The sequence below is a fragment of the Nelumbo nucifera genome, chromosome 1 (assembly GCF_055504915.1).
Source record: "Nelumbo nucifera cultivar China Antique chromosome 1, China Antique-T2T, whole genome shotgun sequence".
Classification (NCBI taxonomy): domain Eukaryota; kingdom Viridiplantae; phylum Streptophyta; class Magnoliopsida; order Proteales; family Nelumbonaceae; genus Nelumbo; species Nelumbo nucifera.
This window is the reverse complement of record NC_142649.1, coordinates 121,538,662-121,610,750: the sequence shown is the minus strand read 5'-3', so window position 1 is coordinate 121,610,750 and position 72,089 is coordinate 121,538,662. Positions and strand designations below refer to the sequence as shown.

General features: G+C 34.7%; 2 protein-coding genes across 3 annotated transcripts; one reads left to right on the top strand and one right to left on the bottom strand.

The window, feature by feature from the left end:
• Positions 1 to 20,796: 20,796 nt before the first annotated feature.
• On the top strand, positions 20,797 to 22,031 carry LOC104611673 (thioredoxin domain-containing protein 9 homolog). 2 transcript variants are annotated; one of them, XM_010278839.2, is made up of 3 exons: positions 20,797 to 20,980; positions 21,100 to 21,375; positions 21,664 to 22,031. In XM_010278839.2, exons 1-3 carry the CDS (start codon positions 20,957 to 20,959, stop codon positions 21,952 to 21,954), a joined length of 591 nt encoding a protein of 196 aa, XP_010277141.1. In that variant the 5' UTR covers positions 20,797 to 20,956; the 3' UTR covers positions 21,955 to 22,031. The 2 variants fall into 2 exon arrangements, with proteins under 2 accessions (XP_010277141.1, XP_088752800.1); XM_088896674.1 differs by having other exon boundaries at positions 20,803 to 20,980; positions 21,479 to 21,806.
• A 13,700-nt stretch (positions 22,032 to 35,731) lies between these two features.
• LOC104611674 (aspartic proteinase 36-like) lies at positions 35,732 to 59,586 on the bottom strand. The gene is made up of 13 exons (XM_010278843.3): positions 59,334 to 59,586; positions 58,701 to 59,259; positions 58,421 to 58,541; positions 49,312 to 49,739; positions 49,049 to 49,205; positions 44,408 to 44,490; positions 44,212 to 44,308; positions 43,948 to 44,020; positions 43,536 to 43,742; positions 40,058 to 40,182; positions 39,785 to 39,886; positions 39,587 to 39,684; positions 35,732 to 35,953 (listed from the first exon to the last, which is right to left on the bottom strand). The coding sequence occupies exons 2-13, from the start codon at positions 59,003 to 59,005 to the stop codon at positions 35,785 to 35,787; spliced, it is 1,965 nt and encodes a 654-aa protein (XP_010277145.1). The 5' UTR covers positions 59,006 to 59,259; positions 59,334 to 59,586; the 3' UTR covers positions 35,732 to 35,784.
• Positions 59,587 to 72,089: the final 12,503 nt, after the last annotated feature.

Below are 72,089 nucleotides of genomic sequence, written 5' to 3'. Positions count from 1 at the left end.
GTACTCCTCTGAGGCTTTGTATTCCTCATTGGCCTTGACTTTGGCCTCCTCCACAGTTTGAAGGAGTATCTCAGTTCGCTCCTTTACGTGGGCCTCGAGGTTCTCCACCTCCCTCTTTTGCGCCGCTTTCTGCCCCGCGAGCTCCTTCTCGGACATGAACAGTGTGATCAACTCCTTTTTAGCTTGCGCATCTTTCTTTAATTAGTTAACTTCGTTGCGGGCCATGTTTAGCTCGGCGTGAGCCTCGCGAGAAGAAGACTCAGCAGCAAGAGCTCGCTTCAGATGTACCTCGGACTAGTAAGTCAGGGCATGTATAGCGGAGTTCACCTGCCAAGAGAAGGACACAAGAGTTAGTACAAGAAAAGTTTAAGTTCAAAATTAAAGAAGTTAAGACAGAACTTACCACCATGCAATGGGTAGCCGCTCGCGCTCCGAGCTGAGCAACCGGTAGTTCGGCCCAGCTAGTAACCTCCTCGGCGTATACTGTGCTTTGCCTCTTGAGAAGGCTATACTTCGGAGTCAGTATGCTCTGAGCTGCTTCATCGCTGCCTGAAGAAGCGATAGTTGTAGGGGCGGGCTCCGAAGACGTTGCCTCCTCGGGCGCACGGGGCGGGGCGACCTTCCCGGATTCCTCCTCGACTAGATCGATCATGGGAGGTTGCTCGGCGGAGGGCTGCTTGGGATCTGGGACGGCAGCCTGTGGAGACTCAATACGTGCTCTTTTGGAAGCCCGCTTCTTCTTTCCCTTCTTCATGCTACCGAAGAGTTCGGTTGCTGGGATTTTCATGGTTGCTGCAACAAAGGCAAACGATCAGAAATGACACCGAAATAAAACAAAGGCAACACAACAAGTAACGACCTACCAGGACTCAGACCGGCCTACATGAGCTTGTCTTCGGTCACATAGTCCATGAACTTGAGACCGAGCTCCACCCAAGATCGGAGCGCTTCCCTTGTCTTCAGGTCCAGCCTGACACCGGGATCTTGAATGTCCGCCCTCCAGTGGATCGGGAAAGGCCACCCCTCACTGTTACGGACCACGAAGTAACGCCTTTTCCAGGCTGGGACCTTATTTGGGAGCTCGTGAAAGATTTTATAGCCCGGATGAGGGGATAGGTAGTAAGTTAGCCTGTGTTCGGGTAGAACACAGGAAGAGTTTTTCTTTATTGAGAGAATGGAAGAAAAGATATCAAGGTAAAGAGGAAGGTTATAGTCGTGGAAGAGCGAGATGGTTCCTACTACATTACGAATGGAGTTCAGGTGCAATTGATTTATGATAGTGTTAAAAAGTTTTATGACTTCGACAATCAAGGGGTGAAGTGGAAGTCGAAGGCCAGCTATGAGCTGCTCCTCAATGATCACGATCTTGTCATGACCGTGCTCCCAAGGAAAGTTACCTAGGGGAACACTATAGACCAAGTTGTTTGGAAGCCTATACCGAGCTACTAAGGACAGAAGCATGTCCGCCGTCATTGTCGACGGGCCAAAGTTATCTGGCTGCCGACCTCGATGCGATGTGGACGCTAGATCACCTCTAGCCTCTTGCGCCTCCCGGGGTGATTCCACCTCAGGAAGATCGTGGACCGCATCTTGACCCGAAGTAGCTTTTTCGGTATGGCGATCTACGACCTGAGTTGAGGTACCCACCTCGGCCCCATTGGATTCACCACTCCCATCTAAAAGACTGTCAAAACTAAAGCTAGATAAGGAAAAGACATGGAATAAAAAAGGAGAGCTAGGGAAGACTCACCAAAGAGAGACCGAACTGAAGGAAGACACCGAACGGAAGAAACCGAGCTAAGGAACTTAAACGCGACCTCAGATCTAAGGCTAGCGAATTTGTGGCGAAGCAAATGAGTCTCGGGCCCCCTATTTATAGTCGTTGTGTCCGAGAATCAACGGTCGAGATTTATGTGATCCAACAGCTCCCAGAAAAACCGGCTACACGACCCCCGAGGTTGAAATCGGTTTAGTGTGTGTTTTGACGTCCATAGAGTTTATAGATCGTGTGACATCTGCGCGTTGACTAGACGCGACCTGGGTTATTCCTGGTTGAGTCGGGTGGCCAAATAGGTCCGACCAGCGATTCGCTCGACAAGCCGCCTGGACCTCGGGCCAAATTCATCTGGAATCATCATGAACTCCCCGCACCGGGTCGGGACCCCTGGCTCGGGGAGTGGGGGGCTATTGATGAAGGACGATTTGGCCCGACCTAGTAAAAAGGAGACACGTGGATACGGCCTGACTAAGATGACATCTCAGCCTGACATGACTAGTCCGCAACAGATCGAGCTCGGATATTCAACCACCTCGGAACGAGATCACCTTGGTACAAGATCGCAACAGGATCACCTCGACCCCAAGGCACTTCGGCATTCGATCCAGTTCAAAACTTAAAAGCATCAGCTTGGGGATACCGACTCAGACCACTACGTGATGATCCTGGAAACCCCTCCAACAGATTTCGAACCTCACGAGACCATGCCGCGTAACGGCAAGCCTTATCTCCGCCCCGCCCAGTTCGGGCGGAATTGATAAGCCTTATTAGTTGACAACGTTATCCCCCAATTAAAGCGGAAATGGATCCCATCATGACGAAGATCCCGGAACCAATCCGCAAAACCCGCGAGGACTCAACTATATAAAGGCTCCAACCCCGATGGCTCAAAGTACGCGTGATTTCTCTACTCTCTAGCTCTCTACATTCTCAAAGCTATTTCAGCTTGCAACAACTTTCTAACTTAAGCATTGGAGCGACCTCACTGGGTTAGCCACCCCAGGTTCTCTTATCTTATTTGGTAGATCTACGTAGCTCGCCGTTCAACTAGGAGCCACATCATCATCCAGCAGGAAGCAGTCAGATCGCGCAATATCACCTAATAAAAGATACTGGTCGGGCCAACCCATTAGGCTATCCTACCAATGAGCAGGTCTATTGCCGCCCAAGTTCCACAAACATATGTTTTCTTGGCAAATAGAAATTCGTTAAAGAGTAAAAGTACAACAGCTAGTCATCTACCAATACATATTTACTCATAGTAAAATATCATTCAAAAACGTGTCTTTGTGCCTTAACTCTAATTTATGGCCAATTGATGGTGGGTCAAAGTAAATCCGAATGTCCTTTCTTCTTCACCCGACATCACATATGGGTTAACCCGAATACACTTAGTTATTGTATTACCGGATAGATCAATCATAAAATGGTCGGCGGTGGTTTCCTACCAAACATTGGCCATTTTATCAAATCACAATTGAGTGTTTACTTCTTCAGACTAACTCTTTCCCTAATTCAGGAGTATACTCTTATGAAGTTTGAAGAACTATATAAAATCAGTAGTATACCTGCAATGCAAAAAACTTTCCTTTTAAGAGAAACTATGGGACTGTACCCAAAGTGACAACTTTTCTACAACAAAAATAAATAAATAAATAAACATATAAAACTTAAAACTTGAAGCAAAAGTTTCAAATTAATCTTTATTTAAGCAAAAAACTTAAAACTAACCTTAATGAATAGTTTATCTGCAACATTCCTACGACCTTATGTGATAAATGATTTCTTTTGTACTTAATTTCTATTGCATTAGTTTCAATAAATGTTGCACTGAGTTTTTCTTTGTGGAATAATGAGGATGAAGAAGATCAAAAGGGGCAAAAAGAGGGAGGTTCGTGAGTTTTTGCAGTGTTCTAAATTTTTAATTTGTTTAAGGCAAGAAAAAAAAAAGGAAGAAGAAGAAGAAGACCATCTCGTTTGTGAACTATGAATGAATAAAGAGAGAGGGGGCTTATGTTATGGGTATAATCTAGGAGAGAGAAAGAGAGAAGGGGGGATTGGTGCCTATAATCAAGGGGATTAGATTTCTTAGGGAAGAGGTTGTTTCCCAATCCATTAAGTTTGTGAAATTTAACTGAATAGAGAGAAGAGGTTATGCTAACTTGGCTTAATAGGAATGGTGTAAGGGGGGAGGGAGAAGAATTAAGGAGAGAGCAGCTTGGGGTCTTGGAGCAAGGAGAAGTAAGGTGACGTGAACCGTCTTACTATATACATACATACACACACACTATGTATGTATGTATGTGTATATAAATATTATATATGGAGAAAATAATATATAAATATATATAATATTAAATATATAAAATATTTTTAATTTTTATATATAATAATAACTAGTTTTTATAATACTTAATTTTTTATATATCAAATAAAAATTAATTATTTTTATTTTTATAAAACATTTGGCTCATAGTTGAGTCGACCTCGAGCTTACGAGCTTTTGACTCGAGCTCAAGTCTCTAGATTGAATCGAGCTTGAACTCAAGCCTCATACTTTATTGGCGAACCAAGATTGAATAGCTAGATATTTGGCTCGACTCGGCTCAAATCCACCCCTATGTATACTGCTTCAACTCGGCCTCAAACCTAACCTCCCCCCTCATCTTAGAATACTTGAGTCCCACTCACACTTCTATCAATGTGTCATGACTATAAGTAGGGGTTTAATATCGAGTTGAATTAAGTTGAACTTTGGCATGTCTTGGTTTGGCTTGAACTATATTTTCTAGTTCAAGCACCACTCGAACTACTAGGTTTGAATTCGAGCTCAAACTACCAAGTTCTACTCAAACTATATCAACGTGTCATGACTATAACTAAAATACCACTAGGTTCGAATTCGAGCTCAAGCACAACTCAAACTATATTTTCTAGTTTGAGTTCAAGCTTGAGCTCGATTCAAACTATACATTTTGGTTTGAGCTCGATACAGTTAATATTCAATGAGCTCGAGTTTGGCTCAAAATCTTGAAAATGAATATATTTGTATATTATATATATGATATACTTTTATAATATGTATGTATGTATGTATGTACGTGTTAATCGATCCAATCTTGCGAGTTTTTGAATCAAACTTTTTATTAGTTGAGGTCAAGTTCAAATAACTAATTGAGCTTACCTTAAGGGTCAAATTTGAATTGAGCCCAAACTATTCGATTAAAGCTTAATTTGATGTTAGCCTTAACTGCAAGTCATCAAAATATCTATAAATGTGGGCTGTCAATATTTCCTCAAATAAATGAAAAAAACCTTGTGTAAGGGAATAGAGTTATGTAACGGTAAAGCAATACGCAAATTAGAGGTGTTCACGGGTCGGGTTGGGTCGGTTTATTGGGGTTTTCCCAACCGACCCGACCTGGTCGAGTTACCTGAGGTGGAAACCGAAACTGACCCACTGATAGGCCAAACCGACCTGATTGGTTTGAGTCGGGTTGGATTGGTTTCGGTCGGTTTCGGTTTTGCTCCTATAAAAAAGGACACTTAATTGAATTCTAATTGTAATTGCCTAATGGGTTGCCTATTTGGTGTAAAAGATTATAGAAAGTTAGAAACTAGGATAGATCGCCTATTCTAATTGTAATTGCCTAATGGGCCTTCTAGTTCTAGTAGAAGACTAGTTATAGTTAAGAAGGAAACTACTCAAACTAGGAACTACCGAACTAGTAGAAGACTAATTCGGTTCGGTTTGGGTCGGGTTGGTTTTGGTTTTCACACAAGAAAACCGAAACCGACCCGATATATCGGTTTATATATTTTCCCAACCCGAAACCGACCGGTACTGATGAAAACCCGACCGACTCGGGTTGGGTCGGTCCGGGTTGGTCGGTTTGGTCGGGTTGGGCATTTTTATGAACAGCCCTAACACAAATCAACATTCATGACTGGAAACAACCAAGCCCGTGGACCGATAAAACAGCAAAACTCTAAACAAGGGAATAATTGCAAACATTCCTCAATGTAATGGGTTCATGAAAGCATTTACCAAAGACAAAAATCTGACATGGGGAACAAGCGATTGAAGAGCCATTAGGCTCAGTTTGGAAAGAGTACAAATGCAAATATGTACAACGTAAATGCATACAAAATATAAGGTTTTTCACTCTACATATTTGCATTTGTACTCCTTCCAAACTCAGCCTTAAAGTATGTCATAACGTGTATTCCTTATTGCAACACATGGTAGGAACCTGTAAGCATGGATTAGAGCAAACCTACTCCATGAATTGTAGCTCGATATGTGTCACCATATCCGTGATACTATGACTTGACCTCGTAACCATCTAGAGAATATTTTGGAATTAATAATTCCAAAATTAACCCTCTCATTTTCCTATAAATAGAAGGGCCTTTGACGTAACAAGAGGATATATCCATCTAAGGCTAAACATATCGAAACTCTGTCACTTTTCATGAGGGTTATTCCTTGTGTTCACAAAGATCTCCTAATCTCAACACTTTTCATTCCTTAAAGTTCCCTTTTCAAGCTTTCGTGCACCATTATTCCCTTTGCATCCTACTCACTATCTCCAAAACTTAGACCTCTTTCACTGTGCCTAGCCTACACCTTGTCTAAAATCCTTTAATAAAGAATCGTTTGGCAAGTCTTTTTTGAAAGATCTTCTGGAAGCTCTGACAGTCAAAACATGATGTGAGCTTTTGTATCAAGACCTTAAGAACTTGAAGACCGTTTGGTTAAGGCGCATCTATCTACGCAAAGATGATTTGAAAAAAAGGCGAAAAGCTCCATTTGGAGCTTCCCGAAAATAGCCCAAAATGGGCTTCCTATGTCTTTTCGGGGTTGTGGCTTCTAGGCTTCTAAAAGCCAACAATCCGCACGAAAAGACACACCAAACGAGGCCTAAGTTAAGCTGCTTTGAGTTCCTATTTGGGAGGGCTTTCAGAAATACACTTCAATTCAGCTATGAAATCGTTTTTTCCAATAAAACTAGGGGCCCATTTGGAAGGGCTAAAGCTTGGAATGAGCTGTTTTGGAAAAGCCACAAAACAGAAGGCCCTGTTTGAATAGACTTTTATAAAGTACTTTCGTACTTTTGAAAGTATAAAAGTATGAAAAACAAGACATAATGTTTGTATTATGTACTTTATACTTTTTGTTTTCATACTTTTAAAAGTATGAAAAACCTCAAAAACACAAAGTCAACCTTTTATATATACTTCATGCTTTTGGCGAAATTGTGCTTTCGTTTTTGTGTGAACAAGGTGGTCACGTGTAACCAACCTTTGATAAATCTCTCGATCCTACCTTCGCTCACAACTGCTAGAGTCGGACTGTTGTCACCAGTCTCAGACCCCGAAATCACCAGAAACCATCATCGAAAGTAAAAACAAACATGCTTTTGCCAAACAAAAAATGGTACTTTTGTTTTGGAAAGCATACTTTTCAAAAAAATTTACATTAACAGTTTTCAAAGCAAAAATACCAAAGTAAAAGTATATATATATATATATGTGTGTGTGTGTGTGTGTGTGTGTGTGTGTGTATGTATGTATACTTTATACTTTGATATTTTTAAAAGTATAAAAGTAGAAGTCTATCCAAACAATGTCGAAGTTTCAACAGAAAACCCTACTTCTAGATGAAAACATCTATTTGGGGCTTCTTTCATGGATTTCTACCAAACATAGTTTATGGGCTTTTTTGGTGGGGCCCATCTTATAAGTCAAAAGTTTCTACTTGAAAGCCCTCCCAAACAAATAGTAGTTTTGGTAGCTTCTTTGGAGAGACTCAATCAAAGCTGAAGTCCTCTCGAATGGGATCTAAAGGTCTTTGGAGAAGTTATTCAAAGACTGTTGAAGTGAACAACTCTTCAAATGATTGATTGATAACCAATTTAGGCTCTTCAGATTTTTCACCAAATAGCTTTATAGGTTGTCCATGTTGGGTCTCACCTTAGAAACCTCATTGTGCTTCAGCCTATGGTTGATCATGGGCCTAGCAAGGCTTTGCACATATGATAAGGGCTATAGCCTAGGCGTGGGCTCAACCTAACCTGAATTCTAGGCTCGAAATAATAAATTGTGGTTGATTTCAAGCCTTTTAACTTTTATCTATAAAATATATAAATTATACATGTCATATTATAACATCTAATATATAAAAGCAAAAGGGCTTTACGGGATGCCTTCTCCTTTTAGGGAACGATATCCGCATGGTGGCATTTCATTGCACATTTTCCAAAGGATATTTTTGTATTTTCATCCTTCACATATTTATTCTTGATGTTTTGTCTTTTTCTCCACCTTTTCCTCTCGCTCTCTCTCATCTTCTCTCATTTATGCTCTGAAACATATTCCCCTCTTCATTCATTCACTGAAACCATAGCCTCTCGTTCCCTTTATCAATCTCTTCTCCTTCCATCTTTGCTAGAACCCTTCCTTCTTCTCCTCCCCCTCCCCTAAATGAGCCCCTATAATGTAGGGTCTCATCGTGCTAGTTTATATACAAAACTTAAGGTGAATTGCTGAAAACCTCTCCTATATTCTGACAGTTGTGGTTCAGTACCCTACTTTATTCTAATAGCACATCCTCCCCTGAACTTTCTGACATTGTTGCATCAACACCCCTTCCATTATTTCAAGGTTAGAATGTTAACCGAAATTGCTGATGTCATCATCTCAACATTTTTAAATGTCAAGATTGCCCTTAGATGAAAACATGTAGTTTTACACTAACCAAAATACCCTAAAATAATCATCTATATCCTACTTGAATAGTGAAAAAAAAATACATGTGGTTTCCAAATACATAAAATGATAAAATTTTTTAAAAAAAAATCTCAAGTAAAAAAGGGAAAATGAAGAAAAATAAAGAGAATGATAAAATATATAGATATATTTCAATAAAAAAAGTAGAAAATTGTAGGAAATACATAAAATTCATAAAAATAAAAAATGTATACATAGAATTCAACAAACTATATAGAAATTGTAGACAAAACACAAATTTAGAATCCAATTTTCCATTCAAATGGTCAACATTTGATATTTTGACAATTTTGCCACTTCCATAACTCCAGATAATAGAGGGGGTGTAGATGCAACAATGTAAGAAAATTTAGGGGGTGGACAATGCTATTAGCATAAAGCAAGGTAATGAAACGCAACTGTCAGAAAGTACAAGGGATGTTTCAGCAATTTACCCTAAAAATCTACAATATCTATATCTATATTATATATAAAAGTGTAAATGTAGTGTGAAACCTTTTTTGGACTAAAATTACCCTTTATTTCTTTATTTAATAAAGGGTATAAAAGTCATTTTATTATAAATTTAATGCCAGCTTTAATGAATACTATAATGGCCAGATTTGTGTATTTAATCAATCTCTAATTCTAAGGGTTAAAAATGTAACTTCAATTATTACTTTATACCTCATTTAATCCCCTCTCATTAAGCCTTATATTTAAGGTATTAAATCCTATATTTTTAAGTTATTTTTCACTAATAAATTCTACTAATTAGATCTATGCCAATATTTTTAACAATATAAACCAATATATTTTAAAACTGACTAAAAAACAAAGCCATTCTTTATCCAGTCGGTGGCTAAACAATTCAACCATCTAAATCAAATTGATCAACCTAAAGTCATAGTTGGGTAATAAAATTTCTAAAATAGAAATAAATATAGAAATTTAAAAAATAGACACATTTATGATAATTTTATTAATAAAATTAAAAAAATAAATTTAATAAACAATAATTATTTTTATTGATAATGAAAATGAAATATGTAATTTAGAACTAACCAAAAATGAATATAATGTCATGTATTTATCATATTAAACAAAAAGTTAGTGTGACACATCAGAATTATTTTTACACACAAAAATAAAAAAAAATAATGATAAAATTGAGCATATCCATAATTCTATATTTACACTACTATTAAAAATATGAATAATATTGTGGAACTTTTTTTTACTAAAATCAAGGTTTTAAAAAGAGATCCAGAAACAAAATCGCTTTGGCTTCCAATTTTTGGGTCAGCAGTTCAAACATCTAGTTTGAGCGGGTCAAAATGATAAGATATATAATACAATGTAACTTTTTATTTTGATCGTTAGATTAGTATTATATTAAAGTCCACTACATATATACATTTTTATGAGAGGGGAGTGTGGGACTTTGAGAAGTTGGCGGCTAGTTAAAGTTGAGAAGTGAGAAAAAAGAAAGAGAAGAAGAAGAAGAAAGAGAGAAGAAATGTCGTCAGAGGTGATTGTCACCATGTTCACCAATCCTTGTTGAAGAACCATTTTGCATTGAGAAGAAAAAGAAGAAGAAGAAGGAACCATCGTCAATGGCTATCTCCATATTCATCATTACCACTAGGGGTGTAAATGGATCGAATTTGAATTATATTAGGCAATATCTAAATTCGAATCTGGTTAAAAAAATGCGATATCCAAATTCGATTCGATATCTGACGGATATTGAAAATTAATATTCGAATTCAAATCCAATTAAATATTCGAATATTCAATTCGATTCGAATTCAACTAATTAACTATTTTAGGTAATTAATAAATATATAAAATAAATATTTGATTTATATAAAGTATATAAATATATAAATTATTTATATAATTTAATTATTATATATATAAATTATATAGAACATGTAAAAAATTTATATGTTATATATAAGAATTAAATAATCGATCGAATTCGGATATTTATCAAATTGAATCAGGTCATATCCGAATTCGAATCCGATTAGCTATTTGGTATGAATAGGATATCTGAATTCGACCAGTTAGATATTCAAATTATCCAAATTCGATTCGATAATGTTGAATCTCGAATTCAAAATCGGATTTTCGAATACTGTTGACACCCCTAATTACCGCCACTACAACATTTCTTGCCCTCTTCTTATATATCTCTCATCTCTCTAAATCTCTCTCAAATCCCAAACCGTTTGCTTTATTGGTGGTGTATCTTAGATTTTAATATAAGATCAGTGTTTAATCTCTCATCTCTTGCATCGTTTTTTTTTTATTTTTTTCATTAGAATTGCAATTTTTTTATTATTACAACTTAAAAAAAATCACAAAAATGAGAAAAATAAAAATGGAAAAACTAAAATCCCTCACTAATTTTGGCCATTGGGAATAATCGAACACGATTATGAGATATGAAATTTTATTTTTCATTTTTTTATTTTATAATTTCTGTTTTAAAATAAATAACAAATTTGGAATTATTTTGAAAGTAACTTGAGATCCGTTAATTGGGTTACATTTTAACAGTTAAACCTTCTGGGTCAGTGATTCTCTGACCATTTCAACGGTTTTTTGTAAAGTAGCAGTTTAGGGCCAAAATGGAATTGGTGACTTGACCGGTTCTTGGTCCAAACGATTCAACCTCTGGTCTAGTTTGACTTTTTAAACATTGACTAAAATACTCATTTTTGAATTTAGTCCCTATGTAATTGTAAGGTTTATATTGCAAATTGAATTACTTTTAACTTCATTCAATTCCCTCTATTAAAATCTTACATTTTTTATAAATGAACAATAGAAAAGAAATACACAAAAAAGATAAAACATTACAAAAAAAAGAGTCTAGCTAAGCAAGTAGGCTTGTCAATGGTACTTGAAACCTCACAATTCAATATGAATATCACATATTTGGGTGAAGTTTTTTATGTAATTAGATTTGGATTTTGTAATCTCCATTTGATTAATAATAAAAACAAAAAATATAAAAAGAAAAAAGAAAAAATACATAAAGTTTATAGAAAATTTTAGATATATTATTACTATAATTATCATCATCTTGAATTGCCATGTGCAAGGCACATGCCCACTTACTACTTCCATAAAATTTTATAGTATATACTAGCGGGGACTCATGCGATGCATGAGATTTATTAAGTGAAAGTTAAATAATAGAAAAGGTCATTTACTAACATACCTCTTATAGTTTCATGGATTACTAAAATCTACCCTATAGTTAGCATTTTACAAAAACACCACTTATAATTTGCAATGGATTTAATCAATCTTCAATTAGATGATAGTGGAAAATGACCGTGTTGACCCTAATGTTCATTTAAATAAATTTAATCAAAAGAAAATAAAAATAAAAATACCATTGTTGCCCTTAATAAGACACAAGCAACTACTCTATTGGCTATATTTGGTCAATTTTGTTTTCTATACAAAAAAGTGTTAAGGGTATTTTTGAAATAAAAAATCATGGGTATAATGGCAAAACAAACACTCTTTAATGAAAGGTTGATTACGTAAATAAGTTGTAAAATATATGGGATGTTTTAATAAAATGAAAACTATAAGGTAGGTTTAAGTAAATATGTAAAACTATAAGGTGTGTAGGAATGGCAATGGGGCGGGGATCATATTCTCCGTTCCTGATCCCGATTCTGAAATTAACCTCCATCCCCGATCCCCGACGGGGATGGGTTCCCCGTGAGGACCCAAATCCTCAAAATGTTTTCAGACAATAGTATTTTTTTAAATAAATTTATTTAAAATAAATAAAAAATTTAAATTATAAATAATGTTTTAAATATGATTTGATATATATATATATATATATTATATAATATAATAGCATATTTAATATAAATAACATTTAATATTATATATATACGGGGTCGGGGTGGGGCGGGGGCCTCAATCCCCATCCCCGACCCCGATTGGGGATTCCTATTAACACCCACCCCCACCCTGCCAAAGCAATCCCCATCCCCGACCCCATCGGGTTAGGGAAGTCGGGTCCCCATTGGGGATGGGGAAAATTGCCATCCCTAAAGTTGTGTTCTAGTAAATGACCCTAATAGAAACACATAAGAGTATACAATTGTTTTATATTTTAACTTTTTAAATAATTTATAATTATTTATATTTTATATACTACTTTTAATAATTTTTTTATAATACAAAAATAACAATAATTAATTTTAGTTAGGTTTATTCATCAAATTGATGAAACCGACCAACCCGATCAACTCGACTTGAGTTGCTCTGTTTTCTAGTATTTTAGGTTGGCTTTGGTTAAAAAATTTCCCAATTCGACCAAGTCGGATAAGTTTCGCTTTGGCTATTTGTAAACCGACCAAAATCGAAAGACCTAACCATGGATATAAATTAATATTTTATACTTTAAATATAATTTTTAATATAGAAAAGTGAAAAATTTCCCATATTTCTTTGTCTAAAATGTTTTATATCAAAAATCTAATTTTTAAATTTATTTTTTAATAATTTCACTATCATTTTTAAAATTAAATTAAATTTTTAAGTTTAAATCTTTTGAACCGATTGACCAAACCAAAAAATTGACCCAAACCGATACAACTTGAGTGGGTTTAGATTTCACAAAAGGTCAATCGATTTTAACTGACCAACTCCCCAACCTAACGAAGTCAATTTGGTTGGCCAAATAGCCTAGACCCAACCGAACCAACTCACGAACACTCATAATTTTAGCTAAATTAATAGTCTTATCTCTCATAAATATGAATAGTTTAATCTCTAATAATTATTGAAAATTTATAGCGAAAATACACAATTATTGAAAATATATTAATAATGAAAAAAATACAATAATTACTAAATCTATATTAACTTAGTCAATAAATGGTATAATCTCAAATAATAGTTTAATCTCTAATAAAAATTAATCAATAAGTTATAACAAAAATATAACAAATAGAATAAGTATAATAAATTAAATTTAAAAATTTTAATAATAGTAGTTTGATCTCCAATAATTATTAAAAGTTTTCTGTTAAATAGCAAAATAAAATAAATTTATACATAATCATTGAAAATATATACATTTATCACAAAAAACAATAAATATTAATTTTAGTATATATAATTATATAATAAATACATATTAAGAGTTTAAAATTATTATAAATAAATATTATTTTTTGAAATTTATTTTCTCGAATTATTACTTGATATAATTGAAATTAGTTATTTACAATATTATGTAAAAATATTAAATTATTATTAATTTCTAATTTTGTTAAATATTTTGTTATTTAAAATATTTATTTATTTAAATAATTAAATAATATGTAAAATATTTAAATTTTAAAATATGAATTATTTATTAAATTTAATTATCCATAAAATAATAATTTATATGATTATTACCTAATTTCATTATTAATCTTGTAATATATTAAATTATTATTAATTTTAATATTATGTTATAAATATTTTTCTACGTTGAAGAAATTTTTTAAATTTATTATTTAATTTATTTATTTATTAATTATTTAAAATCTTGTTATGATAAATATTTAGTTGTTTAAATATTTGAATAATCTATAAAATACTTAAAATATTTTTTTATTTGAATTTTATTTATTTAAAGCTCTTACATATTATGAAATATTTTAAAAACATTTAAATTGATAGTCCGGAAAAACATAATTTAAATTGTTAGTACATAATTTCGTGATATATTTTGTTAGAATATTTAAATAATTCTTAAAATTTTTTTAATCTAAAGTTTCTTTAGATAGATATAGATAAAAAGTAGGGGAGAGGATAAATAGGAATTAGAGATAATTTAGGAAAGAAACTCTCTACTAAATTAGAGATATAACTTTGAAGATAAATATGAATTAGGGATAATTTATGAGATAAATAGGAATTAGAAATAACTTTGGAGAAAGTAGGGGATAGTGGGGGAGGTAGTTTAGGTGAAATTTTAGGAGAAGAGATTATTTAAGTTATTGGAAAAGTGCATCTCATTGGTTGTCATGAAATGACATGGAATAAAAAAAATAAAAATTTCAAAGAAAGGAAAAAATTTCTTGACCTTTTTGTTTTAATATATATTCAATCAAACTCAACCCGAGTTGGTGGGTTTTCGCTAATGGTCAATCGGTTTCGAGTGACAAACTACGGATTTGACCAAATCGATTTGGTTGGCGAAACAACCTACAACTGGACTGAACCAATCATTGAACACTCCTAATTTCAACTAAATTTATAGTCTAATCTCTAATAAATAACAATATTTTAATCTCTAATAATTATTGAAAATTTATAGCAAACGTACACAATCATTGAAAATAAGTTTATAATGAAAATATAATAGATACATAATAAAAATACAATAATTACAAAAATATAATAAATACTGAAAACATACTAAATTAGTCAATAAATAGTGTAATCTTAAATAATAGGTTAATCTCTAATAAGTATTAATCTATAAATTATTAAAAATATATCATTACTAAAAATAAATTTATAACAAAAATACAATAAATATGACAAATTAAATTTTGAAAGTTAATAAATAATTACTGAAATTAAAATAAATATTAATTATAGTATATATAAATATATAATGAATATACACTATTATTGTAAAAATATTACCAATAAATATCATTTTCTTGATAGTAATTTTCTATAATTATTAATTGATATAAGTTAAATTAGTTATTTTCAATATTATTTATTTATTGAAATAATATTGTTATTTAAATTCTTAAAGTATTAATTATTTATTGAATTTAATAATCCATAAAATTTTAATTGTACTATTATTATATAATTTGTTATTAATTTTTTAAAATATTAAATTATTATTATGAATATTATGAATTCTATTATAATTAATTTTCTACATTTGAGAATTTTTTAAAATTTATTACATAATTTCGTTACTTTAACAATTTAAAATTTTGTCATGTTAAATATTTTGTTATTTAAATATTTAAATAATATGTAAAATATTTATAAATTTTCATTATTTGAATTTTATTTATTTTAAAGTTATTACATAATATTGAATATTTTTTTATATTCTTTAGCTATATTTAATATTTTTTTATTTAAGAATTTTAGTTATTGAAATATTTAAATAATGTTTTATTTTTTAGTGTTAAATTTTTATTATTTGAATAACATTTAAATTGAATAATTCGTAAAATTATAATTTATATTTTTACTTCCTGATGATTTTTTAAAATATTGAATTATTAATAATACGAATATTATTAAATTTGTTAATTTTTTGTGTTTTGAATAAATATTTTAATTTTAGTATATAATTTCTTTATAACATTTAAATCGATCTAATTTTTTTAATTGAAACTTTCTTTAGATTGATATAGACAAAAAGTGGGGGAGAGGATAAATAGGAATTAGAGATAGTTTAGGAGAGAATCTCTCTACTAAATTAGAGATAATTTAAGAGATAAATAGGAGTAAGAGATAGTTTAGGAGATAAATAGGAATTAGAGACAATTTAGGAGGAAGTGGGGGAAGTGGTGCCACTTGGCTAAACATTAGAAAATTAAATTGCTCTTTCTTTATGGTTGTTAGAAATAGTTAAGCATATGTGATTTTCTTATTGGTTTAATGGGTAATTATGTGGAATTAAAAAAATAAAAATTAAAAAAAAACAAAAAATTAGGAAGGGGGGCTTGAAGCAAGGAGAGGTATGGTGATGTGGATAGACAAATTTTAATATATATAGATTTTAAAGTTATTATATAATTTTGTTAGAATACTTACATAATTCTTAAATTTTTTAATCCAAACTTTCTTTAGATAGATATAGATAAAAAGTAGGGGAGAGGATAAATAGGAGTTAGAGATAATTTAGGAGAGAAAATCTCTAGTAAGTTAGAGATAATTTTGGAGATAAATAAGAATTAGAGATAATTTAAAAGATAAATAGGAATTAGAAATAATTTTGGAGAAAGTTGGGAGGTAGTTTAGGAGTAATTTTAGGAGAAAGTGGGAAAGTGAATCACATTGTTTGTTTAAAAAATGACATGGAATAAAAAAATCAAAAAATCAAAAAAGGAGAAAATTTCTTGACCCCTTTGTTTTAATATATGTATATATATATATATATATATATACACACATAATTTAATTATTAATTTTATAATATATTAAATTATTATTAATTTGAGGATTTTTTTAAATTTATTACATAAGTTCGATATTTTAACTATTTAAAATCTAGTTATGATAAATATTTAGTTATTTAAATATTTAAATAATCTATAAAATATTTATTTACTTTTTGTTCTTTTAATTTTATTTGTTTAAATCTATTACATATTATTAAATATTTGAAAAACATTTAAATAGATAATTCGGAAAAAAAACATAATTTAAATTGTTAGTACATAATTTCGTGATATGTTTTGTAAAAATATATAATTATTTTTTGTATTTTTAATAAATATTTTAAAGTTATTATATAATTTTGTTAGAATATTTAAATAATTCTTAAATTTTTTAATCCAAACTTTCTTTAGATAGATATAGATAAAAAGTAGGGGGAGTGGATAAATAGGAATTAGAGATAATTTAGGGGAACCTACTAAATTAAAGATAATTTTGGAGATAAATAAAAAATTCAAAAAAAAGAGAAAATTTCTTGACCGCTTTGTTTTAATGTATATAGATTATTATTTATAATTTATATTAATATGTAAATAATATACATTAATATATGCAGGCTTGGGCCTGGCCTAAATAAAAATGCTAGGCCCAAGCCTACAATTTTTCTGGCCAAGCCGAAGATAAAGCCCTCCCAAATGGACATTCAAATTTTTTTTTTTTTTATGGATGGTTTATAGAGCTATAAATTGGGTTGTGCCGCTCGCGACCCAGCATAACATGACATGACCTATCACTGTAGCATGCGAGCCGTGCCGTTACAACATGAAGGTATGGGCTGTGCTAAGCTTAGGTTTTCAAGCCCATAGGTTGGAATGGCACGACACGGCAATGTGGGCTGTGCTGACATGGGCCCGCTCCCAACACGACATGGCCCACCACAACCCATATATATTATGTATATAGTATATATACAATTATGTAATTATGTGTGTGTAATTATATATGTAATAATAATTATATAATAAATAATATATATTTTTATTTTCAATTTTATTATACCATTTTATTCCAATATACAATTAACTTTTTAATTTCATATATAAACAATTGTGTACATCAAAATTCATATAAAATAAAATTTTAAGATTTTTTTTCATTTTTTATCTATTTTATTAATTTATTTTAAAATTTTTATTTTTTTATTATTTAAAATACACCTGTCATGGCCTGACCCGGCCCACAGCCCAGCTTGGCCCAAGACTCGGCCCGCCCCACTGTCATGGGGGTAGTTCTGCAGCGGAAGAAACCCGTGCGGCGTCCTGGCCAAGGCAGGCCAGGACAAGCCTTTCTGCGCTTAGAGGCTAGGAGTTGCCCAATGGGATGGCTCCACCAACGTCAGTAGCACTGGATCATGACCTCAAGTCCAATGGCCGAGGCACTCTCCTGGCTCAGACCGGTCCATGGGAGGCGCCGCTTACGTGCTAAAGGGGGACAGCCATCATGGAAGGCGACCATGCGCCGATTAGGTGACTTGGCACCGTTGTGAAGGGTCTCCTGTATGCTGGTGATGACAGGCACCTGTGTGCCCTGATGATAGGCAACCGCTTGGGCCGGAACACACCCGTGCGCTAAGGGCAACGGGATAGCTCAATCAGCTTGGGCAAGGGGCTGGCGAGGTAAAGGGACATGCTTGAGCCAGGCCCACATGCCAAGCCTCCCTTGAGTATCGGTAGCGCAGTGCCGGTCCAACACTGTCCCCATGAGCAAGTGTGCGCCCATGAGGAACCCTGGTAGCCATGCTAGCCGTTAACCAGGGCCGCCCCGCAAGGGGATGAAGGTCTAGGAGTGCCAAGGTTAGGCACCCAAGGAGGTCGACCACCCCTCCTCAAAGAGTACGTTAAGCTTCTGGTGGTCTGCCTGAAGATGACATCAGTTCTCCCAAAAATCTTACAGGCGAAAATGACGGGCATGTCCCTAACGTAAGCCTGCCAAGCGTAGGCAAGGCTAAGCCTGTGCTGAACCGTAACAGGCTCCCCCACTCAATCCATTGTCGTCCGCGACAATGGGTCTTCCTCGTGAATGGGCGTCTGTGTCCCGCGCCATTCACTTCCTTGCCAGTTCCGGGGCTCGTCTGGCTAGCCCGGGTCTTGCCTATGTTGGTGTCCATTTATGGGGACGGAACCATTTCACCATGCCGGCCTGCCTGGACTTCACCCCTTGTGTCGAGGTTACTCAAACCGCGCAATGGCTATGCCGTTGACTGTGAAAGAAGGGCCATCGAAGAAATGTGTGTGGTGCTTCGCGGAGGTCCGCCCCATGTATCATCTTACCTCAAGGCTCAACCGTCTTCTTGGTAGCTTTTCCGTGATGCTACCGAACACGTTGATAGGTCTACTCCTCATGTTGGCGATGACACGGGTACCCTTTCACCATGCTGGCCTGCCGACTTCACCTCGCCCTGCGCGGGTTACTCAAACCTAGCCATGGCTTATGCTCTCTGGGCCCTCGAAACTATGCTTCGCCTCGCCGACTCGGGCTACATCTTCACTCCGAGGGGGCCCCACTGCTGCTGCCTCAAGGAGACCTGACCGCTTCAAACGCGAGAGTGGCAACTTTTACCCATGAGTTGCCGAACATGCACTCGCCTTGAGATAAGCTTCTACTGCTGCAAGTGTTCAACCTGAAAACTGAGCATGTCCACCTAAAACTTTGCCGGTGTAGGGCCGCCATGCTCCAACGGCTAGCGTAACCGCATTCCTAATAAGGCCCACGCGTTTGCCCCCGCATGAGGACAACAACCAATGCGTCTACACCCGCAAGGGAAGCTGTTTTAGGGTCATTGGAGTGGGAACGCGAACATTGAATGGCCTCTTGATAGGCCTGATCTGAATTCTGCTCAGGTAGACCCACATTCCTATCAAGGCTCACGCGTCTGCCACCGCATGAGGACAACAACCAAAGCGTCTGCAACCGCAAGGGAAGCTGTTTTAGTGTCATTGGAATGGGGACACGAACTATGAAATGGCCTCTTGCCAGGCCTGATTTGAATTCTGCTCGATCCTGGGTGGAGGTGACTAGGGACCGCACCCCACAAAATGCTGCTTGTCGAAATGACCGCTTCAACTGGCTCTGGGCTAATCTACTGAAAACCAACTGCTGTTGCAATTAGCCAACTTGCTCTGATACCAACTGTCACGGGGGTAGTTCTACAGCGGAAGAAACCCGTGCGGCGTCCTGGCCAAGGCAGGCCAGGACAAGCCTTTCTGCGCTTAGAGGCTAGGAGTTGCCCGATGGGATGGCTCCACCAACGTCAGTAGCACTGGATCATGACCTCAAGTCCAATGGCCGGGGCACTCTCCTGGCCCAGACCGGTCCATGGGAGGCGCCGCTTACGTGCTAAAGGGGGACAACCATCATGGAAGGCGACCATGCGCCGATTAGGTGACTTGGCACCGTTGTGAAGGGTCTCCTGTATGCCGGTGATGACAGGCACCTGTGTGCCCTGATGATAGGCAACCGCTTGGGCCGGAACACACCCGTGCGCTAAGGGCAACGGGATAGCTCAATCAGCTTGGGCAAGGGGCTGGCGAGGTAAAGGGACATGCTTGAGCCAGGCCCGCATGCCAAGCCTCCCTTGAGTATCGGTAGCGTAGTGCCGGTCCAACACTGTCCCCATGAGCAAGTGTGCGCCCATGAGGAACCCTGGTAGCCATGCTAGCCGTTAACCAGGGCCGCCCCGCAAGGGGATGAAGGTCTAGGAGTGCCAAGGTTAGGCACCCAAGGAGGTCGACCACCCCTCCTCAAAGAGTACGTTAAGCTTCTGGTGGTCTGCCTGAAGATGACATCAGTTCTCCCAAAAATCTTACAGGCGAAAATGACGGACATGTCCCTAACGTAAACCTGCCAAGCGTAGGCAAGGCTAAGCCTGTGCTGAACCGTAACACCACGGCACGGCCCAGTTAACGCCCGCCTGGGCTCGTGCCATGGGCCGTGCCGGGCCTGAGCTCTCAAGTATTCCAGAGGAGGGCAAGCAAGGCCCGACACGGACCGCCCGATTTACACCTCTAAATTAATATCTGGTTTGGGGCTCGAGCTGGCTGAAACCTGAAAGTTATCCGTTTTACCTCCAAATTTGTGGAACATTAATCTCTGTCAAACCTTTCAAAAATCTCTTTTCCCTCTTCTACATCTTCTGTGACTGTGAGGAAAATCTTCTAGGATCAATCAATGGACAATCCAAAAGTTCAAGAGGTTAGCGACAAGGATTTTCATGCTCTATTAATCTTGTCCCTTTCTGGCGTTTTTCTCATGATTTCGGTGTCTCATTGCTAATTTCTTTTGTTCCATCTCCCCCTCTGTATAATTCATAGATTCTGGAGAAGCAAGTATTGACGGTCGCCAAGGCCGTGGAGGACAAACTCGACGAAGAAATTTCCGCCTTAGATCGTCTCGACCTCGATGATCTCGAGGCTCTGAGAGAGCGGAGGCTACAACAAATGAAGAAAATGGCAGAGAAGAGGAGCCGTTGGATCTCCCTTGGCCACGGTGACTATTCCGAGATTCCCTCCGAGAAGGATTTCTTTGCTGTTGTCAAGGCCAGCGAGCGCGTTGTCTGCCATTTCTACCGCGACAATTGGCCTTGTAAGGTACCAATTTTTCCCTGACATTCCCATTTCCTCCTTATTTCCTTCTTTCTCTATGGTAAATCCCTTGCTAGGGTTCTTTCTTCCTTTTATAATTCTGACACAGACATGCTCTTCGTCACATACGCTGAACTCCAGAAATTATGGTTACATTACATACAGAAAGTTTGGATTGAACGAGAATCCTAGATGCCACTTTTGTATAGTGACCACTAATTCCAGTGATGACTGATGAAACTGGATTACTTTATATGGGAGTAAACAAATTTTCACTTTGAAATTTCTTGATAGTTTATGGGAGAAGATCGTGAAGCTGGCGGAAGAAGAATGATAATAACACGGGGACAACGTTTAGGAACTAGAACAATATCAATTATTGTCCCTCAAATGATTATACTCTATTTGTATTGTTACAAAGTTATAATTCAGTATTCACCGAGTAAGGTGGTTGCTCCGTCCAATATTCTATTGTGTTTCAAAATGCGGTCTTCTTATTATATTGGCGTGCAAACTCAAAGACCACTGGTTTCATTAAAAGATATGACAATTTGTTATGCTTCTTGTACTTCTACTGGATTATAGTTAATGAAAACCATTTGAAATACTACAATGGAGCTCAAGTGCTCAACAACTTGTAATGCCGGTGAGCTTCTTTTATTAAAGTTGATGGTGTTCTCTCGAATTACTTTCTTTTTGCCTTTTGTTCAGATGGACAACATATGTCTCCTTGTAATTTTTATCAATCAAACTACTTAACAAAATGCACATGCATAAAAAGGGAATTATTTTAGGGGTATCTATGTTGGGTTTATGCATCTAAAGGATAACACAAACTTGTTTTCTACTCTTAGAAGAGTGCTCCTGAAACATAGAAACGGAAGAATTTAGGGGTTTTAGCCACTAGAGTAACCTAGATTTCAGGTTTTGAGCTTGAATTTTTCTTTGGATTAAAAACCAAGACATTATGGTTCTTACGGACCTAATGAACTATTATAAATCATCTAAGAATATATCTATTGCTATATTTTATAGCAGTTAAGTCCATGTCAGCAGCTCTCTCCTTCTCCCATTCTCCCTTCTCTCGTCTCTCCTTAAGCTTCTCTCCCTTCTCCTTTACCCCTTCTCAGTTCACTCATTCACTCTCTTTTCTCCCCTTCCCCTACCCACCTAGGCCTCCCATTGGCATCTATTTCATAAATCATTGAGCTTTCCAGGTATTATCTATATTGTTTTTGTTTAGCCAATTAAGATCAGTATTGTTCTATTTTATTTCTGTTCAACGAGCAAAACAAAGATCAAAATTATGGGGAGAAATCAATTTTGATTAAACTTTACTAGAAGCACACATAAGAATAATAAAAAATTTATAGAGATTTATGAGTTTTTACAAGGAGCAAACCATGAGAAAATAGGACTGGGGTTAGTGTTTTAATGGATGGAAAGGAAAGGAAGGAGGAGGGAGGGGGGAGAGAGAGCTGGTGGCTGCGCCCCTATGGGGATGAGAGAGAGAGAGAGACCATTTGGGTTGAAGATTTCAGGCCTGTGAACTTTGTGGGAAATTGGTGGTTTGAAAGGTTTATGAATGGACGTTCGCCTTTGGTGAGTTGTTGACTCCTGGTTACCCATGAATATGCAGTTATCAGCTGTTGATAAGGCCCTCTACAACCACCTATAACTCAAACCCATTTGTTAGGTTTGAGTTATTTAAATAGTTAGACTATTACTACAAAACAGGTCTTAAATGACCCGTTATGGTTAACCTACGACGATCACCCCACCATTTAATAAAACCTCTCGACCCCTCTTTGTCATAGCCTTTTTGCTCTCTTAAGAAGCCACCTCATCAGTCTCATTTCCCCCTCTCATTTTGACATCTCAACATGCTCAGTTTGGCCCTCTTTTCTCTGTTTATTCCATTGGATGTTCCTTCCTAAAATTATTCCTAAAATCTCTTTTTACCAAAATCTAATGTATTCTAGTAAAGTGGCACCTCTATCCCCCACTTCCTCCTAAATTATCTATAATTTCTATTTATTTCACAAATTATCTCTAATTTATTAGAGATTTTCTTTCTTAAATTATCTCTAATTCCTATTCATCATCTCCCCCACTTTTCATCTATATCTATCTAAAGAAAGTTTGAATTAAAAGAATTGAGAATTATATGATATTATAATAAAATTATGTAATAATTTTAAAATATTTAAATAATTAAATATTTTAAATAACAAAATATATAACATAACTAAGTTTTAAATAGGTAAAATAATGAAATTATGTAATAAATTTATAAATATTATTAAAAGTAGAAAATTCATTATAATAGATTTTATAATGTTTGAATTAATAATAATTTTATATTTTACAAAATTAATAATGAAATTATGTAATTATTAGTATAAATTATAATTTTACGGATTATGAAATTCAGTAAATAATATTTAACTAATTAACTAATGATACTATTTAAATAACTAAATAATATTGTAAATAACTAATTTTTAAATATTTTAAATATCAAAAAATTTAATAAATAAGTTTATTTAAAAAAATAAAATAGATTAAATAACTAAATTAGGTAATAACCATAAAATGATAAAAAACACAAAAAAATTATATGAATATAAAATATAAATAATTGATAAAGGTTTAAATATTATTGAAATAATAAAAAATAGATTAAATAATTTAGAGGTATTGAAGCTTTCAAATAACATAAATAGATAATATAACTTAAAAAAACGTTTTCAATAGATATTAAAAAATTAGAATAATAATTGCAATTATTAATGTACTAATAATAAAAACATTATATCAATTAATAATTCTAGGAAATAACTTTTAGAAAACTTGATATTTATCAATAATACTATCAAAATCTGAATCTATATTTATTATATATTTATACATACTAAAGTTTATATTTATTATATTTTTAGTAATTGTTTATTGTATTTTGTGATAAATATATTTTCAATAATTATGTATAAATCTAATTTTGTATTGTTATTTATTAGAGATTAGACTATTAGTTTAGTTGAAATTAGGAGTGTTCACGAGTTGGTTTGGTTCAGTTGTAGGTTGTTTGGCCAATCAAATTTACCTAGTTGGGTTGGGGAATTGGTCACCTAAAATCAATCGACCATCTGTGGAAACCAGCTTAGTCGGGTCATATTGGTTTGGATCAAGTTTTGGTTTGGTCAGTAGGTTTAAAAGATTTAAACTGAAAAAAATTAAATTTAAAAACTATAGTAGTATTTATTAAAAAATAAATTAAAAACCTTAAATTTATAATATAAAATGTTTTAGATTAAGAAATATGGGAATTTTCCCACTTTCCCATATAAAACTATAGTGGTTTTGGTTGATTTACAAATAGCCGAACCAAAACTGACCCAACCTGGTCAAGTTGGGAAATTGTTGAACCGGTATCCACCAGAAGTACTAGAAAACAAACAAACTCAAGTTGAGCTGGGATGGGTTGGTCAATTTGGTCGGTTTCATTGGTTTGATGAACAACCCTAGCTGAAATTAACTATTGTTATTTTTGTATTGTAAAAATTATTAAAAATTATATATAAAATAACTAATTATTAATTATTTAAAAAGTTAAAATATAAAACAATTGTCTACTCTTATATGTTTCTATTGTTTAGCTTTTTCTTAACAATGCTCGCACATACATGGATCCCCGCTAGTAATAATTCAAAAAAAAAATATTAAGTTAGACTACATCAGTTAATTTGTCCTAAACTTCATTAATTCATAATATGACCATAAAAGCCAAATACATTAGTGTAGTATAATTAATACATTAATGTAGCTATAGTGATTTTGTTAACACGATTTGTAACTAATTAGTTTTTAGAAGCCCAAATTAATTAATATTGTTAAATAATTCATTCACTTAAGGGAATTAGTTAATTAATGTATAATTAAGTTTGGTGTCCTTCATTGAGTTAATTAATTTATATAATATAAATGTGGGTAAATTAATTCAATTTAGGTATGTAATTAATTTAAATTGATTAATTCGAATGGGTCAATTACATAAACTAAATTTATTAATTCTATTTAACTTAGGCATAGTTAAATAATAGGTATAGTTAAGTGATTTACTTATTTAGTTAAGTAAAAAGACATAGTTAAATAAAACAATTAATGTAGTTGAAAAATTCATTCCATTAAGTGAAATTTTTAATTTATTATTTAGTAAATTAATAGAATTAATTTCACATTAATGACACAAACAAAATATATCACTAAAATATGGAATATTTATTAAACATAATAAATTGTTAAAATTTATTTATATAAATTAATTATTTATCTTTGTCCATATTAGATTTACATTTCTTCCTTTGCTTACTTCATTAGATGCATTTGGTAAAGTTCTAAGTTTGGCAATACCTGATAGACATGATTAATATTAATGGAAAGGGAAACATATGCAATTACAAAAAAAGTACTTGTCATATATTGGTTCGAAAAATTAAGAAAATTAAGATAGTTCTCCAATGAGTTATGTTCATCACATGGTCTAGGGATGGTAATTTGGCCTGTCCCTATTGAGATATACTCCACCCCGCCCTGATTGAGGTAGGCTTTTTGACCATTAATTGAGGTTCGGGGAAAGCCAAAACTTTGGGGGATTGGGAATGGAGAATGGTATTTGTTCACGTCACCCTGTCTTGACCCCAAATCCAACCCAACTTAAAGTGTTATATATATATACTAGTAAAATTGTATATGTGTTGCACGTGGCAATATCAAATGATGATGATGATAATAGTTAGCAACCAAATGACCTTACCGGTTGAACCATTAACCTATTTAATCAGGAAAATAGACTATGATTAATACATTAATTCGTTTGTTTTTGTATTTTAGCCATTTTTATCTTTACTAACTATAATTCTTATTTTCCAAATATATTTTTGTTTAATATGAAGAATATATAATATTAATTCACGCTCAACTTTTTTTATAAAATTTATAAAAAATCTATATTTTATTTTTTATTATTTAATTTATGAGATAATAAAAATTACTTATTTACCAAGAGAAAATGCAGTTCAAATATATTGTTCGAATATTATTTTTAATATTGTGGTCAAATCAATTATTTATGTATATCATTTATATATAATATATTAAGTTATTTATTATTTATTTATAAATATGTTATTTATATTGCATTTTTGTAAACTTCTTATATGATGAAAATAGTTGAAAAAATACTTATATTTTTTATTTTTCTTTATTTCAACTATTATATTTTCTTTTCCTTTTAATAATTTATTATTTTTTAAATTAAATCAGATCGTATCAAAATCGGATATCCAACATATTGATCGGATTCATTCATAAGAAAAGAAACATATTGATTGGATTCATATTTGAATCAATATTTATGAGATTCGATTGGATCTTCAGATTGAATTGAATTCAAATATACCCTGATTCAAATCCGATCCGATCTATTTGCACGGTACCAAACCACTTGCCTACAATGACTTAGCTAATTAAATCATTGAACCATTTGACATGGTTAGTGGGGTCATGTGTTAGACATTAATGCTTTTTATTTTTTATCCTAATTTTTATCCCATTTCTATCATTAGTGAAAATAATTCTCATTAATCACACTTTTTTATATGATGAATATATAATATTATAGAATGTACCCAAAATTATCTACAAATTTCTACATTTTGGTTCAGTTTGGAAAGAGTACAAATACAAATATGTACAATGCAAATACATACAAAATAATACAAAATACAAGGTTTTACGCTCTACAAATTTGTATTTGTACTCTTTCCAAACTGAGTCTTTATAGAATTTTATGTATTTTATTATTTAATAATAACATCATGTGTTGATCCATTTGACATTGATTGTTGAACTACTAACCCACCACTTGGATGGAAAAACCATTTTTTCTTTTTCGGTTGATTTTAAATCATGTTTTACATTTTCATCATCAATAAAAGTAATTCTTATTTCTTCATTTATTTTTGCATGTGGCAGTACCAAATAATGATGATGATGATGATAATCAATAACTAAAGGACCTTAGTGGTTGAACCATTAACCTATTTAACCAAGAAAATGGACTATGAAAGACATTAATTCATTTTTTCTTTGTATTTTAGCCATTTCTATCTTTACTAACAATAATTCTCATTTTTTCAAACATATTTTTGTTTAATATGAAGAATATATAATATTAATGTATGTTCATTTTTTTATAAAAATTATAAAAAATTCTATATTTTTATTTTTTATTATTTAATTTATGAGATAATAAAAATTACTTATTTACCAAGAGGAAATGCAATTTCAATATATTGTTTGAACATTGGTTTTTAATATTGTGATCAAATCAATTATTATATTATAGTATATATATTATTTATATATAATATGTATGTTATTTATTATTTATTTATAAATGTCATTTATATTGTATTTTTGTAAACTTTTTATATGATGAAAATATTTGAAAAATACTTATATTTTTTGTTTTTATTTCAATTGTTATATTTTTCTTTTTCTTTTAATAATTTATTACTTTTAAAAAAAATTAAATAGGGTCGTATTAGATTCGAATATCTGGAATATTGATCGGATTTGGATTCGAATAAATATTTATGAGATTTGGCCAAATCTTTGGATCAGATCAGATTTGAATATACCCTAATTCAAATTTGATATGATCTTTTTGCATCCCTACCAAACCACTTGCCTAGGATGACCTAGAAAATTAAATTATTGAACCATTTGACATTGTTAGTCGGGTCATGTGTTAGGCATTAATGCTATTTATTTTTTATCCTAATTTTTATTTCATTTCTATCATTAATGAAAATAATTCTCATTAATCTCATTTTTTTATATGATGAATATATAATATTATAGAATGTACCCAAAATTAACGACAAATTTATACATTTTCTAGAATTTTATGTATTTTATTATTTAATAATAACATCCATTTGACATGGATAGTTTAACCACTAACGCATCACTTGGATGGAAAAACCATTTTTCTTTTCTCGGTTGATTTTAAATCATGTATTCCATTTTCATCATTGTCAAAAGTAATTCTTATTTTCTCATTTATTTTTGTTTAATATGGTGAATATATAACAATAAAATTGTATCAAAATGCTTTATACAAAGTTTATATTTTTCTTTGAGTTTGTATAACATACATACATACATACATACATATGTATGTATGTATGTATGTATGACATACTTAGTTATGACATCATAGATTGACCCATTTGACCCAGAATGTTAGATCATTGACCTACTTACCATATAGACATGGATAAAATAATTATTATTTATCATGCTTATTTTTATTTATATTATTAGTATATAATATTATAGATGTGTCCAAAATTGTTTCATATTTTTTTACTATTCTATTTAAAAAAAAATATTTTTAATTATACATCATGGGTTAACCTATTTGACCTGAGAGGTTGAACCACTAATCCACCCCCTAGATAGGAAGATGGTTTAATTCCTAATCGGTTTTAAGTTGTATATTTGATGTCCATCATTAATAAAATCATGTCTATTTTATCATAATATAAATGTGTCCCATTTTTTTCAATTTTTTTCTATATTTTTTTTTTGTATTTCTTATATTTCTAAATTTGTATTATTTATTTATGACATCATGAAATTATCCATTTGACCCAAATTGTTTAAGTACTTACTCACGACCTCGATGGAAAATATGATTTCATTTCTAGGTTTATTTTAAAATATAAAATTTCATTCTATTAATAATTAGTGTATGGATTAGTAGAATTTAATGATGATAAACAAAAGTATTTTTTATATTTCTAAATTTGTATTATTTATTTATGACATCATGAGATTATCTGTTTGACCCAAATGGTTGAACTATTTACCCACCACCTAGATGAAAAATATGATTTCATTTCTATGTTTGTTTTAAAAATATAAAATTTTACTCTAATAATAATTATTGTGTATGGATTTATTAGTGGAATTTAATGATGATAAACACAAGTATAAATGTTGGATTCAATGAGAGAGAATGTGATTTATTTAATGACTTAAATGTGAGACTTAATGTAAGGTAATTGAATGTACTTAATGGTATTCTTTTAATTACATTACCCTTTCAATGGAGATGAACTAAATTTAAGACGATGGGTATTTCAGTAAAGAAAAATTCTAGAAGCCAATGCCTCATCATTCACACTTTTAGAAGTATTATATATATATATTTGCAAGTTGAATGATTAGGGTGGGGTGGAGAAAGTTTGGGAATTTTCATATGGGAGTTGGGATTTCTATCCCCAGTGAGGTACGGGGCAAGGTATTTGGGTTTAGGATTGGGGACGGAGCATGCAAAATCCAACCATGCCTCGTTGCCATTCCTACATGGGGCTCTTTCATGACTAGTAAATAAATATCAGGAAAGAATTTGTCCATGTGGGGGGTTGGGATTTCTATCCCCAGTGAGGTATGGGGCAAGGTATTTGGGTTTAGGATTGGGGACGGAGCATGCAAAATCCAACCGTGCCCCGTTGCCATTCCTACATAGGGCTCTTTCCTAACTAGTAAATAAATATCAGGAAAGAATTTGTGGTGCTAGCTAGTTTACACCATGATAATTCTAAGTGGTGCCACAATAAACCCTAGAAGAATCAAATTTATTAAAATGATGGGTGCTATCATACCATACGTATTGCTTTTTAGGGCTGGGACCAAGGTTCTAAATATCGATACGTTCGATATGCCGGTATGGGCGTATTAGTACTTTTTTTTTTAATTTTTTTTTCAAAATCGGTTCGGGGGTGGTTTAAGGCTCCTCCACCCCCTGAACTGGTTAGAACCCCGATACACCCTCTGTAGGGGCATATTGGGGTGCTCTCGATATGATACGTATTGGTTGATACAGGCTGATATGTGTCGATTTTTTGAACCTTGGCCGGGACTAAACAACAGGGGTAGTCCATCCCCCAAACCCATAAACCCTCCCAACCTAGTTGCAGGTGGGATTCGATTTTCACTACAAGCCTACAACCAAGAGACCTTACCAACTCGCTAGTTTGTAAATGATAGTAGACATGATTATTTAACTGATAAGAGGTTAGAATAATAAGGCTCTTCCCACATGACATCACGCAACAATGAATCCAACACTAAAACCGTTAAGTTTTATTTGGTTTGTGGGATGGGAAGGGAAAATATGGAATATTCTGAAATATTCTTATCTTCTTGGATTTGATTTGTGGGATGTCATGAGATGGGATGGGAAAAGGTGGGATTATAGATCCCAATTCATGAGATGTGAAATCCCATCATTTTGGTGGGAATGAAGGAAAAAACTTTTTTAACAGAAAAAAGATATGTTTTGCTTATGGTATTTTTAAGAGTAAATATTAGACCCATGACCCATTAATAAATCATTAATTATTGAATTACATATTAACAAAATAATTTAATTAAAAAAATACTTTATAAATAAAATAAATTATTAATTAAGTCATAAGTATTAATAAAGTAAAACATTAATAATAAATATAAACTAATAAAAGTTAAAGTATTAATTCTTAGTTAATAATTGACTAAATAATTATCAAGATGAATTAATTAACTAACTAGTTATAAAATTAATTAATACAATATTAATAATTACACACTAATTATTAATTAATAGTGAAATATAAAATAATAAAAATTATCAATTACCTAATTAATTAATTGTTATTAGGATTGATTTTCCCACTATTTTCCCTCATGCAACCAAATAATGGAATGTGAAAATTTCTCATCAATTTTCCTTTTCTCATCCCATCCTTTCCAATTCCACTGAAATCTTTCACTCAAACCAAATACAACCTTGTATCGTGCAAGAGTCCTCTTGACAATCCAAACTATCAAACACACCCTCACATGTGTAAGTTCAGTCAATAATGTTTAAAACTATGTTGCTTTTCCCCTTAAGAAAGAAAGATTAATGCGGCAATTCATTTGGTGGAGGAAAGGAGAGTAATATCAATACAAAACATTGGGATGTTCTGTAATGTGGATGAGAAATTGGTGGATGTGGATTAGTTACACCTTGTGGCAGGGACCAATCCACATCACACTACACCATTGTCCATAGTTGTTCTAAATTATGGACAAAATTGTGTGGACATAAACTATCCACACCCACATGGGCATTCTACACTCCACATCACACCAATTGATTTCATACATGTTATGTATAATTTGTGAGATGAATGGTTGATCATGAATGAAAAAAATCATAATTTAATCCAAAAATAATTTGAAATAATAATATAAAGCAATAATGGATAAAATAAAACACCAATACAGTTATTAATGAATATAAAATAAATATATTTGCCATTTATGTCAATTCTTAAAAGATAAAATGTATATAATATGAATTTATGTAATAGTATAAAACCATTTTGATGAATAAAAAATGGTGATAAAATAATTTAAAAAGGTTCAATGTTTAGAAAAATCAATATAATATTATCTTCAGCAATAAACAATTTAAAAAGAAATTTAATTATAAATAAAAATATACTAAAAGATTAACAAAAATGAGGGTGGTTAGGTCGGTGTAACGTGTGTGTTACACCAAATCCTTCCCACAAACTGTCCACCACCACGGTGTGGCCCATCCACGGTAAAATGTTGTTGCCGATAAATTGAGGTGTAGCCTGTCCCTATCCACGCTATTTTGTGATAGGGACAGTCCACATGAAACCAAACACCCCATTCTATCGTGGACGGAACCATTTTCCATCTAATATCAAACGCCCCCTTAGTTGGATCTTTGACAGTGGCAAATGGCGTACTTTCCAGTATTTGGTTAGCAAAACAAGATCAAAGGCCAAAGAACGAAAAATTGTATTTTGTCGAATCACCCTCGAATGAGAAATCTCTCTTTTTAATGGCTTCACAACTCTAAAAATAATCTCATTTTTTATTTTAATTTTTTTTTGATGATCTACATAAAAATGTGGGAATTTGTCAAGCACTTGAAAATATATATTGTTGTAGGTAGCCATGTAATACCATGTAATTCCTGATAGAAGTTTCTATTGTAGATGTTTGGGAATTAATGTGTGAATCCACCTCCCTTCTTAGCTGTCTTCATAAGTGCTTAAGACCAAGTGTGATAAAAATGTAGGGCAAGGAGCTAAAGACAACAGGGTAGAAAAGAAAAGAAGGTAAGGGGTCAAAGTGAAGTCAGATAACTCAGATTGTAAATCCCAAGTTATTTCCAAATACAAACAAAAATGAAGGAATATGGAAAGATAACCAAATAAAGGGAAAAATGATACAGCCTGTGGTGAAAAAGGCCAAACAAGAAAGAAAAAGTAGAAGATTGGAATAAGAAGGCCATTGTATTAATACACGCTGGCTCTTTATTGAACAACTCTGGAATCGTGTTCCTTTTTCTGCAGGGAAGGTTAGACTGCTGAAAGTCATTTTAGATTGGGCTGATTTAGGATAGCATGGGGACCTTTCTGAATTTGGGCTTTCGAGAAAAGTATTAGTCTGGAGAGAGAATTTTGAAATTAGCAACTCAAATTTCAAAAACAAAGTATTTTGAAATTAAACTTTGTAGTATCTTCTCATTCAATGGCTGCACTAGATTAAGAAGAAAAAGCAATTAGTTAATTAGTTAAGTAAAAGCTCTATTAGTTTGTCTTTTCTTGAACTTGTGAAAACCTTTTTGCTTTTGGTGGGTGGAAAGTGGATGAGGCTAGGTGGGTCTAACAGGGAACTGGTTCAAGAAACAGGGGGAAGCTTTCTACATGTAGATAGGTGAGGACACATGATGAGATGATTTGAAGGAAAGAAAAAAGAGAAAAGACTGAAGATTGGCAAAGCTCAACAAGATTAAGACAGTGCCCATAATAATAGAGCTTCTTGAGGTAGTCCGGGCCTCCCAAGGACAATTATTTTGGTTGATAGTATCTGCAATGTCCAAGAAGCCACTGTTATTCATGGGTCCACAGAAATCTGCTTTTCACTAGTTGGGTCGCACCCAAATGCATCAGTGTCTCGTCTACAGGGGGAGATAGTACTGACCATTATATGGGTCCCGCATGATTTTTCATCTCTCTCTCTCCATTTTCTTGCTAATTAGTTTAAAAAAGGCCTATTTGGAAGGACAAAAGTAGCCTTCTTGGTATCTTTTTATTGTTATGTTCTACAAGCATGCATGGAAGAATCTGTCATAGAAAAAATGTTTGGATGGTTTCATTTGTAACTTCTTTGAAAAACCAAGGCTTTAAACTGTTCTATGTGATCAATTTGCAGTTGCAGCAGAAATTATCCAAAAAAAAAAAAAGAAATTTGCAGTTGCAGAAGATGAGATCCCATAATCATATAAACTGCCTCAAATCCTAATGATCCTTGAAATGAGGGAGGCGATGATAGCAGCGTCCACTAGCAATTTATGCAAAAAATTTGGCACCACAAAGTTAGGGTATGCGGTAGGGTCTAAAAGTATCAATATGATTTGGTTAGTACACTTGGATAGGTTTTGAGGTTAGTAGCATGTGGCCAATGGCACAGGATCAAACTTGCGAAATTGTTTGCTCTTTATGGTATGGGCAGTGGACCTCACGTGCATTCTACTTGCTTCATCCCTAATTCCCATTAAAGAACCATATCTCATATAAATTGTATTTTATGTTTAATTTAATAATATATTATTGTAGGTAGACATGTAATTCCAGATAGAAGTTCATGGAGAGAGAATTCTAACCATCTAATCATCATCATTTTATTGTACCATAGATAAGTTATCCATAAAACGAGTTGAAGGTGAAAGCTTTGACCATCTTTTCACTCTTTATTCAGTGTAAACATTAAACTAGAATTTAGGGAGAATGACTGTTCAGCCCATATTAAAATTTTTAATTCCATCGTACAGGTGGGATGGATGCTGACCATGGATTGATGCCAAATCTATGGGCAGGCTGCGGTTTATAGGAAGAGGGGCTACCAATAGAATATGGGGGACTGTAATTTCAGAATTCTGTTGTGGATTGCAGTGTACTCCGTAGAATTTATTATCATCATTTCCCATGCCATACTGTTGGATTTTAACCTTCTATAAATATCCATATGTATGACATTCGGTTTTTAATTATAGAGAATTGTGTGATGATTTTGACATGTGGGTAATTCTCTAATTAAAGATATGTACAGAATATTACAATTTTAATATTTATTACATGGTTTTCAAAACTGGACCAGAAAACCGGTGACCGGTTCCGTTTTCCACAAAAATCAGATTTCCCCCCCAAAACTGTTGATTTTGGTCAGCGGACTACTGAACCGGGCGGTAAATCGTTTGAACAGTTTTGACTGTTTTTTATTTTTTTGTCAGACCGGACTGAGAATTCGGTTCAAACAATTGGACCGTTCGACTCGGTAACAGGACCCCTGACTGGTTCGGTCACCGGGTCGGTTTTAAAAACCATGATTTATTAAACTTAATATATTTTATTTCAAAAGTTTGGTTTATTATTTTAATCCTCTTTCGCTATTTGATGGCTGTTATTCACCTTGCATTTGAGACCTATGGCTGTGAGGAATGCATTGCTAGAGGGTTGTTTGATGACAGCCCAGCCATGCCTCCCCTGTTTCTAGGCCATATGATCCATCTTTAAACTTAAGGCATGAATGCACAAATCCAAATACGTTATTTTGGTTGTTTTAATGGGCTATGGGTGGTAAGATAAACTGATTTGATGTATTTGTAAACTCTGGTTGGTAGTGTGTGGGTCAAGGTTTATGTTTTGATGAAATTTTTTGTTCTGGTTTTCCATGAGATGCATTGGAACTTGCAAAATTGAAAACATCTTAATATTCTCTTCTTTGTGCAAGTTTGATGGTAGGGAGAAGAACCAGTTTGTGAGTAGAGTACGTAATGGCAGTGTGGTTATATGGTCTGGATTAAGGTCTATTTGGGCTTCGCATCACTTTTATGTTTGTTGAAAAGGAACTGATGAGGTCTGAAGATGGTTCCAAGGACAATAGAAGTGATGGTTCTGACTTCTGAAGACAAGTCGAATAATCACAAGGTTCCTTATAATCGCTTTTTATTAGGGTGGTGGTCATGGCTGCGAAGTGTTGCAAGAGAAGAAACTTCCTTAGACTTGCAGTCACTAAGCTCGCTCCTAAAACCTACAATGCAAACAATGACTAGTTATCTGAATTTCGGTTTACATTTGACCAAAGTATTACTTTGATGTAATTTTTCGTTTTTCTTAACCATGGAGTTTTATAATATGTGAACAATTGAACTCAATGAAAATTAAGTTGACTCCATTTTTTTGGTAGGAGATCCAAACTCCCAATTGACAGTCTTCACAGCTGCTGGAGCTCATGTTCGGGAACAGTAGAATGAATGGGCTTATACATACCAAATACTCGATGTTTATGTCTCCAAATAAACCATATTCCAAGAGCAGATAAACAAATAACTAACGTAATAATAGCTCCTATTACCATCGCTAAGTGTTGCTTCCACCATTTCCTGTAACCAGAAAGAAAACAAAATGAAAAACATAACACAGCATTAGTTACCGACAGACAGAACTACAAGCCTTATTCCAACTACATCTGGTTGGCTACGTGAATCCTGTTTCACCACCATTCTGTTCTGTTTATTGTTATATCCATTATTAAATTATTAATTCTTAAATCATTTCTTACTACTTCAACCAATGTCCTATTTAGTCTGCTTCTAGTCCCCTCAACTTACAACAGATCATTTCTTCTTACAAGTGCTATAGGTGGTCAACCAAACCATCCTAGTCTATTTTATCTCATTTAATCACCCATTGGAGCTATTCCTGAGTTCTTTTTTCATTTCTGACCCCATCCTTTTTGGTTTTTCCACTCATCCATCTAAGCATATGCATTTCTGCAAAACTCATTTTTGGACATGTTATTTCTTGATTGCCTAACACTCTTACTCCATAGAACATTGTTGGTCTTACAATTATTTTATAGAATTTTCCTTTTTAACCTAAGTGGTATTTGCCTATTATATAAGACTTTGGATGTACCCCTCTGTTCTTCCCATCCTGCCCTAATTGTACAGGTGACATCCTCCTCAGTCTCTCCATTGTTATGAATCATCTTGTATATGATGTCTTACACTGTTATCATAACAGGAAATTTTCAAATTATGCATCTATTCTAATCCAAGTCTTGTACATTTACCATGTGAAAGAAACAAAAAACCATAAAAGTTACATGCAATAAGAATATTATAAGGAGTGCCACTTAACAGGGACTATCACTTACCAAAACTAAAACTTCATTTCTAAAGACTTCCTATGCTTGATTAGCATGTCAAAGCATAAGTCACTTGTATCTAGCATGGAGATTATACTTTCTTATCTATAATCTTCAGAGTTGATCCAAGGTGCATCATGTTCATCGAGGGCAAAACATGTATGCAATTTAGGGGACTTGACCCAGGAAGCAACACAATCCAAATCATATAGAAGTCACACAGACACGCACACAAGGAGTAAAAACAAAAAAGAAAAACCAAAAAGAATAGTCTCCTACAAACCATCCTAAGCTCTATAATCAACTTATAAATTAGAAAACCCTTGCTACATAAAAATACTCAAATATAGATACCTCAACCACCAGCTCAACTATAGTTAATTTGCTCACCACCTACCAATTCACAAACTGGTTTATTACAAACCAATTAACAAGTTGATTCATACAAGTTCCAAAAAAATCAAGCCTCATAACTGGGTGACTATGGAAAGACAATACCAAATAAAAGGTAAACTTTTTTTTTTTTTGATAACTATAAAAGGTAAATTTATTTAACATGTTTCAAAAAAAAAACCTAAAATGTAGGGAGACCAGACCAGATATCCCGATTTGAATCAATTGAAGAAGAGAAATTGAATATAAAGAAAAAAACATGTGCCAATATCTACTAACATATGTAATTTCTTTAAATACCTCACACCATAATTTCATGGATTACCATTTGTTGGATTACATAAAATATTGAACTTCATAATTCATAAAATTACAAAACTACTTATAGCTACAGGAGTAATTCAAGCAAAGGAAAAACATATTTTTACCCTTTCAGCACAATAGCATGTTATGATTAAGCTATAAAATTTAAATCCTAAAAGTCAAATACAGATGGTGTTTGGTTATATATTCCAGATCCCAATTCTACAACTATCCCAATTAAATAGCCTTCAAGTCTCTTTCTTTCCACAAAGAAATCGAAACGGATCTTTTTATTTTTATTCTTTTGAAATTCCACATACTGTAGTTGGTTCCATCAAACTTCACTGGAATAATATCCATCTTTTCAGCCATTTCAATTAAGAAATAGTCCAGAGATTAAAATAACAGCACTGATATTTAATTTTCAAGGTCGTTAGACCACTTTACTTGATCCAGAGACAATTTAAATACTAAAATCAATATCGCAGCATCCAAACAAGGGAATTTCTCAGAAGAAGAACCCTTGACAGCAAGGCCGAAGTAAGCAATATAGAGAAACAACAGAGAAACCAGGTCCAGAAGATATGTATAATCAAACAACTTTAATTGGACAAGCCACAGAAATGAGCCACCCTATAGAGGAATCGAAATCTTCCAAGATATTACCCAAAACAAATTCAACCAGGTAGTAAACAGTGTTGATAGTCCAAACCAGTAGTGTTCTAGGACTGTTGAACTGAGAAGATTAAATACCCTCCAGAACTGATATGAACCTCAACCAAGCAACTTAGGAGTAAGAATACCCTGGGGGCACCAAATCTAGGGTCCCAAGGAGAATGAAACAGCCTATTGAGAAGAAAAGGGATTCACCAACTTGATATGTGAAGTTTTCCAAAAAAAAAGGGTAAAATACAAAAACCTCCCCTAAAGTTTTTGACAATCATAATTTTAACAAATACCTCCCCGGAACTTTTGAGAAATTCAACAAAAACCTCCCTTTCATCACTGTCCCAGACGGAAAATGTTAGATTGATGCACCAGTTTTTTTCCAAATATCCATTCTACCCTTTTATAAATTATTTTACATACAAAATTACTGAAATAATCCCATTTTAACTCAACAAAAAACATATTTCAGTAATTTTGTATGTAAAATTACTGAAATGATTGTTAAAAAATGGGGTTATTTCAGTAATTTTGTATGTAAAATAATTTATATAAGGGTAGAATGGGTATTTGGAAAAAACTGGTGCATCAATCTAACGTTTTCCATCTGGGACAGTGACAGAAGGGAGGTTTTTGTTGAGTTTCTCAAAAGTTCAGGGAGGTATTTGTTAAAATGAAACTATAGGGGAGGTTTTTATGATTGTCAGAAACTTCAGGGGAGGTTTTTGTATTTTACCCAAAAAAATTACTCAGTGCAGTTCAAATCAGCCTCCAAGAGGTTGCAAATGAAGGACTTAAAGACGGGAGTTGTAGCCTAGTGAAACTCCTCAGTCTGGAACAATAGCAGACAGAAATGAAGTGTTTGAAGCCTGCAAGAACACTTGGGAATGAACCAGTTCAATAAAGGAAGAAGAAACCTGCTGCTGCCCTAGAGAGGAGACCATAACTCCAAAACTTGTCCAATCTCAAAGAAAATTTCTGAGTAGGTGAAACTGGTCTGGGCAACACAGCCAATGAAGTTTCACTTCAAAAAGGTGCCTTCCAAAAGAGTTCTAAGAAGATTTCTCTAGCTGAAATCACAGGACAGAGTGACCTAGATTTAGGGTTGATCAAAACAACCCTATCTTCAGTCGATGAATCCAGAAATCAGCAAACCTTGAGAGATTAATGAGTGAACATGGAGCAAATACAGATTACAGACTACGGAGCAACCTGCTCTGATACCATGTCACAACCAGTTTGAACCAGAGACCACCAGAAATCAGGGGTGGTTCACCCGAATGAATCGGCCCCACCCCAAAGAGCCAGATACATACATACACACATACACACACAGAAAAGCCCTTACAGGTCTAAAGAAGAATACAACAAGAAAGAAACAAAGGATAGAGTACAACAGGGACTACAGTAATATAATACATCATTGTGACTCTTCACACTAACCAATAACAATAAGAAGTGATGGATAAACCATTTGGAATACTAATGTCAAAAAATAATATACCTTTTTCTTGGTGGTTCCACTTTCCAATCAACCAACTGATAATTTCCAAATGCATCAGGAAGATGCATATGATGTTCAGTTAACTGCACAATTATGCTCTGCGTATTTGACACAATTATCATGCCATATTTAATAGTTTTCTAATAGAAAATTGTGCAATTTGCAAATGCTCTCAGAACGGCAGAAAATCAATATTACCATTGCCACGGGATTAGGAATGTAATCAGCAGATTCTGCTGGAAATATGGCCCATCTTATTATAGAATCATTTCCTTTGCTGGAAAAATTCAATAAATGAACCTGAAGTCATTTGCACAGGGAAACAGTAAGATGACCATTAGAACCAATTATCAGCTTTCCCCACCCTTATGGAATTGGCTATTAAGATGAACTTCATATGCAAGCACTAAACAGTATATAAGATTACACATGACTTTTTAAAAATTCACATTCCAAGGTAGAAGTCTCCACCTGTGAAGTATTAACATCTAACTCATGTGCAATAAATTCTGCAAGTTCCGTGATGTGTGGAGCCATGTCTGAGTACTTGACACTCAATGACATATCAAACATTATTAGTCCAACTCGGGATTCACCTAATTGTCAAAAGTCACATAGAACTATTGTCAGAGAAATTTCCAATCAACTGCCAAATAGCAACGACCTTTAATATCACAGAGTTCATAGAAAGATGGCTAATACCTTATTGGAAATTCAAGTAGTTATGGTTACAATTCACAAGATTCATATGACTAAGACCACTCTATACTCTATAATACAACAGTGACAAAGGAACTATTTCCTAAAAGCCTGGACATGGATACAGGTATATATATCCCATTTGATATGCTTATATCACGCCTCTTATTTTGTTTTTGAAGCTAAACACCATTTCTCAAGACTCATGTCTTGCCAAATTGGCAAATTTAATTAAAGTTCTAATGTTGCAGATTTTGTATAGGATAATTTGTTTAGAATGCCATTTTAGTCATTTTAAGTATTAATGCTATAGAGTACATGTAAAAAAAGTGAATTTCCAAGTCTTATTTATTTTAATGCTATAGAGAACATGCTAATGCTAGCATGCACATGCAGTATACAATATTGCATCCTGTAAGTATTGTGTCCAACATTGGTATGCCAGGCATATACCAGTATCTGGGTATCATAGCTTAAGGAAGATTTACAGCCTAAAAGTAGAATAAGATAAGGCCTATAATAATAACCAAACAGATGCCTTTTTATCATTTGGACAAGCCTATCTTAGCAGTATTGATGATTGTCTGAAATTGCATATTTCATGCACATAATTTTGTGAAAGTTCTAAGAAGATGGTCTTTTCCTTCGGGGGTTTAAGAATAAGAGTCAAGTAGTGAATCAGTATGTCATACATACATGTAAGATATGTACAAGTATAAATGATATAGAAGTGTGACAAAATATACAGAAGGATACAGAATCTATGTGATAGTCTCATTCCAATCAGGAAAAAAATTGAATTTATGCTTTTACACACTTACACATTATTTTATGCATGCCATTTGGGTGTCTGATTCTTATGTTCAAGCATACTCTTAAGTAATTGAGGAACATGGATGAAACCTTCAACGTTTTAAAACAAATAATGTTGAATAGTTGATAATGTAGTGTTACAAAACCAGTGGGCATGGTTGGCCCAACAAGTAATCTCTGGAATAGTTCATAGAAATGGACCATGGTTGATCCACCTGCTCGAAAATTATGTATCATAAGGGTGGAATCTGGGCCCTTGTCTAGAAGCCTAGTTAGTTGAGGCTGGGCTGGGCTGGGCTGGGCAAGCAACTGACCTGGTCCTGTTTGGCCCAACAAGTAATCTCTGGAATAGTTCATAGAAATGGACCATGGTTGATCCACCTGCTGGGAAATTATGTATCATAAGGGTGGAATCTGGGCCCTTGTCTAGAAGCCTAGTTAGTTGAGGCTGGGCTGGGCTGGGCTGGGCAAGCAACTGACCTGGTCCTGTTCATGTGTGTTTGGAAAAAGTTGATTTACTCAGGTCAAGTATGGAAGCTTCCTTATATGGTTTAAAATATCTAAATATCTCCTTATATTTTCATGGAATATTTCCATTCGATGGGTATTGGCAAGTTATCAGTATTATCATTCGAGAACACAATTGACACTTTTTATTTGGCAGAGATCATGGTATTTGTACCAGTTCCCCAATGGAGGTGGGACCATGGAAGCACTTGCTTTTTATGGAGGGGTTTTATTTTGAGATAATCAAATATTATCATCAAGGGTGACTCCCATGTCTACGTCAACATACTGTTGGGCCTGTCTGATATTGGAGGCTATGATATACATTAGCCAAATACAGGAATATCTTTTCATCCCTTAAACATTATTCAGTTTTGGACTGTTCTAGATCATTTAGTGTTGCTGCTTCTGTTCAATTAAGAAACGAAATCATACCTGGAGAGTAGCTCCATACTGAACAATGTAATTGATGTTGAGTTGAATGGAATCGCCTAAGGGCTTAAAAAAAAATCATATCAATGTAAGGTTTTAATTTTACACGTGTATAGATATGATCCAAATAATTTATTTTAATATGATTCTTTTCTCTTTAATCCCCTTGTTTTTCAAGTTCATCATTTATGGATGACTTTTCCTTCTTACTTTCCTTATGAAATATTTCTTAATTATACATCATTTAATATAGTTCTTATCTATACATAATTTAGAATATTCCTAATATTTTAATTAAATGTAATTTTATTATGTTATATTCAATAAAATATAGTTCAGGTTTTCATATTTTAAATTTGTTATAGAAGGATAAATAATGTAATAGCATAAGAAGCATATTTTGTATATGAATCATAAGTTTCATATTCACTATAACATAAAAAAATATTTATAATTAAAATATCAATGTTGGGTAGTATATCATTTTTTAAATTATTAAATTTATTCTAAGTGAAAGATGCGGCAATCTTGAAATGAAGTAATAATTTTAAGAGCATCATTTTTATCACTCTATAATGCTATAATTATTCAAAAGAGTATTTATTTTTATAATTTAAAAAATATTAACAAATATTTTCATAGAAGAATCATGACCATCCCAGCTAAGTGTGCCACATAGAAGAATCATGACCATCCACTAGATCAAGGACCATCTGAATAGGCCACGCATTGACTCTCACAATCCACATCAGCATATAGTCCACCTTTATTGTCTTTTTGAAGACTAAGTCCTCCAAACTTTCAATTAACTTAGAAAATGCTTATAAACAAGAGCTCATTTTAAGCATGTTGAGAGGTGTTTGGGGGAGAAACTTATTCCATGAATATAAGGTTGGCAAAGGAACACAGGGAATCCTTTTTGGCACCAAAATAAGTTACGATGTGAATGATAAATACTCCTCAGCCCTTTAGATTCTTCTCTAACCGATCTGACATAGAAACCTACTTCCTATACATACACTAATAAAAATTTGTTTGTCTGGTAGGTTTCACAAATATGATCTGGGTTCAAGCCTCAAGTGCCTTTCAATGCCACTTTCATTTAAGAGTTTTATGTATTAAACAAAAAAAAGACAACTAGATGTAAACACCCTATAAATGTAGAAATAAGTAACTATTAACAATAATTATATATAAAATATTAATATTATATTAAAAAATACTGTATAGTTATATACATTATAGCCCAGCCAGCTGTCCTACAGATTCAATGGCTGGATCAGGTCCAGGCCATTCCAATATCCCTTATATACAATGCAATTCTAGCCCAGAAAATTGCCCATGTAACTATGAGTGCAACAATTAAGAAACTAATTTACACTGGACCATTTTCTGGTTTTCCAGCAATCTATAATTCAATACAAGGATCTATCCATTCTACATATCCAATCTAGGTAGATAGACTAATTGTTACTTGTGGACTTGCAGCTTTGCATACCTGGAATAATATTGCTAGGCATTCCATTAGGGGCCAAACTAGGTGATGTTACTGTAGTTGAATTCTTGCTGTAGGAAATGGAAGGCGCAGGCGAAGAAGCATTAGAAATATGCAGTCTCTTCCACAATTCAGAACAATTAGTTTTCCAAAAACCAATCTTCTCATTCTCGCGGTCGTAAGTTACAAGAGTATTGCGGACAATGATCCCTATTGGTGAAAATCATCAAAGAAAATACCAAAAAGAATTTCAAACCTGGAGAGTGGCAATTTTTAGTTACATTTTATCAAAAAGAAAAGAAGGGCAGGGCAAAATTTTGTGTAAATACTAAAAACGTGCAACTCCAGCATAAAGTATGCAAAGAGTATCATTGCGGTATTTAAGCATTTTATACCCTGAATAGCATACACATACCCCCCAGGAGAGTCGTTGGATCTTTTCCATTCTGGAAAATACCCAGGCAATATGCACCGCGAACCTTTGAATGCTATGCCGAGAAATGAGAAGACAAAAACAAGACAGGAACATCAGATAATGAATATCAAGTTAGCAGTTCCAAGAACAAGTTAAAAGAAGTTTTGGATCTTTTAAAATTAAATCAACTTTGTGCCAACAAAAGAGACTGTCACTGTTATCCTTAAGAAGTTTAGGAGAGGAAAAGATAGTGAACAACATTACCCGAAACAAGTAGTTTTCTGGAGCTAGTGACAGCTTTTCACCATTGCTAAATACCATGTCAACTGCTGGGAAGGTCTTTGAGAGCAAGGAGACATCACTGCAGGACAATTCAAGAAGATCTAATTGTAAGACAAACATGAGTAAACAAGCAAGAGATGATTGTGAGGTTAAGCTTCTGATTGAAGACAGAAAATACCTTCCAGCACCAGAAAAGCAAATATCATTATAATTTGGATCAGGACCACGAATTTGTTTGAGGAGACGAAGTTTCTTAATAATCTGCAATTATAAACAAAATAACCATAAAAACGGCCATTTATAGAAACAAATACACCAGTGAAAAGAAACATTCTTAGATGAAAACTAGATAAATATGGATGGCTGAAAAGGTAAATGAGCTAGAATGATCCAAAAATAACTTGAAACTGAGATACAACTAAGCAACTAAGGGAGTTTTCTTGACACTAATATCAGTCCTATGAATCATGAAACCTGAGAAGTCTCTACTCACAAGTAATCAAATTGAGGAATTGAACATGTTCAATGCACTATGGTACAAAACAGGAGGAGCAGAACAGATGAGAGGGTGGCAGGGTGGAACACAAACTTCATTTATTTAGGTGGTTCAGTTCTGAAGAGTACATCCTTGAAGGGCCTTCTTTTAATAGATAATGATGAATTTACTAGAAAGATAGTGATTAGAGAACAAAGAAAAAGCTAAAAAAGAAACAAAATACTGATTCCATAAGAGCCACTAAGAGCTAAAGATCAAGAGCATCAATGCAACAAAAGAGAACGAGTTGACCCAATTCTGTAATCCATCTAAATAAAACATTCATTCAGGAGTTTCAGGCTTTGGATTTAACAAAGAAAAGAGTGGTTAAATTACAAATAGAATTTGGATAAACTCCAAATCATCAAAAGACAGGTTTGAATAAAACACTCATGATCAAGAAATAACTAATGCTAGAAATGGCACACATTTAAGGTGGACATTTTTTTCCTAATTGGCCATCCAAGTTGCGCAGTTGTCCAGCTGACAAAAGGAAAAATATATTTTTAGGGAAAATTATTCCACCACCAGTGCAGGAATAAGAATGAGGCTGCAGCCCATAGAGGCAATCTGACAAACATTGCCCCCACCAGAAACAATGTTTTTACCAAGACCCCCATTCATGTCATTGCTTGCAGACAAACAATGGAAGATGCTTTACATGTGGACCTGTTAATAACAAATTTATCGAACTACTAAAACTTAATGTTTTATTCCTATCTCTCTCTCACCACTTTGAGCTCCAATGGCCACTGAAATACAGAAACCTTTTCTTTTATTTCCTTTTTAAGAAAAAAAATATTGGCATCTGTTAGTTTGTAAACAACTATCAAACCCATCCCCTTCCTCTCTTGAACTACCTATGGTTCCCTCTCGTCTTCAGATTCACAACAGTTCTTTCCAGCATAGTTGTCAAGGTAACACCTAGGTGGGTGCCTAGGCGACAAGGCGCTCTTGGAGGCTCGCCTCGCCTAATCGCCAAGCAGTTTTGTGGATTGTGTTATGAAATGCTTTTATATTCTTAATTTTTTGAGATTATAATTATATAGACATTATTAAACTAAAATATTTATTCTGTGTGTTTATATATTAATTTCTTATTTGTTAGGGTTTAATCAATACATACATTGCTAAATGCTACTGTATTGAACCTTCAAAGGCTTCAAAATCTGAACCAATAAGTAAGGAAGAACTAAAAAATTTCTCTAATCAACACATTCTTCCATCTTTTCTTTTCTTGTTTCCCTATAACAAAAAAGGGCTTCAGCCTCTATATTTTTTGAATTTTATTTTCTTTCTTCTTTTTGTTCTAATGAATATGTTGATTTTCTATATTTTAACATGAACTTTATACTTATGAAAATTCTGGATGATTATTAAGAAAATATGGTTATGGAACCTAGGGAACTATCCTATGATATATGTTCTTTACTTAAAAAAATCCATTGCCTAGGCGACAAGGCACTCCTCTGTCGCCTAGCCTTGCCTCGGCGCCTTGAAAACTATGCTTCCCAGGTTTCAAGATCTCTTGGGTATGGCCAAGCTCATCCCTGCTTGACCCAGAAACAAATCAATTCCTTCAGAAATCATATTCCTCTTAGCAACAAGGTAAGTTTTTCCCTCATTCTTTTAATTTCTTTTATTTTTCATTAAGTTATATGATTAACACATATCTGTGAAGCAGATCTACAGCACAGACTAGGCATGGTGGGGCTCTCTGTTGAATTCTTCATAGTTCATTCAAAACATACTGGAGAAGAAAGGAGACCGATGCAAGATGATCAACAGCTTCTACTCTGGGGATTATGGTCATATATTTAGTGGAAGTTAAACTCTTAGGCTATGGTTTAAAGGAAAAGATAGGGAAAGGAAGGGAAAGATATCAAAACCTATACAAGGTTTGTACAGGTTTCTTTGCCTTTCCTTTCCTTTCCCTACCTTTTCCTTCAAACCAAACATAGCCTTAGGTAAATCACTTCCTCTGTCTCCACAATGAAACCACCAGCAGTGGTGAAACACCATCAGCTAATATAGTAACTTTGATACTGTAATGGTTTACTCAACTTGAATTCCATTGCAATCAGAGTTTTGACAATATCATTTAGTACTTCTGTTAAGAATGGAGAAGTACCCAACATGGAACTTACAAAAATCCTGCCTAAGACATTGGCATGTCGGGAAAATACTCTAAATGGAATACTGTATTAATACTCCAACTAAGAATGAAGAACCTGCATGAAAACTCCCAGTTCAATGAGCTCTTCTAATCGTAGGTTCAATGGAGCTGGTTCCAAACTTCCAATATAAAAGATTCGATGGAATTGTGGAGATTCAGACTAATGGAATTCTCCAATCAACCAACAAGACAAATTACTTGGTTCCTTTCTGGTTCAAAGAACTCTACTCACAGGACTGCTTTCTATTTCTCTACTGTTCCTGAGTACCTGAAGATTGAACATTGGAAAGCATGACCTTGCTTTCAGAAGTGCTATAATGACAACAAAGAATAGTTTTCAAGGTGCAAAGGTGAGGCTAGGCGACAAGGGGGTGCCTTGTCACCTAGGCGATAGATTTTTCAAGTAAAAATCACATATCCTAGGGTAGTTCCCTAGGTTCCATAACCAAATTTCTTTAATAATTATCCATAATTTTCATAAGAAAATTATAAACTTCATGTTTAAGTCTAGAAAATCAACATATTTATGAGAAGAAAAAGAAGAAAGGAAAGAAAATTCAAAAAATATAGGGGCTGAACCCCTATTGTTGTTATAGGAAAAGAAAAAAAGAAAAGGTGGAAGAAGAAATGTGTTGATTAGACAAAATTTTAAGTTCTTCCCTTACTTATTGGTTCAGATTTTAAAGTCATTGAGGGTTCAATACAGCAGTTAGCTATGTTTGTGTTGATTAAACCCTAACAAATAAGAAAATAATAAAAGGAAATTAGTTTATAAACACAAAAAAATGAATATTTTTCTTTAATAATGTCTATTTTATAATTATAATCTAAAAAATAACAATATAAAAGTATTTTATTACACAGTATGCAAAACTGTTTGGCGACTGGGCGAGGCGAGCCTCCAAGGGTGCCTTGTCACCTAGGCGTTGCCTTGACAACTATGATAATAGCATTCATTCTCAACTAGAGACAACAAGGACAAAGAACGGTTAAAAACTTATGGGAAATTGGGCAAGTAGATTTTTATGCATGTAAACCAGTCACCATAGCCTTCTTCAATTCCTAACCAGACAACAATTCCTCGAGTCATTCACAGTATATTAACAAAACTAGGAACTTGGAAATATCCCCTCATTTAAAAGACCACAAGAAAGTCAAGAGGGAGCAGAGAAAATATATGAGAGAACCTACTGAAAACAGATCAGAAGAACCACAGAGAAAGCCTGAAGACTGTTACACATCACCAGCATCATTTTCTAAGCCAGCCAACCTGTTCGAACTTTAAAATTACATAGAGTAATATGTCTAATAGGTCTAGGCAATAAAAAGAAGGTGAAAAACATTGAATAGAATATCAAAACTTTGGTAAAATTACATGAAGTTTGATTTCTAATGTCTGGAAATATGGATTAAACTTTGCATGCCTCAATCAGAAACAATTGCAGCATCTGATAGTTCCAATCAGATTATTCTTTTAATTTTCTGAAATTTTGCACCAGAAAGTTCTCAATAAATCATCAAATCTAATTGATTTAACCAAAAACCACCACCAAACAATCCCAAAAGAGTCATTTTTTTTTCAAAATCACTTCTCACACATAGATAGTTGGCTGTGCACATCATGATGCCAAAGAAGAAACTAGACTGAGTGAGCACACAGAAATCATAAAATATTCAAATTTAACAAAAGCCAAACAGAAGAAAAAAGCCAAGTAGAGGAAAAGGGTCCAGTGATCCCCATTTAAAGGGATAAGTCATGTGACGATAATGACTTGTGCCACATGCAAGGTAGAGCTGCATTGGCAAACCTGTATCAAAATTTTGCCTTCTGATCTTCCTTGTGTTATCATGTTTAGAGACAGAAGATTCCAGAGTTTTTCTCTTGGTAAAGTTTAAGGGCAATCATTATGCCAACTTCATAATATGCCAGAAAAAACATATTATCAAAGTTGAGTAACTTCCCCAGTGAGGCCCAAAGGGGGTGATGGAATTAAAAAAGAACACACTGAGTCAGACTAGGCAATTAAGCCATACTGTTTGATCCAAAGCAATCCCTACAAATAAAGAAAATAAATAGTAAAGCTAGAGATTCAAGATGGAAATCTTACAGCATCTTTAAATGCTTTAAAAGCTTTGTTTGGTAGATAAGCATATGTTGTACCACTATCCAGGACAGTTCCGTATTTTCCATCAAATATCTTTGGATTCAATTGCAATGGCTTTCCAGCCACATGTATTTCCTTCAGCTCAATATTGTAATATGGACTGTTATCATCCCAAAACTAGATTAAATGTGTCAGGTAAACACACTGTTAAGAAAATTCATATTAATGAGTAATGACTTCTCTAAGAGATTGTAATCAAATCATACCTACGCCCAGGGTCTGAATTGGAAAAGACCATGTCAGGGGGAGGAGGAAACCCACCAAGAACCATTGCACCCCCACCAACATCCATCCCACCATAACATAACGAAAATGAATCACTGATTATGCCCTTTTCAACTAGTTGGTCCACAATACTAAGTTGACCATGGCCCAACCCCATTATACCATCAGCATGTTGACTGTAAAGATCACCAGTTTCAATATTTTCACAGCCAAAAACAGCACGTTGGGGCATAAGCTCACTTTCATTGCCAAAGGATATAATGTCCTCACCGAGCACACCACTGCTAGAGCTCATTTCAGCATATTGTCTCTCATAGGTGCAATATACTCTATCATCGTCACAATAACAACCCACATTGCATTTTACAGGTTCGTAAGTGCTTGACAAGTCTGGCTGAAACCTTGGATCCTGCATGACACCCACACACATTAAAACAAAACCAACAGCTCTTAAGGAAGAAACAATATCTTCATGTAAATTCATTCAAGTAATTAAGTTAATAAGTCAACATCTCTTAAGTTACATTATTCTTCTTTAACATAAGAAATGGCCTGATAGATGGAAAGGGCTTATGCAGCCATGATCATGTGGGTGGGTAGGTGAATGAAGATGCACACTTTTTTTTAAGAGAAAAAGAAACTATTACTTGAAGGTAGGGGTGCAACACGGGGACTTCCCAGGAGGTCACACATTACTACAATGAGATATGATGATTTAATAGGTAATTAGTATCTAATCAGATAAACAGATGACAGATCTGGTCACTAAGAAACCACAAATAATTGCACACAAAAAAATAAAAGCACCAATTGCTAATTTTCCAAGATCTAAGATCATCCAACATTATGTTGATAATGTCTAAATTTTTACTAATATTTTTCATGAAATATTTCTATTTCCACAAATACTGACATGCAGTATCACTGGAATATATCTTGACATATTCTTCAGTGCTTCAAAATCTTTTATGGTGTTCTCAACAAGTTTTAATTTATGAATTATATCTCTTTAAACCCATTATTTTTTCCAAGTTTATCATTGTAGATGACTTTTTCATTCTTATTTTCTTTCATGAAATATTTGTAATTATACATAATAATAAAGTATAGTTGATTTTTTTTTTTGAGCAAAGGTAAAGCGTATTTGTATTAATCAAAAGGTCCTTTGTACAATGAGAAGCTGTACAAAAACAAACCAGAAGGACCTCAAAAAAGGCCATCCTAAAAAAAGTACAATCAGATGTATCATCTTTAAAATCTGTATGTATAGACAACCAACTCCTAACAAACCCTATGGCCATGTTGATGACCTCAGCTTCAGAGGAGACCTTGTGATAAAAAACCCTACTATTCCTTTCAAGCCATACAGCCCAGATAATTTCCAAAGGAATGGAGCACCAGCAAACCTTGTCTTTCTTTTTCATCTCTAGTCTATTCCATGCCTCCAAGCATGCTTTAACTGAGGCAGGTATGCACTAACATAACTTCAGAATCTTTATAAAGTAGCTCCAAATCTCTGAGACAAATTTGCAGTGTAAAAACAGATGATTAACTGATTCCGTTTCCATACTACAGAGGCTACCCCTCAGGTCACTGCAGTTAAAGCCTCTCCTCACCAGCATTTGTTATGATTCCTTTGCCCCACATTGGTAGTATGGGATGCTAATGTGAGATATCCCCACATCAGTAGAATGGGATGTTGTTGTGTGATATATATGTGCTTGGGTTTCCTCCCTCTAACAGCTAGCTTTAGGGGTGAGTTCTCCTAAGGCACGTATCAAATGTCAAATGGTATTAGAGCCTACACTATGCCATGCCTCCCAGTTGCAATTGTGCGGCTTGGGCGGTGACGTCGGTGTTGGGTTGAAGTCTCTTTATGTATGAGTGTTCGGCTGATAAGAGTTCTTATTAACCTATACTTAAGCTTAAGTTATCCTGTACTGGGCCTGTGTTAATGGGCCTAAGCCTGTTTAATGTTTTAAGTTGTCTGGGTGTCCCATCACTAATCAGGGGCATTCCAGTAATTCCTTGTATCATTGTACTACATTCTAATATAAATAACAGTATTGTTGACTGAGCTATTCAGTTCAACATTCACAGTATTTCAGAGGTCTTCTTCTCTTCTCTACTACTTCGAATACAGCTCCTAAGCTCACATGGTATCAGAGCATTAGCTTCTCCCTAGTTTCAGCCGGCGCACTCTCTCTTCTCTTGCTGTCTTTTCATCTTCTTTCTTCTTTTCTGGGTTGCTGCAGTGAAAACCTAGGGTTGTAAGAGAACAAAGCAAGTTCGAACCTAGGGTTTCCCTTGGTTGTAGGGCTCAAGGGAAGTAAGACCCAGAAGCAGATGTCCTACTAGGTTATTTCCAGCAAATAGTAGCTATTTGGCTACTAAGAGAGGTCTGTATAGGACAGACCTAGTTGAGGACTAATTTCAGCAGTCCTAGCACTAGCCGAAAGGGGGAGAGCTTCTTCTACAGTTGCAGCTTCGAAGCTCCAGCAAGACTTGCACAGAAAAATGGTAAAGAGCCCTAATTTCAGGTCGGTTATCAGCCCAGAACCTCTCACTTGCCGCTGTACCTGAACTGTTTCAGCTCAAGTGAATACCTAGCGAGCTACCAACACCTGATTGTCCAGCACTGTGAACACTTTGGCCAGCTCTAAACAGAGCCATCTACTCTAAGACTGAAGTCAGGATGTCCTCACTATCCGGAGAAGTTTCCTCTAGAGATAACAGACCTGCTGCAAGGTTCTTAAACCTGGAAAACCCTAATCTGCACAGCTTGCAAATTACAAGTGTGCTACTGGATGAATATAACTTCAGAGAGAGCAAGACTTTTCATTACTTCCCGTGATCTCACAGGCTATTTAGATGGGGACAAGAAGGAACCTGAAGTCGGCAGTCCTGAGCATGCCGTGTGGCGCAAGGAAAATGCCACAGTCATGTCTTGGTTGGTGGCCTCCATGACTCCTTGGGTTGCCAGAACTGTTCATCATTTCCCTACAGCTGCTAAGATTTGGAAAAAGGTATCTAAGACCTACGGCCAGAAGAAGAACAATGCTAGAATCTACAGATTGAACCAAGACATTGCAGCTCTAAGGCAAGGAGATATGACGGTTACAACATACTTTGCAACTCTGGAAGGCCTTTGGGAAGAGTTTGATCATCACTTGATATTGGATTGGGAAAATGCCAGGGACAAGGAGAGACATGATAAGCAAATTGAAGAGAGCAGAGCCTTCAAGTTTCTAGCTGGCCTAGACCCAGTGTATGAGGGTATAAGGTCACAAATTCTAGGGAGAGATGAATTACCAGAGCTACACCATGTCTATTACTTGGTGAGAAATGAAGAAGTCAGGAGAAAGGAGATGCAAGTTGATTCTCAAACACAGTCAACTGAACTATCTGGAGAACATTCAGCCCTAATCTCCACTAAGAGAAATAGATATTCAGACAAGAAGTCCCTCAAGTGCACCCACTGTGGTGGTGAGAAACATACAAAAGAAAAATGTTGGGTCGTGTATCCTCATCTGAAGCCAGCTGCATTGAGAAAGGACAAGAGACAACATAAGGGTCATATGGCAAGTAGGAGTCTTGCCACCAACAACAACAGTGGTGACAACTCACAAAGTACTCCAACAGTGTCTTCTTCCTCCATAGGGCAGGTTGCTGACTCCTCTGGAGCTGGTACTTTGGGCTTCACGGCTAGTGAGGTAGAGGTTCTCAGCCGGGCATTAGCTCGTCTAAAAAACAATTATGTTGCTTCCACCTCTCTTGCCAGATCAGGTACAGTCTCTGCCTTTAGTGCAACTAGCTCCATTGGTTCCACTTCTTGGGTGATTGATTCCGGAGCAACTAACCATATGACACATATGTCCTCCTTATTCTCTTCATATCATTTGTTGTATGGCCAGGATAAGATGAGAGTGGTTGATGGGTCTTTCTCCACCATCTCTGGGAAGGGGGTGGTTGACCTAAGCAAGGACCTCTCTCTTAAATCAGTCCTACATGTTCCTAGTCTTACCTCTAATCTTTTGTCTGTTTCAAAGCTTACAAAAAATTTGAACTGCAATATAACTTTTTTCCCTACTCATTGTGTCTTCCAGGACAGATTGACGAGGAGAACGATTGGGAGTGGTCATGAGTATGGAGGCCTCTACTATTTTGATGTAGACATCGGCTCAGCCCTACAAGCTTCTGCTGCTACTAGTCCGGAAAGTGTGGAGTCAATAGCTAGGGTGCACCTGTGGCATGCTAGGCTAGGTCATGTGTCTTTCTCTTCATTAGCAATGTTGTTTCCCGAATTGTTTAAGGGCATTCCAAGTCAGAGTTTAATTTGTGATGTGTGTCAAATGTCAAAACAATGTAGAACAGTGTATCCAACTTCCAGTAATGAAATTCAAGCTCCTTTTGATTTGGTTCATTCTGATGTTTGGGGACCTTCACCCATTGTTTCCATTGATGGCTTCCGTTACTTTATCAGTTTTATTGACCACTATTCTCGGTGCACATGGATTTATCTGTTAAAAGGACGAGATGAAGTACCATGGATAACTATGGCTTTTTGCAAGATGATTGAAACACAATTTGATAAGAAGATTAAGTAATTTCGGTCAAACAATGCTGCCGAATACTTTGAAAAATCCCTGAACTCATTCATGGAAGATGCTGGCATGTTACACCAATCATCCTGTGCTAATACCCCTCAGCAAAATGGAGTTGCTGAGCGCAAGAACAGACATCTATTGGAGACAGCTCGAGCCCTACTATTCCAGCACAAAGTGCCCTAGCAATAATGGTCTCAAGCTGTACTCACTGCATCATACCTGATAAATCGGATGCCATCTAAGGTATTGGGTATGAAGACCCCTTTCTCTGTTTTGTGTCCCACTCTTCCAGAATTTCCTCTTCCCCCACGGGTTTTTGGCTGTATATGTTTCATACATGTGAAGGATCCAAAGAAAATCAAGCTGGATCCCAAGGCTACAAAGGGAATATTTTTGGGGTACTCTCCTACACAAAAGGGGTACAAGTGTTATGATCCTGTCTCTAAAAAAAAGTATGTCACCAGAGATGTAGCCTTTTTTGAGTCTCAACCCTATTTCCAGTCTTCTCAGAATCCTCTTCATGGGGAGACTAGTGGATTAGAAGAGGATTCTCATTCTCCCTCCTTTTTTGTTCTCCTATCTGACTCAGGTCTTCCATCATCTTCCACTACTCCTAGCTGTGACATTCTGGGTCAACCTAGTAAGGCTCCAAATGTGCCAGTTACTCCTCCTGATGCAGCAGCTGCTCCTGAAGATTCCAGTAGGCAACAGAAGGAGATACTTACCTACAACAGAAGGAAAAAGGGCTCTCAGCCTCATGACTGCAACCAGTTGGACTCAGATCAATCTGTCTCTACAATTCAAGGTAATTCTGACTCACATACTTCGGATTTGGATCTTCCTATTGCTCTTCGTAAGCCTGTCCGTTCTTGTACCACCCGACATCCCATAGTTGATTTTGTGTCTTACTCACAATTATCTCTTGCCTATCACTCCTTTGTGTCTGCTCTTTCCTCTGTACGTGTTCCTTCTAGGTACTCAGAGGCAGCATCTGATCCAAGGTGGAAAGAAGCTATGAATGAAGAGATGAAAGCCCTAATGAAAGAAAGAACTTGAAAATTAGTGGACCTACCAGAGGGGAAGGGCACTGTTGGGTGCAAGTGGGTATTAAAAGTAAAACACAGGGAGGATGGGTCAATCGAGAGGTACAAGGCCAGACTTGTGGTAGAAGGATTTACTCAAAATGAAGGAATTGACTACAAAGAAACCTTTCCCCAATAGCAAAGCTCAACACAATCCGAGTTCTTTTGTCACTAGCAGCAAATTTCTCATGGGAACTCCATCAGCTGGATGTGAAGAATGCCTTCCTAAATGGTGATCTTCATGAAGAGGTATTCATAGAACCTCCACCAGGCTATGATGTTGGCAAGAAGGTGTGTAATCTAAGGAAAGCATTATATGATTTGAAGTAGTCTCCCCGGGCATGGTTCGAGAGACTTTGTATGGCCATGAAGAAAGTGGGGTAAACTCAGAGTGGTGCAGATCATACCTTGTTTACAAGGAGACAGAATAGCAAGCTTATGACACTCATTGTTTATGTGGATGATATGGTGATTACCGGGAATGACTTGGAAGAGGTAAAGAGACTGAAGGAGTTCCTAGCTTCAGAATTTGAGATCAAAGACTTGGGAAATCTAAGATATTTTCTTGGGATTGAAGTTGCTAGATCAAGAGAAGGAATCTACATATGTCAGCGGAAATATGTGCTAGAACTCCTAGAGGAAACAGGCATGATGGGATGCAGGCCAGCAGACACTCCAATAGAACAGAACCATGGCCTACAAGAATCAATGGGTGAGGACTACTGTGATAGAGAGATACCAAAAATTGATAGGAAAGCTGATATACTTATCCCTTACTTGGCCAGATATTGCCTATGCAGTGCATGTTGTCAGTCAATTCATGCACTCACCAAAGATCCCTCACATGAGAGCAGTTGAAAGAATTCTCAGGTACTTGAAAACTTGCCCAGGGAAGGGAATTCTATTCAGAAAAAACAGTAAACTTGAAATTGAAGCCTACACCGATGCAGATTGGGCTGGGTCTGTTGGAGACAAAAAATCAACCTCAAGTTACTGTACATTTGTGGGAGGAAACCTGGTCACATGGCGTAGTAAGAAGCAGAATGTAGTGGCTAGATCGAGTGCAGAAGCAGAATATCGAGCTATGGCCCACGGGGTTGCTGAACTCTTATGGCTCAGAACTCTTCTTAATGAGCTTGGCATTAAGGATGAAGGTCCTCTCAGGTTGTATTGTGACAATAAAGCTGCCATCAACATTGCCAACAATCCCGTGCAGCATGACAGGACAAAACATATTGAGATTGATCGACACTTTGTTAGAGAGAGAATAGTCTCGGGAGAACTCTGTGTGCCTTATACTCCATCTGAGATGCAAATTGTAGATGTATTGACTAAAGGGCCGGCAGCAACAAAGTTCAGGGACATACTTGGCAAGCTAAACATGATTGATATCCATGCTTGGCTTGATGGGGAGTGTTGGATTGAAGTCTCTTTATGTATGAGTGTTCGGCTGATAAGAGTTCTTATTAGCCTATACTTAAGTTTAAGTTATCCTGTACTGGGCCTGTGTTAATGGGCCTAAGCCTGTTTAATGTTTTAAGTTGTCTGGGTGTCCCATCACTAATCAGGGGCATTCCAGTAATTCCTTGTATCATTGTACTACATTCTAATATAAATAACAATATTGTCGACTGAGCTATTCAGTTCGACATTCACAGTATTTCAAAGGTCTTCTTCTCTTCTCTACTACTTCGAATACAGCTCCTAAGCTCACAGTCGGAATTGCAGTGTTCAGCAGGGACTAGGTGGACTAGTGCAAAGCTAGCCTGCGTCGGTGCCAGGACTGTGGAGCGTGGTGGAATGTTACGATTCCTTTGTCCCACATTGGTAGTATGGGATGCTAATGTGAGATATCCCACATCAGTAGAATGGGATGCTGTTGTGTGATATATATTGCTTGGGTTCCCTCCTCTAACAGCTAGCTTTTAGGGGTGAGTTCTCCTAAGGCACGTATTAGCATCTCTTTGGAAAGGCATTTCTCTAAAGCTGCCACCCATAGAAAAAACTTAACTTTTGATACATATATAACTCATAACTTGTATATTAGATAAAATAATAAATAACATGTATAACTATAATATCAACAACTACTATATAACCATTTTTTATACTCTTATGTTTATCTTAAGAGGATAAAAAGACCATCTTGGAATGGTGTAATCATTTTAAAAAGATTATCTTATTACTTTATAATGATAAAATTATTTAAAAGAGTAAAATTATGTTATTTTTATAATTACTCTATATGGAATTTCCAATATTCTGACATTTCTTGTTTTTAAGTGGTCAACATTTTTACCAATACCAGCATTTTAAACCTTGTGTATGTGTGTGTCAGTGAGGAAGAGATGCAATAGTTAAAAAATATAACCAAAAGAATGATATGAGTCTTCTTACAACTCTAAAGATGATAGAGAGTTCTCGTAATATTTTCCATGAAATAATTAATTCCTTGGAAATCATACTGGAAAAGTACTGAGCATCTATTCTGGGTCAATAGGAGATGGGAACTCCCTACAAGTTGAGCTGTTACTGCTTCTACATTAGGGAGGAGAGATCACTAGTCTCAAGAATGAAGAGCTTGTTAACATGGATTAGAAGGTCAGATGATGAGGTAGCAAATTCCTTGGTGACAGAAGGGGTTAAAAGGGCTTATTTGCATTGAAGAGCCAGCCCATAAGGTAGACTTTGGTTGGACCTGTATGAAGTGTTAGGTAGCTGGGCCAATGGCTCATCCTTCCTCCTTTGAGGTAGTGTAGTATACCATTGTACCATATTATTAGTTACAATCAATAAAGCCTCTTTGATTTGTTATCAGTCAAAGGATAAAATAAATAAAGTGATGTTCTTATATAAAAGGAGATCTACTACAGCTTGCTATTTGCAAATGATACAGTTTTGATTGCTGATAGCAGAGAGTGTAAAGTATAATACAACTCAACAAAACCTTACCTCAATATTGATTAAAAAATCCCAAGAGTATACCTAATTTTCTGGAAAAATAATATGTTCTCAACTCAACTCAACCCAGCCTTAAGAAGCTACATTTGGCAATTGTACCCTTAGATTCACAAGAATGGGATACTCTGAAGTTCTAACCAGTCAATAAACCAAGTAACTATGATAAGAAATGAACACATTGTGGTTTTAGGTAGTGAAGCAAGATTTTAGGTTGAGGTTTTTTAACAGTAGACAGAAGCTTAGGCCGTTGCAAGGGAACAGGACTCAAGTAGCGCACTCCAGGGTTTAAGTCGAAGCAAATACGAAATATAGAAATAAAAATGGAAAAAGAGAATAAGATACAAGAATTCGAACGATACCAGATCAAGAGAACAAGATATCAAAGTCTACCCAAGACGCCAACAACATGAAACCATAATAAGATTCTAAAATAAACGTACCTGGTGCTTGCCACACTGTTCGCATGTAGAGCAAGGAACATAAGTAACACTACTCCCCGAATCAACAATAAGAGCGAATTCCTGAGGAGGCGTTCCGATCCAAAGACGGGTCGTGTAGTAACTGCACAGAGCAGCTCCACACACAAACTAAATTCAATTGACGAGAACCAGAGATTAAAGTTAATTAATCAATGTAAGTACTAGACAATCGCTAAGTCGACAAAATAGATAAAAACCACAAGTTTGCACCACAATTAAGAGGAGGTGAGAGAGGAGTTACCCATTTGAAAGGAGATCGTCGTAAAGCCTCATGTGGGCGTTAGAGGGTTGATGCTCTGCCGTCTGCAGCTGTCGACGGAACTTTCCCTCGACGAACGTCCGAGAGGAATTGGGAAATGAGAGGAATAGCGGCAAAATAATCGAGGGACCCCTGCGACGGCCGCTGCCATGGAACGATCGACGGTAATTGTCGGGATCTCCACGAACTTCCAACGAAGAACAGAAAGATGAAAATGAGAGATAAATAATTCCGATAGAAGACAGCATGAGTAAGGCTGAGACCACTCGAAGCCGTGCCCGTTCCATGGCCCCTCTCTCCGGGACATTCGAGAGAGCACCGAATATTTTGAGGAGAACGACGACTACCCAAGACTAAAAGACGATCGAAAGCTTGGAATAGACAAAAAGAAAAGTGGAAAGAGATTAGTGAAAACCACGAAAGAATTAATTCCTTTCTCCTTCCTCTGTGCGTGTCCGGGAGAGAGAGAGCTCTGAATTCTCAGATGGTTCGACTTTTCAACCTTCCCGTCACTAGCTGAAGCAACGGAGCTGTCAGATCGCTGCAACAAGGACGACTTGAATTTTATACACTGATGAGGAGTTTTGATTGGTCAAAGCTATTCCAGTATCATACCTTTCCGGCATTCGGTGGCGGGAGACTACCTTGCGGTTTGTCTGTTTGGAGGATGATGATGCTCCTTCTTGTTGGCGGGAGACTACCCAAGCGTTGTTCTATGATTCTATCCCGTTCCCGCGGCTCACTCTCACTAATTTTCTTTTGTTGGCAGTTTGGTCTGTTGATTGAGTCTAAATCTCCACTTTGTTATGTTTATACATCACCATGTTTTCAGCTTTTATTGCCGCTTGTTTTTCTCGCTTGTACTAAACTTCAGAACTATTACCGAATGAATTTTGCCTTCAGCCTTTAAAATAAAAAATAAAAGGGAAATTCTCTAAAACTCACCGTTAACTGACCATGTAACTAAGTTTTTATTTTTCAAAACTCATTTTCTCTTAGTGCATCCTTAATACTTCTTAAAAGAGGTGTCCAAGTCAGCATAAATAATAATTTTTATGATTAAATTATACTTGAATGGCATGTTAGAGGAAAAATGGTCTTTTTAAGTTTTCAAATTTCTTTTTTTTTTGCATTTTTAGTATTTTGTTATAATTTCCAATATTTTTTATAATTTCTGTTTTATTTATATTTTCTATTTTCTACAATCTATAAATTTTTCTGTATTTTTTGTTATTTATTTGTAATTTCTATATTTTTCTATAATTTTTTGGTGTTTTTCTACAATTTTTATTTCCTGATTTTTTTTTCAATTTCTATATTTTCTATAATTTGAAAATAATTTTTATTTTGTTTGCAATTTCTAAAACTTTTTATATTTTTTGTAATTTCTATCTTTTTTATGTATTTTCTATTTGAAAATATTTTTTGAACCTTTTCCATTTTTTATGTCTAAATATTAAAATGGTAATATATTAACACCCGTTAATTTATTTTGTATATATTTTATATTTTTCTATGAAGGTTAAAATGGTAGTATATTACCCGTTAGTCTGTTTAACGTCAAGTTAGTGATATGGTGAGTTTTAGACATTTTGCAAAGTTGTGGTGAGTTTAAGAGAAGTGCTAAAAACTCATGGTGAGTTTTAAACAATTTCCCAAAACAAAAATCAATATATAGATTTTGGTGTGTATGTTTCCGTTCCCCAAATTGATATGGTACGAAATATCCCCAAAAAACGGAAAAGTATGAAATAGTCCATTGCATTCTGAATTCCACTAGATACCTACAATAATTCAAAGGGAAAATTCCGGATAGGTACCCTATACTTTAGGCCGAGTGCCAATTTAGTACTTGAACTTTAAAACGCAAAAATCTAGTACCCGAACTTTCAATTTGCGACAATCTAGTACCCGACATTAACCAACCGTTAAGTGGCATGCAAAAAGACAAAAATGCCCTTCGGTCTACCATCTCCCCCGCCTTTAGCTACAGAGGCTTGTTCTCTCCGATAACAAATTCTCCAGCAAGATTCTTGATGGAATTTGGCCCAACCTCGACAACTTGGTTCAACTTGATTTGTCATCAAACGAATTCAACGGATCTATCCTAGTTGATCTTGGCAATTTGAAATCACTTTCTAGGACTCTAAACCTCTCCTTCAATCATTTTTCCGGCGAGATCCCAAGATCACTTGGCAGACTGCTGGTGACAGGAAGCTTCGATCTCAGGCATAACAACCTCAACAGACAAATCCCTCATACCGATGGTAAGATTACTTGGCAGACTGCCGGTGATGGTATCTAATACCAATTCAAAGAAAGGGCTAAAACTAGGTTTGATAATATTAATTGTCGTTGCAGATGCCGCTGAAGTCGCGGTCATTGGTTTGCTCATCGTCTACATAACGAAACTGATTATGCAAATGCTTCATTACTAGTCCTGCCGGCCACCCAAATGACTACTATTCCACTGGGATTTAAATCTGGGATACGGCCAGCAACTATGGTGAGAGACTACTTGGTGATGGTGATATGGAGTTAAATCGAAGATGACGATTTGATGGTCGAACTTCCACTCCAACTTGGTGACGGTGATCAAACTATAAACAGGGGACAGGGGGTGGCATAGAGAGAGAAAGAGAGAACAATGAGAATGTGGAAGAGAAAAAGGGAGGTAGAAGAAACGATAGAGAAACCATCGCGGGTTCAGATTTGCCACTGGAAGTTGCAATAGCAAATAGAAGTTGAGGAATGCAGAATGGGTTCAGATCTGTCGTCGCTCTATTTCTTTGTGAAGAAGATGAACAGTGTTTGAAAATGAATTCGGTGATTTGATGGTGGAAGAAGAAGAAGAGAGGAGGAGGAGAGAAGGGTAAGAGATTGGACTGAGAGGGGTGTCGTTGCCGCTACAACTCTATTCGAATGAAGGAGAACAGGAGTACTGGAAGAGAAAAGATACCGACAATTGAAGTTGTACATCCCGGTGGTGGTGAGGAGATTGGGTGAAGGTGGAGGACAGAGGTATAAAGAATTTGTAGCGGAGATACGACTGATAGCACCCCAATATTGTAAGGTTAAGGGCTTATTACCAGGCTGCTAATGAAAAGCTTCTTCGATGGCAATGTTGGGTGGAACCGGGCCTGGCCAAAGCCATTGCTGCAAGCATTCTTTAGTGCGGAAAAAAATGTTTGGCTGGTGGTGGATGGAGGCTATACCTCCATCAAGAGATTTGGGTTCCCGGAACCTAATCTTCATTTTCTTGAGAAAGAAGATAGTGAACAATGTGTGGGCTCTATTTCATTTTCTTGATAAAGAAGATGATGAACAATGTCCAAGGGTAATTTTGATATTTTTAAAAGTCAAATCACACATGAGGTTACGTGATATATAACTGACGATCTATTAATGGTAGGTACTAGATTGTCGTGTTTTAAAGTTCGGGTACTAAATTGGCACTTGGCCTAAAGTACAAGGTACCTATCGAGAATTTTCCCTAATTCAAAATGTCAAATACCTCCACCTTAAACACCAATATTAGTTGTGCAATTGTATCAATCCCGATCTAGCACCTATCCCAATTGTACGGTGGGGTTAAGAATTCTGATGTGGGCTGAATAGTCATTCTCCCAAAAAATGAAAAAGTAGCACCTATAACACCTTTTTCATAGCCTGTTTACATTCATGCACAGGGAATATCTTCTTAATTTATGGTTTTTTTTTCATGAGAAGGGTGTAAGGGACTGTGTGAATGATGTGAGCACGGTCTTGTAAGGACCAAATCCGATTTCTTTGATGTTATTATGCTTGTGAGTTGTGGCAATGAGTTCGGATGTCTTTCCAAAAAAGGGTAAATTGCTAAAACCTCCACTGAAGTTTCTGGTTGTTATTGAAATATCCCCTGAGGTTTAGTGATTGTAATCACCTTTCAAACTTTATTACATAGTTGTAAATAGATCCCCTCTGTTAAAATCCTCTAAAACGATGTATGAAAATGTCCAAAATACCTATGCAATTACTTTTGAGCAAAATGTTTATTTTTCAAATTTTTTCTTCATATGAATTGCTACCCCAAACCCTTCCAATCTCTTTTCTAAAATTGATTTATTTTTCAAATTTACCCTTCATATCAATCGCCCAAAAGTAAAGCTTCAACTTTAAATTCTCTTTTTTTTGTTGTTTATAAAGTTTGTATTATTATTTTTTTTGTAGAAACCAGTCTCAATAGTAATTGCATGGGTATTTTGGACATTTTTGTGCCTCTTGTTAGATGATTCTAATAGAGGAGGTCTACTTACAACTATGTTAAAAAGTTCAAGGGAGATGATTGCAATTACCAAAGTTCAAGGGAGGTTTTAGCAATGATCAAAAACTTCAGAGGAGGTTTCAGCAATTCACCAAAAAAAATGTTATCATACATGGTGGGTTCTTAAGTGATCATGGCCCAATCGGGCTTTGCATTTATGATAAAGGATATATCTTAGAATTTGGATTTGTTCCTCGGAAAGCATGCCTCACACCAATCTCACAATGCATCATAGTCATGCATTGGGAACATCTTTCCATGAATGATAATATCAACTATGGGGGATGTCCTTGCTGCAATGCATTGTGAGATTGGTGTGAGATGTGCTATGTGAAGAGCAAATCCAATCTCTATATTGTAGGATTGGGTTGAGTTTGATTTTCAATCTATATTTTTATATATGAAATATTATATTATATACAATATTATGTTAAATGACATATAATATGTATATATTTTTATTTTATACATTAGATAATATAAAATATTATATATAATACATGAGGTGGATTGAACTTTAAATTTCCTATATATATATATATAACATTAAATAACATATACACATATGTATACACTAGTAAGCGTGCATGTGCTTTGCATGTAGCAATTCTAGACAATAATAATGATAGTAATAATGTTTCCAAAAATTTTTATGAACTTTATGTATTTTTTAATTTTTTTGTTTCTTATTATTAATTGGATGCAAATTGCAAAATTGAAATCTAATTACATAAACACCACATCCAAATATGTGATAATCAGATTGGGTTGTGAAGTTTCAAGTATTATTGTTTTTGTAATATTTTATCTTTTTGGTATATCTTTTTTGTTCATTTATAAAAAAATGTAAATTTTAAATAGATGTATTGAATGGGGTGAAAAGTAGTAGTTCAATTTACAATTTAAACCTCACAATTAAATAGGGACTAAATTAAAAAATGAATATTATAGCAAAAAGAAAGTTCTACAATCTTATTCACATTTAGTAGTAGTGTAAATATAGAATTATAGATGTGTTCAATTTTTTCTATTTTTTTGTGTAAAAATAATTTTGATATGTCACACTTACTTTTTATTAATATGATAATTATATGATATTATACATGTGCCTGAATGTTTTTTTTTTGCAAAATTTATATATTTATATATTTTATTATTTTTATTATTTATTTATGACATTAAATGTTAACACATTTGACCCAAAAATTGAACTATTGATCTTTGCCAAACAGTAAAATAATGTCATTTTTTGGTCAATTATAAATCATGTAATTCATTTTCATTATCAATAAAAATAATTCTTTTTTATTACACTTATTTTTTAATTTGATTAATAAAAATATCATAAAAATACCAAAAATATCTTTTTTGTTCATTTATAAAAAAATGTAAATTTTAAATAGATGTATTGAATGGGGTGAAAAGTAGTAGTTCAATTTACAATTTAAACCTCACAATTAAATAGGGACTAAATTAAAAAATGAATATTATAGCAAAAAGAAAGTTCTACAATCTTATTCACATTTAGTAGTAGTGTAAATATAGAATTATAGATGTGTTCAATTTTTTCTATTTTTTTTGTATTTTTATGTGTAAAAATAATTTTGATATGTCACACTTACTTTTTATTAATATGATAATTATATGATATTATACATGTGCCTGAATGTTTTTTTTGCAAAATTTATATATTTATATATTTTATTAATTTTTATTATTTATTTATGACATTAAATGTTAACACATTTGACCCAAAAATTGAACTATTGATCTTTGCCAAACAGTAAAATAATGTCATTTTTTGGTCAATTCTAAATTATGTAATTCATTTTCATTATCAATAAAAATAATTCTTTTTTTTTACACTTATTTTTTAATTTGATTAATAAAAATATCATAAATGTGTCTAATATTTTCTACACTTATGTAATTTTCTATATTTATTTCTATTTTAAAAATTTTATTACCTAACTATGCCTTTAAAGGTTGATCAATTTGATTCGAATGGTTGAATTGCTTGGTCACCATTTGGATAAGAATGGTTTTGTTTTTGAGTCAATTTTAAAATATATGGGTTTATATTGTTAAAAATATTGACATGGATCTAATTAGTAGCATTTATTACTAAAAAATGACTTAAATATATGATTTAATAAGATAAAACATGAATTAATACCTTAAGTATAAAACTTAATGAAAGGGGATTAAATGAGGTAGAAAGTAATAATTAAAGTTATATTTTCAACCATCACAATTAGAGATTGACTAAATACACAAATATGGACATTTTAATAGCCATTAAAACTATAATAAAATGACTTTTATACTATTTCTCAAACAAAGAAATATAGGGTAATTTTAGTTCAAAAAAATTACACTCTACATTCACATTTTTATATATAGAATAGATTATATATAAAATACATATAACATATGCAGGCTAGGCTCGAGCCTGAGCCAAACTTGGCTTTAAAATTTGCATGCCTAGTGCAGCCCTAGGCCAAGCCTGAGCCAAACTTGGCTTTAAAATTTGCATGCCTAGTGCAGCCTTAGGCCAAGCCTGGACACAAAATGAGGCCTAAGTCCAACTCCAGAAATTTCAGACCATGCTGAAATGATCACCCCTCTAGATTTCATCTTAACAAATTTGGTCCTCACAACACTTGTAGGTTGTAGCAAGGTTTTTAAAACTGACTCGGACAACGAACCGATTAGGGGTTCGGTTCCTAGATTGAACGGTCCGACCATTTGAGCCGAACGAACGGCCCATTCTGACAAAAAAATAAAAAATAAAAAAAAAGTAAAAAATAATCAAAACCGTTAAACGGTTCAAACGGTTCAACCTTTCGAGTCAATGGTTTACTGACCTCGTCTGCAATTGTTCGAGGATTACGGTTGTCCACGACTGCAATTGTTTATACCAGCGGCAGTGGCTATGACTGGTTTTCTTGGATGGGTTAGGTGAGAAAGAGGGAAAGAGAGAAAATGGAGAGAAAAGGGGGTTGAATCCTTATGCCGGAGAACCATGAGAACTGAGAAGACCTGGGTGATTCACATGTTCTCAAGATAATGACAGTTTGGCTTCATTGTAAACATGGGTACAAGGTTTAATTTGAAGAAAGGCACCTCAAGAAGGGAGTGGGTTTTAAGATATTTCATTTTTTAAATAAAAATAAAAAACAAATATATTTTTATGTAATTGAACTCGAAGTTGTTATTCTCGTACTTGTATGCAGTCATTCATGGGAAGATGTTCTTAATACACAACTGCAATGTGCTATGAGGATGGTGTGAGGAGCAAATCCAATGTTTCCACAACCACACATTCTCTCCTTTGCATTTATGGCCATCATGGAGCAAAATGATTTGGTCCCACAGGCCACAGCCCATAAAACAGCCATCAAGTTTAGTTCATCTGAATGATCTGATTCTCCGTTATCTGGTAATACCAGTAGATTGTGAGATCTTTTAAGGGGGGAGAAATAGATCACCACATAGAAGTATCAGAGCATCTTGAAATTTTCTTTCCCACTACCGTCTGAGAAATTTGGCTGGATAGCTCCATTAAAATGGCTACCAAACATTCATGTTTCAATCTCATAGCATTCGAGGTATTTCTATTCAATTTGCAACTCCTCCATTCCATTGACACAGGCACAAAGAAATGGTCAAATTACTTGGGTACGCATGCTTTTATTTGTTTTCTTTATTATGTTCATTTATTGCAGTTGAAATATTTACACTATTACCAAAAACAAAGATACATCGAAATAAGTAAGCAATCACTGTATCGAAAACGGTAGTCATGCTCAGAAAGAGCACATCAGCTTTAAAGGCAAAACTATTAAAAAAAAAAGTTTAGTCGGTGAAAATATTTGCCACCTAAAGATAGCATCCTCTGCAGAAAAACAGTGTCACCATGGCACATCATTGCTAGTGAGGATTTACATTGTCCATTTAGCTGTTATACTGTGTGAAACAAGTGAAAGACTGGCATTAATCTAAAAAAATAATCAAAAATAGATCTATGTGCAAACTTTGAAAGGGAGGGAGACAAATGAGCATAGGGTAGGGGGTTATAAAATGTGCAGTTAAGTAATCTTTGCTAAATATAATGTGCAAACTGTGAGTTCAACATGTTGTGATGTTTGGACTTTGCCTTGAGAATTATTTTTATGCAATTCTAAAATTTGAAAATAATAAAGGTGCATGCAATGCCCAAAACAAGGAATGAATGATCAGAACACCACAACTTAGAAGAGGACAGGTAAGTCAGTATCATCCCCACTGTAATTTCTATATTCTCTTATTTATTTTTATTCAACACTTGTAGTCCAATTCCTATTAAACGGGTGGAGAAATGCCAGGTGACGCTGATCTCATTCTCATATGGTATATATGCTCATAAACAGACCTGGAAAAAAATTGCACAGAAAGATGGCAGTATAAGAACCCAATATCAAGGTGGTCCATCTTTTTATTTTTCATCTATTTGGAAAAGTTCTTCTAACAACTGAATATGAAAGGACAAGGATTCCCATTTTCTTATGTGAATGATCTTTAGCACCAAACAAACTTGAAAACATCCATTTTATTATTTCTCTTCCAAAAGTTGATTTACAAGGATCCAGGCTCATTTTTTACTGGTAACTGGGAGCTTCTATTAGTTAATGAAAAAGAACGGGATACATTATAAGTGTACCAAGCACCCCTTTTAAGAGAATTACAGTAGCCCCTGGCTACCTGCCCCTTCCCAGTTTCAGACGGCATCAGTTACAAAAAATTTCGTGGTGGGCAGGGGGGGATAACCCCCAAAACAAATCTCTTCTGTTGACCCCCTGTTTAGCTAAAGCATCAGCTAAGCTATTGGCTGACCTTCGGTTCTAAATAAAAGTTGCCCACACTTCCCTAGATAACTGTAATGTTTCTATCACCATGAGTTTGTATGTCCAATAATTCTCTTCATCACAGCTTGCCACAATTTATCCATGTCCAAAAGTAATCTCCATAACCATTTACCCAACAAAGAAATTCCTAAGGACCGAGTTTCCTAACCCCAGCCCTCCTCCTTTCCTCCTGCACATAGCTATTTCACTCCTAATTCCTTTCTCACCCCTATCCCCCATAGAAAATAATAATGTCATCTAAAAACTATAAGTGGGTGACCACAATCCTCTCTTTCTTAACTCTGAACCCCCCTAATCAACCCAAATCTATCTGGCCCAAGTCTTTTTTGCAAGAAAAAGAAAAAATCTTTATTTTGTTCCATTGACTAAGATTGAATAATGATGGCAGGTCTATAAGTAGCCCTTGATCTACAAGTTACAACATTCTACCACAAGATCTAAGAATAACCATTCCACAAAGCCATGCACTTTTCCCAGATTTAATTTACACACCCAGCCTCTTCCATTAGACCTCTTCATATATTTTAGACACTTGTTAGAAACTAATTTCTTATCAGTAATCTACCTTCCCAATATTAAAGCTCCTTCAAATGGGGAGATCGTAGACGGAAAAACCTATTTTACCGAAGAGGGAAGATTTAAGCTATTATTTTGAGAAGACTTTCCCAAAGACATCAAGGTTGGTCTTGATGAGATCACTAAAAAGCCTCTAACCAAGATCAAGCAAAATGAACATTTTTTGACCCTTAAGAAATAAGCTGAATAAAAGTGAACATGACCCTTTAACTTTTCAAAATTGTAAAACTCAAGAAAAAATAGAAAATAATCTTAAAAGACTCAAATTTATCAAAAGTACAATCACCAAAAGTTATGAAATTGTCATTAATTTAGTAATCTAAAGAAAACTCTCCAAATGAATGAACTCACCCCACGGAGAAATTCAATGGAAGAAAACAACAAAGTAGGAATGAAGCGTAATAAACTAATAAGAAAGAAAAAGTAACAGAGAAACAAGTCAACAGACCACCCCATCACCTCACCCCTATAAGAACATGTTGAATATTAATGACAGTATAAAAATCATATGATGAACAAAGTGCAGCTATACACTCACAGCTCATGTGATGAAAGCAAATCCAACCTTCAAAGAAAATTCTGGAGTTGTTGAACATGGAACATAAATTCATGTAACACATGATGGAACATTTAAATATATATGAAATAATTTGACTGTACGTTTACTGTATAACAAGCAACAATGTGAAGCTCTGGGAATATACAGTTTGAATAACACTCCATCTCTTTACATCCCCTATAAAGGCTTGTATACATAATTGAAGACCAACACCTCCACCCTCTCACTCCAGTTTCCCCCTTCTCCCAGTGTCTTAATATTCTACCTCACCCCCTATACAGCAATTAGAAATGACAACCAAACAACCAAAAATAAAGAAATAAAGATGACAACACTCAAGATGATTAAAACCCATTCCTTCAACCTACCAAAACAAGTCCAGCCTTGCAACTCTCAGCAAATTGTTGTCAATCCTACATCTCTCATTGTACATGTTTCTATCTGTTGCTTACTTGTTTGCGTTGATCCATTGCATGATCCATTTCCCATAAGGACTGCTACACATGGAAGGAAAATGCATCTGAACCAGACTAGCAATAAGTGCTGAACGGATATGCCCCTGTTGTTTCAATAAAGGATACATGAGTCAATATCAAAAACCAGGAAATGGTACACAATATACTATGGCCATTGTGGAAATATTAAAGACATGTCAAATGGTTCAAAAACAAAGTCTATCGAAAGAATTATGATAACCTAAACGGGTTGATGTTAATGTAGATCTGACTGGGTAATGATCCTATCCTATTTCATGAAGACCCCAGATATACAGCTCTGTAGCTTATAGAACAAATATAGGCCATATAACAACCAAAGATGTTAAATCTGATCCCTAAAGATTTAAAAAGGATATGAAACCTATTTTCTAGATCACATTTAAGAAGAGGGTACATATGCATAGTTGGATAGTATGGATTATCTAACCTTGGATACCATTAAGGCAGACTGGACAACATAGTTTCCATATTCATGCTGCGGAAGCATAAAAAAGTCACGACTATTAAGCAACTCCCTGATAATCCGTGTAGATTGCTCTACTCCTGAATACTTCAAACACTTCTCCACCACATGGCTCCCAAACTTTTGCAAAGAGAGGGACACAAAACTTCCATGAAGCTGATTTAGTATATTCTCCGTAACATTTGGTATATGCATATCCAGTATGTACTGCACTACATAGTTGCTAAACCAAAGAAGATAAAGTATCTCAAATTAAGAATGCAAGTGTAGAAACTGTGTTGTGAAAAAATGATTTAGAATGTAGAAAAGGTTATGATGACAAACCCAAAAGGATCTTGTGATAGAAGCAATGCATTTTCAGTAATTTCAGCAATAAGGCGCTCCCTAGGTTCCCCCTTGGCATGTGCTAAACATTGCTGCAATACGCAACAGCCACTGCGATCTGTTGCAATCTCAACAGAGTGATCTGCTACTGCATTCAAAAGATACTGGCAAAGACAAACAACATTTAAAACCTAATCAATTGGAATAACTTTAGCAAGTCCACATTCAATATGATACGACATTAAATAGAATGGATGGGTGAAACAGGATTCCTGTGGCCAACCCCATAGTTGGGATGAGGCATGGATGTTGGATGTTTTGTTGGGTCACATTCGATATACAATTATTAAACCACCACTAAATCATGATTAACAGAGACTCCAATTGTAAAGATTAACATTTGATGTCTAACTCGAGTAGATAGATAACATAGAGATCCTTGAGAGAAAGGAAAGGAAATATTTAGTTGACTGGTCCAGTTTTCCACCAATAATATAAATGGTCATAGCATTGTTACTAGATTAACTGTTAGTGGAGGCAGACTTCATATCAAGATAGAATGAGACATTATAAGGTGCTTCAAAGAAATAAGTAATATCTAATCAATCACTTTGAGTCCAGTCATCTCATTTTCTATGGGTGTTGCCTTACCAACCAGATTTAGGAGATATTAAACCACTAAAGACATTCAATACAAATTCTTCATTAGATTCTAGTGTTGATTTAAGTTGATCAGAATTACAAGGAGAGGTATCATGGTCCAAATCTGAGGCTAGAAATGTTGCATGGAGCAGAATGTTGACAAGTCAAGAAGCAGTATTTCCAAAAAATGAATATGGTGGAGATGCAGACGTTAAGATTGATGAACAGTAAAACTAGAAAGGATAAGATTAGAAATGAGTATATTCCTATGAATCTCGGAATAGCCCCTCAGGTGACAAAATCAGGAAAAGTAGACTACGATGGTTGACATGTATATAAAGGATCATCCATTGCACCAGTAAGAAGTAATCTAACACAAATGGAAGTGTCTAAAAGAGTGAGGGACAGACACAGGCCAAAAGGACATGGATTGAGGTAGTGAGAAAGGATTTGAGGTCTAACTGTTTAACATTGAATCTGGCCCTTTTGTAAATTTGGGGTGAGGTTCCAAGAGGGACACTATGTAAGAAATTCGGGGTAGACTGTATGTACTGCTCTAAATTCCTCCTGTAAATTTGTATATTATGATCATATATTAATAAAATTTGATTGTCACCAATAAAAAAAATGAATCTGGCCCTTGATAGAGTGGAATGCCAAAAAAGGATTCTTGTAGTCGACCCATATATGTAGTCAGGTAAGGCTTTTGCTAAGTTGAGTGTCATAGTCCAAAGATTCCAAACCAAGACATTGATAAAAAAAATTCCAAACCAAGACAATAAAATGTCTTACCATGCGTGGTTAGAAAATAAGTAAAGTTTTTTTTTTCAAAACAAAGTCCTCCACTGATTCTAGTCTCATATTTGGTGGTTGAGGTCCATAATTGAGGTTTTCTCAAACGTGGGGATCCAAGTTAGGTATCAATACCATGTTTAACTTCAACAACAATGTCATTGGAGTCTACCATTAAATGAATCTTATCATCCTTTTTACCACTCCTATATGGAGGATCATCATATGAGTTTGAAGGTGTCCTTGGGGAATCCATATGGCCAGGCACTCCAGGACAATGCTGCTCCTACCACTCATGTCATTGATAC

Bases quoted from the DNA above. Each gene is read 5' to 3' on its own strand.
- LOC104611673 (XM_010278839.2), top strand. From the start codon at position 20,957: ATGGACAATCCAAAAGTTCAAGAG. The intron at 20,981-21,099 runs GTTAGCGACAAG...TATAATTCATAG, and splicing joins ACAATCCAAAAGTTCAAGAG to ATTCTGGAGAAGCAAGTATT. The intron at 21,376-21,663 runs GTACCAATTTTT...ATTTCTTGATAG, and splicing joins GCGACAATTGGCCTTGTAAG to TTTATGGGAGAAGATCGTGA.
- LOC104611674 (XM_010278843.3), bottom strand. From the start codon at position 59,005: ATGGAACGGGCACGGCTTCGAGTGGTCTCAGCCTTACTCATGCTGTCT. The intron at 49,206-49,311 runs GTATGATTTGAT...GGATGATAACAG, and splicing joins AATTCAGACCCTGGGCGTAG to TCCATATTACAATATTGAGC. The intron at 39,887-40,057 runs GTGGAGACTTCT...AAATGACTTCAG, and splicing joins TAGATGTTAATACTTCACAG to GTTCATTTATTGAATTTTTC.